A 72,089-nucleotide genomic window follows, 5' to 3' on the forward strand; every position below is an offset into this window, starting at 1 on the left:
AAGAAACTCATTTGAGGCTTTCATTGAATTAAATGTATGATTTCTTCAGCATGCCGCAATTTCTGAAAAACTGACAAGAAATGTTAACCCTGGGTTAGACTGTGTTTACATAAACAGAAAGCCAGCTGCTACTTGGTAAGTGCGTCCAAAAACCTTCTGTGCATTCAGATCTTTCTCTGCCTACTTTCACATATGATATTCTGTCTATCATGTGTTGAGAAGGTTTTCCCATCAATATGAAGAGCTGAGAATCCCTTCTCATCCTCACTTACTGTAGTCAGTCAACAGACATGGGGTCAAAGGCATTTTCTCAACACAGAACTCAGGACACCATCAGAAGCTGGAAAACAAAGACTATTTTCCCATTACAACATTTCCACTCTGCTCTCAGATACTACAAATGTGGTGACCGACAAAAGGGCACCCTACTATGTGCTAAGGTTATAAATGCTGGTGTGCAGAACCCGTGAAGGTCAGAGGGAAGAGAGACAAGGCAATCGTAGCAGGCAGGATTCTAGACGAGCACCCCAGTGATGCTTATAGAAACTCACAGCTTGCAGACAGTTTAAAGGTACAATCATGAGTATCATTTAGCTCAGAAAACATTTCATTTTGTCATAAGTGTTTTGACACTTAATAAATTGAGAACGGTAAGTTTTTAATTTATTATTTAACACATTGCTTGTCATTTATAAGCTGTTTGGTTTTTATGAAAGTTGAATTTTAAGTATTAAGAAGTGAACATTAATTTATTGGCCATGTTTTCCTAGTACAAAACTATTTAAAGTGAAAAAAACCCATTTGTACTATGTCCAGTTAAATAACAACATTGCTTATATTTCCCAATTTTTATTATGCTGTCCCTGGCTGACAAAAACACTTGGACCACCTTTATAATGTGTCAATTAGCATTAAAATGCAGTTTAGTCTGGTGTCAGTTGATAACTAAAATACTAACATTAGATATAGTCCCTTTTCTAATATGTCCATGACATTTTTTAATCCAAATTAAAAGAGTCATGGGAAGGGATTATATATTAGTCAATTCCATCAGGTATAAAAGACTTCAAGTTGCTGTGGAATTTGGCTTCATCATCAGGAGCATAGGAGGAACAACAGTTCTACCGTCATTAAGAAGACCAAACTAAACTTCAATTTCCTCCTTTACGAGGGTTAGTATCTTCACTTTTCCTTATAATATTCAGTTTTGTGTAGATGAAGTTTGAGATAGTCATTAATATGTTTTATCTAATTCTAATAGATGGCATTAAGAATCACTTTCTAACCATGGAACCAAGTTTACAAGGGAGGTTAAGAAATTAATTCATTCACTCTGTTCATCCCATAGACATCTATTAGATTTCAGCCATGGCATCTAATGAATCTCAAATGTTGCAGAGCTTATTGCTCAGCCACAGTAAGACAGAACTGCAGTAAAGGTGTGTTGTTTCTGTAATAAGGGATCTACACAAGTCTCTATAGTTACAGAGAAGGAAGGGCTTAGTTACCCGTGCCCAACCTGCTCAGAGGAGACCTAACACGGGAGGGCCATGGTGGAGGGGAAACCAGGATAGGCGGTAACATTTGAAGTGTAAATAAAAAAATATTCAGTAAAAACTGTAACAACAAAAGGAGGCTAGTCAGACAAGTATTTGCAGCAAAGGGCATTTTCACCAGAAAACACAATGTCGTCTTGGAGGTGGTTTGGTGAGACTGGAACACAACATGCTCCTGTCTTAGTACTCACCATCACGTGCTGTCTCCCTTTCTTTGCACCTCTATGTTCCTTTAGGCTGGAGTGTCTGTGCTATCTGTGTGTGATATCTTCTTTGGTGGCCTCTGCAGCAATCACAGCACATAGTCCATATTTTAGGCTGATCCACAGTTCGAATAATATATAAAAAGGGTAAGTAAATGAACGAGTCTTTGGCTCTGAAGTACTAAATGTTGACATGTTATCACTCTGAATGACAGTTTCTTTAATTTTCCCAATTATATCTCTCAGCTTTCATAATGCCATTTAGGAAGCGAAGAATATATTACATGCTATTAACTTTGCTTCTATAAGTATTTATGGAGTGTAATTATTGCTCACTGTCTACCTTTCTACCCCAGCATGCCAGCTGCATTTCTCTGTTAGAAGTCACACAAGCTCACAGTTTTGGCACATGATGAATCTACTTCAGTCCCTGTTACACCGAAGCAGACAGCTTCTAGCTCTGTACACCCATGCTGGTTTTATTTTTATCTTTCTACCATCATTTAGGTTGTCTTTATTCTGGAAAGCCAGAATATGGATACTCTACACAACAACAACCATACCACACTACACTGGTGCACACACACACCTTCCTAGTTTTACATCTAGCTAACTTTTTATCTCTTGCATTTCCTCTGCCTCCCCTGTGCTGCCTGCCTATACACATGATGTATCTTTATTTTCCTGGCTGATTGTAAATGAAATTTTGCAAGCAGAAGAAGCAGACTTGTGTGCAGTGTGTGTGTGTGTGTGTGTGTGTGTGTGTGTGTGTGTGTGGTGTAGTGTAGCTTTACTGTATCAGAAGCAGGTATTTATATATTAGTGTTCTCACTGCTAGTAAAGACACAATAAGAATTTAGGATGGAAAACAATAGGTCTTACTGACAAAGCAATCTTAATTTAATGGGTTGGATAGTGATGAGAATTCTCAATGTTTACTGATCAGTGGTAGCACCATGGCCAAGAAGCGGATCGCTGTGATTGGAGCTGGAATCAGTGGCCTGGGAGCCATCAAATGCTGCTTGGATGAAGACCTGGAGCCCACCTGCTTTGAAAGAAATGATGACATTGGAGGCCTGTGGAAATTTCAAGTACGTTTGCATTTTATTTGATTTTAAGTACTGTTTTGTAATGTATCTATAACAATTTAAATCATTGCAATAAAGGAAACATAAACCGCCCAATACAATCAGGGTCATTTAGTGACCCCAATCTTTGTATTTAAGTCACTGAGCTATGAAATCTGTAGATACGTGTCAACTTTAGATGAGGAATGAAATTTGGAAGATTGTATTCAAAGCAGCTGAAAGCCCTTGTGACCATCATAAGTATTAGATATTAGTGAGGGGGTTGTGGCTAAGATTTTTTTGTTTTTTAATTGTTTAGATGTGCTGTTATTCAAAGTTAGGGGTGCCATAGATCTAGGCTGTAGAATTGGATGGTAATTCATTACTGACCCTCTACTATGTAAGTTGATCTTCTGTTCTGAGGTAATATCTGCATGCTATTCTTTCAATTGTCCCAGGGCACAGTAGAGGTATATAGACCTGTGGGTGCATGTTTGTGTGCATGTGTGTACATGCCTGAGCATTCGTGTGTGCATGTGGTTTTTTTTTTTTTTTTTTTTTTTTTTTAAGTAGCAAGAGATGTAGTGCCTTGAAGTATGATAACATGGTGCTAAATGCTTAAGAGGTTCAAGTTTCCAAGTGGCCATCTTCTCCGGTGCCTTGCTCATTAATTATTGGGCATGCCTGTGAAATTCAGGACTCACAGTCAATACTTTCCAGTTCTGCTGATCCTACAGAGTCATTCTGATCACTAATCAAGGGTAGGTTTTGTGACATGGTAGAGATCTTTATCAATGTGTTAAGTTTCTTCAGTTGATCATGGGTTTTGGGACCATTCTCTTCTTTCCTGTGGACAACAGTTGTTCTGAAAAAGTAGCTGGCATAAATGTCTCACAGGGGTCTTCCTTTCCTACCCCTGAAACAAACGAATGACCAAGAAGTATTCATACTCACTCTCAAACACGTTTCCAAATGGTACCAAAAGGATTCAAATAACTCTGTGCAACCAGTGGGGTTTGTTCCAAGAACTCCTTTAACATTCTTACTAAAATATCAATATCCATGCTGTTTCTTCTTTAATCGAGAGTTCAGTCAATAAGTCTTTTTTAATACTTACTTTGTACAAGAGACTTTTATAGTTGACAAATATACTAATATGTATGAATGTAAAATTTTCAGCATCAGAGAACTTCAACACCAATATAAGAAAAAGAAAATGAAATAAATATTAGAGTTAATATCAGTGAGCATATTGCAAAAAGTAGAGCAGGAAGTGAGGATTGGAAAGATAATTCAGGTAAATTGTCACAGACAACTTCAACATAAAGTGATTTGGGTGCAAAGATTTCAAAACTAAAAAGCCATCCTCTGAGCTTAGCTGAGAAAAGAGGGTTAGAGGAAATTTGAGGTACAGATCTATGAGGTGGAAATATGCCTAGCATGGAAGGCTCAGAAAGCTCATGTGGTAGGCTGGTAGCACCTCAGCAAAGAAAGCTAAAATGTGGTTCTGAAGGATGTGGGAGGGTGGCTTTTCTCAGTGGGTTTAGGCTGTAATAAAGACTTGACAGATACTGAGATTACAGAAAAGAGCAGCATACTTTTTTTTATTAGATACTCTCTGTATTTGCATTTGAAATGTTATTCCTTTCCCCCATCCTGCTCACTCCCCCCTCCCCCTCCACTTCAGGAAGTCTTCAGGAAGGTGCACTCCCTCCTAATCACCTTCTCCACCCCATTGCCTTGGCATTCCCCTACATTGGGAAAACATGCCCTTCCTGGACCAAAGGCCTCTTCTCACATTGATGCCAGACACTGCTATCTTCAGCTACATATGCAACTGGAGCCACAGGTCTCTCAATGACTGCTCAATGGTTGATGTTTTAGTTCATGGGAGTTGTGGAGGCTTTGTTTGGTTGATAATGTTGTTCTTCCTATGAGATTGCAACCTCTTTCAGCTTTTTCAGTCCTTTCTTTAATACCTTCACTTGGTTTGGTCTGATGGTTAGCTGCAAGCATGCTCAGATCTATCTGTATGACTCTGGCAGTGTCCCCGAGGAGGCATCTCTATCTGGTTCCTGCTAGTAAGTACTTCTTGGCATATAGTGCTTGAGTTTGGTGACTGCATATGGGGTGGATCCCCAGGTGAGGCAGCCTCTGAATGATCTATTCTTCAATCCTTTTTTCTCTATTTGACTTCATATTTCCTCCCGTGAATGTTTTGTTCTCCCTTCTAAGAAGAATTGAGGCATCCACATTTTGTCCCTCCTTCCTTTTGAGTTTCATAAGGTCTGTGAATTGTTTCTTGGGTATTCAGAACTTTCTGGGGCTAGTATCTGCTTATTAGTGAGTGCATACCATGTATGTTCTTTTGTGACTGGGTTACCTCACTCAGGATGATAGTCTCTAGTTCCATCCATTTGCCTAGGAATTTTATAAAGTCATTGTTTCTAATAGCTGAGTAGTACTCCAAAATGTGGTAAAGTAAATGTACCACACTTTCTGTATCCATTCCTCTGTTGAAGGACATTTGGTTTTTCTTCTACTTCTGGCTATTATAAATAAGGCTTCTATAAACATGGTGGAACATTTGTTCTTGTTACATGTTGAAGCATCTTTTGGGTATATGCCCAGGAGTGAAATAACTGGGTCTTCATGTAGTACTATGTCCAATTTTCTGAGGAACTACCAGACTGATTTCTAGAGTGGTTGTACCACCTTACAACCTTCCTATCGCTTCTCGGCCTTTTGGCTAAGATCAAGTGTACAAGCCCCCTAACAGTGGAGGAGTCTTGCTCTTTCTTCACATCCTCGCCAGCATCTGCTGTCATCTGAGTTTTTTTATCTTAGCGATTCTGACTGGTGTGAAGTGGAATCTCAGGGTTTTTTTTTTTAATTTGCATTTCCCTGATGACTAGGGATGTTGAACATTTCTTTAGGTGGTTCTCAGCCATTTGATATTCCTCAGTTGAGAATTCTTTGTTTAGCTCTCTACCCCATTTTTAAATAGGATTGCTTGATTTTCTGGAGTCTAATTTCTTGAGTTCATTGTATATATTAAACATTAGCTCTATATCAGATGCAGAATTAATAAAAATTCTTTCCCAATCTTTTGGCTACCATTTTGTCTTATTGACAGTGTCCTTAGCTTTACAGAAACTCTGCAATTCCATGAGGTCTGATTCATCGATTTTTGATCTTAAAGCCACAAGCCATTGGTGTTCTGTTCAGGAAAATCTCCCCTGTGCCTATGTCTTCTAAGTTCTTCCCCACTTTTTCTTCTAATCATTTCAATGTAGCTGATTTTATGTGGTGTTCTTTGATTCACTTGCACTTGAGCTTTGTACAAGGAGATAAGAAAGGATCGATTTGCATTCTTCTGCATGCTGAGTGCCAGTTGAACACCATTTGTTGAAGAGGCTGTCCTTTTTCCATTGAATGTTTTTAGCTCTTTTGTCAAAAATCAAGTGACTATAGGTGTGTGGGTTCATTTCTGGGTCTTCAATAAAATCAGGGACTAGACAAGGGTATATACTCTCCCCTACCTATTCAGTATAGTACTGGAAGTCCTGGCCAGAGCAATTAGACAACAAAAGGAAGTCAAAGGGACACAAGTGTGAAAGGGAGAAGTCAAAATATCACCATTTGCTGATGATATGATAGTATACTTAAGTGACCCCAAAAAGTCCACCAGAGAACCTCTACAGCTGACAAACAACTTGAGCAAAGTGGATGGTTATAAAACTAGTTCACATAAATCAGTGGTCTTTCTCTACTCAAAGGATAAACATGCTGAGAAAGAAATTAGGGAAAAGACACCCTTCACAATAGTCACAAACAACACAAAATACATTGATGTGACCCTAACTAAGTAAGTGAAAGATCTGTATGACAAGAACTTCAAATCTCTGAAGAAGGTAATTGAAGATCTCAGAAGATGGAACAATCTCCCATGCTCATGATTTGGCAAAATTAATGTAGTAAAAAGCCATCTTGCCAAAAGCAATCTGCAGATTCAATGCAATCCCCATCAAAATTCCAACTCAATTCCTCATAGAATTGGACAGAGTAATTTGCAAATTCACCTGGAATAACAAAAAACCCAGGATAGCGAAATCTATTCTCAACAATAAAAGAACTTCCTTAGGGAATCACCATCCCTGACCTCAAGCTATATTACAAAGCAATTGTGATAAAATATTGCATAGTATTGGTACAGAGCCAGAAAGAGCATCATTCTTAGGCTGCAGGAGGACCATCCTGTTAGGTCGAGAAGAGATCAAAAAGAAGGTTAAACAAATGTGCCTAATTTCAAAGATTTACAATAATAAGACGGATATGATATTATGTCAAACTGAATCAAGATTCACGAGAGTATAGAAATGTGTCTCATTTAAAAATTCATATAATTTACCACACATGTTGATATCTATTGCCTTTCTTTTAGCAGGTTTTTTATATACACAAATGCTCACTGATATGCTTAAAAGATGGTGGTTATACATATTTTAACTGGTAGTTCCTTTCATAAAAATTCTTGTTTGTTTAGAAAAAGAAAATGTTTACCTTACATTACACAATATCGGTATTAATATTATTATCAAATTAACTATCTGATTGTTAGAGCTACTGCATAAGGCTGCATGAGGCCTTGGCTAAACATGGAGTGTGGAGATTGCAGAGGTGGGTGGTGTCTGAGGATGCATCAGCCCTTCATACTTTGTGCAACCTTCATGGAAGGTAGTTGTCCATCTTTTATTCACCTCCAAGTGCTTTCTTTGTGCATTTTAAGGGGAATTATTACTGAACTTTAAAATCTAGGTAATCATTTTGATTTCATCATTTTAAAAACATTATTCTCTTTTCTGACATCCATCTTTCTGATGAGGAGTCAGGCACAAGGTTTGTTGTTGATTCAATGTGATGTGCAGGGTTTTATTTGTTTGTTTGTTTTGCTCTCTGGAAGAACAGGAACTGGGGGTGAGCATTAGTAGATGTTTGACAATCTATAAATAGCAATGTCCTAGTTGTTTTATTCCTGAAGACATTTTAAAGTATTTTTTTTTACCTTGTAACTACACAGTTTGTTGTATTGAGGAGTTTTCTCTTGCAGAAAAACCCTTCAGAGAAAACACCTAGTATCTATAAATCTGTGACCATCAACACTTCGAAGGAGATGATGTGCTTCAGTGATTTTCCCATCCCTGACCACTTTCCCAACTACATGCACAACTGTAAACTCATGGACTACTTCAGGATGTATGCTGAGCACTTCAGACTTCTGGATTACATTCGATTTAAGGTGAAACATTGCAGTGTGTGTGTGTGTGTGTGTGTGTGTGTGTGTGTGTGTGTGTATACATACATGTGCACAAAAAAATTCACCTATCAAGGAGTTATTCCAGCACCTTATGATTTTCCCAGATGGAAAAGAGGTTATCCAGGGAGCTTTCTACAGAAGAAAATCATCACAGATTGAAATAGTTTGGCAGTTTCTCTTGAAGCTGGAAGATTTTGCTCATTAGAACTATTCTGACAGTGCATTGTGGTGGCACAGCCCTCTTTATAAGACACAAATCCAAATATGAACTGAGAATAATAGCAATAGTGATTGATCCAAATCATGTTTCTTATAGAATAAAATGAAGGCTCTTATCATACAAAGAATATTTACTTATTTCCTACCTTCTACCTAGGTATGGTCAGCACTACAATGAAAACATACAAACCCATTTATCATTTCATCATGCAGTTTTAATTTTTTTTAAATTCAAAACACAGGATTGGAGCAAGTGGACAAGCCTGTGCTAAAGAAGGAAAACATGAAGAATATTATCTTCCTGCGTATGGCAGTCTTCCTCAAAGGACATTAATGCTGTGCATTCGGTCACCCCAATATTTCACAAAGCCTCACTGTTTCTATTTAAATATCCCTAATATATTAAAAATGCCCTCAATAGGAGAACCAGGAATTATTTTGGTGTGAGTGCTTTAGATAAGTGTCCTGTCAGGATTTGTGGGACTTGACAGGAATTCAGCAGGAACTGTGACGTGAGTCACCAGTACTTCTGCCTTTATTCTCAGACCACAGTGAGGAGCGTGAGAAAGCGCCCAGATTTCAGTGACCATGGACAATGGGATGTTGTTGTGGAAGCAGATGGGAAACAGGAGACCCTGGTCTTTGATGGGATTCTGGTCTGCAGTGGCCATCACACAGACCCCTACATGCCACTCAAGTCCTTCCCAGGTATGTCATGAAGAATCTAGTCGAGACACACTGTCCAACTGGCTTACAGGCAGAAAGAAGTGGGTATAAATGCTATTAAGTTTCATTACGCATCAGTGAGTTACTCCTGGTATCCCTCAGTAGCAAAGTGTCCATCCTCTGTCAACAGGAAAATATGAACTATTGAACTACAAAAGCCAGCAAACACAATGACCCGTACTTGTTTGTGTATTGTCACGGCATACAGCTTCTAATGAGTAATGAATGTTAGCCCACATTCAAATGGTTTTAGTTTTATCCATTTATTTGATCTCAGCCTATTCTGGAGAAAATGGAATTAATAAAAATGAAGCACAAAAACAAATGACAAGCAAACAGTTGGCAAACCCATAAATTTAGAATCTTAACATATGGGGAGAAACTTCTGCACATTTATTTATCATGTGTGTATTTTTAATTTATAAGTAAAATATAATTATTTTTATAACTCCAACTACTTCCATGTATGCTTCTTTACTTCCTCTCAAAGTCATGGCCCTTTTCTTTAATTATTACTGATATACATAACTAATAAATCATATAGATCAATCACACACATATAATATATGTATATATTATATATCTATAAACATTATCTATAGTTTAAGGGCTGGCAACTTGGTGTTGGATAACCAATTAAAGAAGCTTTATTTTTCTGGAAATGGTTATTTCTCTAGCCTTTACCATTTCTTACTTGCAGTCTGAATGTGGGGACCATAGGTGTCTCCTTTCCATATCTTTGGTTTTCATTGGCTAATAAAACCAAAGGAGAAGTCTATTGCTCCTTTGTCATTCTGTGTGGTAAAATGGTACCTGTCTCAAGGGGGGGATTATCTTAGCTCCATACCTTCCCTCACAATTGGCCTCCCCTTACTCTTGATCCACTTACCCTTATTTCTGTCAGAATACCACCAGGAATCAACTGAAAATGTTTTATATTTCAAGTTCTTTCTATGGTGTGAAAAATGAAGAAAAAGTAAATATGATCACCTTAAGTGGTTGCTCAAAATTCTTAGTGAATTAGGCAAATATATGTAATCCTTTCTGTACACCAACACAAGTATCTGTAAAATGAAAGTCCCTGGGTTTTGAACGTTATAATGCAATCTATTCAGGAAAGCATTTCTAAGTATGAAATAATCCAAAGATTACATGATGAGCTATTGTATCAACTTCTGGTTAATGTTTCCTGGAAAAGAGGCACTCCCTATGGAGATACATAAGCAAGATCACAGGGACAAGCCTGACAATTTCAGACAGATTGGAGGTTTTATGACGCATGCAGCTAAGCCAAGTACAGCATCAGGTACTGGCATCAGGGGCACAAAGCTGAGGATACTCCTGTGAGGCAAAGGTGCCTAAATCCTAGAGAATCATAAAACAATACAATTCCCAGCACCTTGCTTTCTTGTTTTTCATAGAGCTGTGAAAATAATACAACCACAAATAGCATCAGATCTTGGTGTTGTTGTAACACCTTTCATTTATACACAGTCAAGACAGATAGTTCTATTACTTCGTAAATACATTATAAGGATCCCATGGACTCTAATTCTGAATTTAGTCCTCTGTTGGCTTAGCTCCCTTAAAGATAAAGAACATTTAATGGCCTTGTTGATCTTTATCTGGCTGACTCAGATTTCATTTCTTGATATCCCAGGTCATTCAAAACATAACTTTCATCTGTGTTAAGATGTGAAAGTTCTCCCTCATACTGACAAATTATTCTCTTCCACCACAGGCATTGAGAAGTTTGAAGGCTGTTATTTCCACAGCCGGGAATATAAAAGTCCTGAGAATTATGTAGGAAAGAGAATCATAGTGGTTGGCATTGGGAATTCTGGTGTGGATATTGCTGTGGAACTTGGTCGTGTAGCAAAACAGGTTTGTTGGCAGTCACTAATTTGACTCTACCAGTGAGGTCCTGTGCACTTACAGGTGTCACCATAAATTCAAGTTTGCCAGAAAAGAAATGTGGAGAAATCTAAGGGCCTACCCTCAGGATGTTTGAATTCATTCTGAGTAGAAAATGAATGCAAAATAAACCCCGAATAGTAACAATGGGAACAGGTGTGTAAATAACTTACTAAGTTACTAAGCATAAGGCACTAAATAGATAAAGCAGAATGTGCCACAACTAATCTGATTTTTCTTGGTAGGATCTACATATGAGGGAGAATATGTGGTATTTGTCTTCCTGAGTCTGGGTTACTTTCACCTAGTAAGACACTTTCCACAGATTTATTTCAGAGAAAACAATATAGATTTTCAAGCAATTAATATGGCAATTAACTTATGAATTCAAAGGCTTATTTACATATGAAGTGCAGCTATGTCAATACTCAGGAATATTTTTCATATGGTACCTCAGTCCCAGGTAGATACATCAATTACATTTCAGTTTTCATTAATAAATTTGGTGTCCAATAAGTAGCTAGGGTTCAGGAGCAGTTCTGGTAAAGCACAGCATGGTGGCCACTGCACAGCACTTGATTTTTCAGTGACCAACAGTCTTAAAAGGGAGTGATGGCTAATACTTGTAATAACAGTACAACAGGCAAACATTCCTCTGTCTTCTGTGTAACCCTGCCAAACTCCTTTTAGGTATTCCTCAGCACCAGACGAGGATCATGGATTTTACACCGCGTTTGGAATAATGGCTATCCCATGGATAGTTCGTTTTTCACCCGGTTCAATAGCTTTATCCAGAAGATATTAACCACAGAAGCAATAAATAAGTACCTAGAGAAGATAATGAACTCAAGATTCAACCATGCACATTATGGTCTGCAGCCACAGCACAGGTGACAAGGATCGTGGTGTGGGTAACCATGTATAGATATGTGGGCTTTTTGCTTTGAAGACAACTTAACTTTGGGCTCCTGGTTGATCTCATGCCCTTAAGAGTGTAAAGCACTCAAAATCATATATAATATACATTACTGCATGCAAAGGTGCATGTGCTTCTCAGTACAACTTGTATATTCTCAATGGTTTATCAGTCAGTTGGAGAGCAATTTTGGCCTCCACATGCACTTACACACACACACACACACACACACACACACACACACACACACACACACACTTGAAGACAACAAATATTCATATAAGAAAGATAATAGTTGACGTCTTATCTATTTACCTTTGTTAGAACAATATATAAGAATGGGTGAGTTATAAAGAATGTGTGACACTCGTGGACTTAGATGAGTTCTGGAGAGTCACTGTCAAGGAGCCACTTCTAGAGAGAACATTCTTGCTGCTGGAGCTGCTGCATAGTCTGAAGTGGTTCTGGAAACCACATGGGAAGACAGAGCAGAACCTCTTGCTCAGTTATCTCTTCTTACAAAAGCCCTGAGCCCTCATATGGGCTTCATCCTCATGATATTATCTAATCTCAGTTACCCTTAATAACTCACCTCAACATATCACCGAAATAGAAATTTGAGGATAACTATGCCGGAAGCAAATTCTGGGAACCCAACTTGTTCAAATATTTCTTCATTTTTCTTAACTCAGCTTAGTCCTGATCCTACTCTATGTTTTGTTTGTTAACTAAAACCTACCAACAAAATTTGAATCAAGAAAGTTTCGTGGGTTAAGACTGGGGTCATAGATGTACTCTTACGAAGGGGGGTCCCTTAGGTAGCCCCACTGCCATGAGAACTTCACTGAAACTTCCACCCCAGCCTCAACAAATGAAATTTATTCTATCCCAACCTGACTATTTCTAATTTAAACCTATATGCATCCTGCTCTGACACCCACCATTGCATCTAACATTGCTTTTGCACAAACCTATGTTTGTGTCTTCTTTGATCTGTACAGTTAACATCTGATGATGAGAGGAGCATTCTATTGCCTTCTGTCTAGATTTTTGACAAACAGCAATCAAGTGCTAACTGATTCACATTAATTCATTTGGACTAGATAGGCAGCATGTCCCAGGACCATCTTGTCTTCTCACAGCTGGGATGGCAAGTACTCACTGCAGTGTCCAGGTTGATGTAAGTGCTGGGGATGGAACTCAGGTCTTTATTCTTACACCGCTAACACTTATGGACTTACCTATCTGGCTTCCTTCCCGCCTGATAGGCTTCATTATAAGGGAGAAAATAATGTGATGTATTGATTTACTCACAAAAACATATTCAGTGCCCTTCTCTTATGCTGTGGATGAAATGTTACATTTTATGATGAATACATTTTATATCTATAGAATGTCATGAGAACTATGGAGAAAGTAGATCAGGATGTGATACGGTCTTGGGGTAGAACTAGGTGGATCGACCAATAGGATGGCGAGGGAAACAATTCTAAGGAGTGATGTTTAAGTTAAGATTTAACAAGCAAGGAGGAGCCACCATAAAAAGTCATCCAGGCAAGAAGGCTGTAGGATGATTCTCAGAAAAATCATTCTTGAGCTAGGAAGGGGGAACAGTAGAGAAAAGGCACTATGAAGAAATCAGCCAAAGGATTACAAAGAGGCAGAAGCCAAGGCACATATGGATGGAAAATGGGCGAAAATTTGGAGTCTGCCCATTTTTTGAGACGATTGCATAATTTTAAGGACACAAGCATGTTCTGTCATTCACACATGGTGAAGCTGTTACTATAGTAAGGCAAATCAAAACATTCATGATCTCACCTAAACCTTTTGGCAAAAGCATATAAATCCTTCATGCTATAGCATTGTCGGCTATAGTCCCCATGCTGTGAACTGGAACCATAACTTGTTCATTTTGCACACTTGCAACTTTGTATCCTTTGACTCACATCTCTCCATGTTCTCCCCTGCCCCTAAAACCTGCCAGAAGCCATTGTAATCCCTACTATTCTAACTTCCACATACAACTTGTAAGTAATATAATATGATACTTTTTCAGTGTCTGGCATATTTTACATAGCGTACTATTTTTCAGGCTTATTATTCTGTGATAACTGTCAGTATGTTCTTTTTTAAATTGTTTTATTGGTTTTGAAAAAATAATTTCTAAAATGCATTTTGATGATATCCACCCCTTCCCAAATTCCTGCCAGATATGCACACCCCAAATATGCCCTGGAAAACCTTAAATAAGGAACAGAAGATAAGGTTTTCCAGATTGAAAGGAGGCTGCTGAATTCCAGGATACAATACTGTCAGCACACATGCACACAGAAACTCTTCACATAAGGCCCACAGTTCCCTACGTTTTTTTTTTTTTTTTTTTTTTTTTTTTTTTTTTTTTTTTTTTTCTTCCTGAATGAACTATACTGGCCAGCCATATTTTTTATCTCCTACAGGTTAGCCTGAGATTGGGTCTTGAATAACCTCAGGCATTTATAAATGCCTTTAGGTCTTTTCTAAGAATATTAAAACTCCATTCTTAAGTTGAATTTCTTAACCCATCTGCAAACTTCACACCCCACCCAGCCTGCTCATTGGGTCATTCATTCCTTATCTTGTTCCACCAGCACACACTGCAGCCTCCAGTGATCAACTCTCGTATATTCTCTGAACATATGAGCCTGTTTCAGTAAATATGGAGACCTGCTTGCTCTTGGGGTTGTTTGGAGTGTCTCCAGTCCAACTCTTAGACAGACAAAACTCTTAGGAAAATTGTACCAATATGGCTCCCCTCATAAAGAACAAGTAGCAGAAAGAAAACACACTCTGACTTTTGTTGATCTACACATGTACAGCTTTAAAGGCCACACTGCAAAGGAATCTACAAATTCTGCTAAAACATGTATCAACCTCAGGCTCTTACAGTCATAAGAAGAAAAGAAAGTAATGCAAGTGTCTATAATAGAGAAGAATCAGAGCTGGTAACTCAGTAGAATGAAAAAGGAGAAAGGTGATGAGGGACATAAATATCTATGTGTGGTTAAATGTGGTTATAGAGGTAGATAAAAAAGAAGTAAAGACACAAAAAGAAATAAAAAAGAATTAAGAAGGAAGGAATGGTGAGTAAATGGATGGAAGGATAGATGGATGGACTAAAGCAAGTTATAGCTCATTGCCTCTGGTGTTAGATGGATGGATGGATGGATGGATGGATGGATGGATGGATGGATGGATGGATGATGGATGAATGGATGGATGATGGATGATGGATGGATGGATGGATGGATGGATGGATGGATGGATTGGATGGATGATGGATGATGGATGGATGGATGGATGGATGGATGGATGATGGATGATGGATGGATAGATGGGTAGATGGATGAATGGATAGATGAATTAAGGCAAGCAAGCTTCAGTTCATTCCTTCTGGTGCTGTGTGGATGGATGGATGGATGGATAGATAGATGGGTGGATGGATGGATGGATGGATGGATGGATGGATGGATGGATGGATGGAATAATGGATGGATTAAAGTAAGCAAGTTACAACTCATGCCCTATGGTGCTATGTAGTCTAAGTGGTAGTGAATGGAAACATCACTGAATGTAGTTCACCTTCATAAAATTCTGGGGGTGATGAGGGAATTCAGTATCACTTCAGAAAATACGGGAAATTGCTGGAATTAAAAATTAAACGATCAAGATCCCTCTTAATTAAGGCACATGTATGTGGCTTTTCATGGTACTCTTAAAATGTTATGAAAGCCAATCTACTTTAAATAATACATATCATATTTCTTTTAATCCTATTTTCCCATTGATTTAGCTTGAGACACTACTTTACTATGTAAAGATTTAAATTTAAAAAATAAATTCACACCTGCCCATCTTTCCTCTTATAATTTATTTTTAAAATTTAGATAAAGATAGGCTCACCCGTCTCAGGAATGTAAAATTCGTCTTCAAATTTTACTCAGTACATTTAGAATTTTTAAATATTTTTGAGGCTAAGTATTTAATCACTTAAGACTTTCTTTGCCCATGATAATTGAAACGGGGAGGTCTAGCAGCCCATACAGAAGTCCTAAACCCTCAGGCTGAGTGAAAACCAGGTAGCCCAACACTCTTGTTCTTCACTCCATCCTGTAGGTGTCCTCACCACAAACAGCATAAGACACACTCTCATATACAAGTCTGCTGGGGTAATGCAGCATACTGATTACAGTAATGTTTTTATTTATAAGCAGAAATAACACAAGGTTGTTTATATAGTAAAGGAAATACATGGAATCTAGTTACCATCATTTCTAGCTATTGCATACTCTGCATAATTGTACATGTTAGCTTTCACTTGCCAGGCAGACACACACAGTAGCCGCCTTACACCAGCATCACCACACACATGAGCAGTTGGCTAAATTATGCTGGCTATGAGGTCACTAAATGACAATCTCGAGGTTCCAATGCAATTTTAAAACATCTCACTTATATTTTGGTGGTTAGTTTTTAACAAAACTCTGAATGTAGCACATAACTATTTGCTCTTTCTGACCTGACTATATATTTTATTTATAATCATAACAAATTACTTCTCTGTTGCATTTTCAGTCTGAATCTTACCTCCATAGAAGAGCTTTTCTCAGTTGTTTACTAGATACCTCTTCTGTCCTGGAACAGAAGATTATCTGGACAATGTAGTCAGCGACATGGCTTCCTCCAGTGGGACTTCATTGAATATAATTCTCAGGAAACTAGTATGTACCCAGAAGAGCGCCACAGTTAATATGTGTAGTCTCCGCTCTCTCCCTCCGTCACAATTTCTCTCTGGAGAATGGGTTCAGTGCCTGGGGCTCAGTTACTTAAGACAGCACTTAACCTATTTAACAAATACCTGAGCAGGTGCTGGGGAGTCAGGCAGCCTTGTGGCTACTCGTGCTGCAGATGTTTCTACATCTATTATAGACTTTAATCACCATACAAGCAACAATGATCTTTTCCAAAAAGAAGAAGGAGGAAAGCTAAAAGTAGCCCATGACTTGTTTTTAAAAGTCTAACATCATTTTTCTCCCCCAAATTTAAAAAGTGCAAGTATTTTATAACAAAACAAATGAGAACTATCTGAATGAATGATACAATACATGCATTTCTCAAGATAAAATACAACACAAAATACTTAAAGAAAGGTAGATCTGAGGCCATAATCACTCAGAGTACAGAATCCACTCTAAGCAGAAGCAGGTGGCCCAGTTGATAAGAGCTCTTGATAAGGAAGCATGAAGACTATAGTTTGAATGTTGAAAACCCACACAATAAATAAATAAATAGATAGATAAATAAATAAATAAATAAAGCTTAATGCCAGTTATGGCCACATCCTGAATCCCAAATTTGGGAGACAGAGGCAGGTAGTTCCAGGAGCTCAGTGGTCAGAAAACCTAGCCAAAACTTTAAATTTTAGTTTCAGTATAAGACTTTATCTCAAGGGAATCAGAGCTCATAATAGAGTGAGATGTCTTTCATCCTTTCTCCAACCTCTGCCTGCTTCTGTATGTATGCACACCTGTATGTGTGTGCAAGTTTTCGCACGCATACACACACACACACACACACACACACACACACGCACACACTAAACCCCTGTGCTTCGATCCCTTCTCCCATCCCTTGCTCTCTCTTTCTTAGATATGCTTTGACTTTTTTTTTTGTACACAGACCACTAAGTCAGCATCCCACCATCAGTGACGACCTTCCAAATCACATCATTTCCGGAAAAGTCCAAGTGAAGCCTAACGTGAAGGAGTTCACGGGAGCCGATGTTGTTTTTGATGATGGCACAGTGGAGGAGAACATTGATGTCGTCATCTTTGCCACAGGATACAGCTTTTCTTTTCCGTTCCTTGAGGGTCTGATTGCAGTTACTGACAATGAAGTTTCCCTGTATAAGCTGATGTTCCCTCCAGATCTGGAGAAGCCAACACTGGCCGTCATTGGACTCATCCAACCCTTAGGCATCGTTCTGCCTATTGCAGAACTCCAGTCTCGCTGGGCTGTGCGGGTGTTCAAAGGTCTGTATGCGAAGGCTGTGAGGGGCCTGCCAGTTCACCTAAAATTGTCTGTTTTCAATGTTGTCTTCGGCCCCTGAGATTCTCTTTTCCATCTCTTGTAGTCTGTTGGAGATGCTGGCATTTGTGACTACTGATTTCTTTTTTAGGTTTTCTACCTCCAGTATTGTCTCTTTTAGTGTTTTCTTTATTGTTTCCATTTCCATTTTAAATTCCTTCATCAATTCCTTTATCTCTTTGGTTCTGTTTTCCTCTAGTTCTTTGATTTATTTGAGTGTTTTTCTTGTTTCCTCTTTAAAAGCTTCTATTTCTTTATTCTTTTCCTCCCGTTCTTGTTTAAGGATCTCTGTCATCATCCTGAGGTATGATTTCGGGTCTGAGTCTTCTTTTTCTGGAGTGTTTGGCATTCCGCTGTTTGCTGTGGTGGGAGAGCTGGGTTCTGGTGTTGCCAGGTTGTCTTGGTTTCCATTGGGTAAGTTCTTTTGCTTTCTTCTTGCCATCTAGTTGTCTATGATTATATGTGGTCTTGTTTTTAGTGATTGGTTCCTGTCTCTCCTGTGTACCTTGCCTGTGTCCCTGGATCTCCACTGTTCCTGGTGGAAGATGACCTGAGTGGTCAACACGCACGGGCCCTCCAGGTGGAAACTGTGTCCCTACAGCATAGTTTCTGTTCCCCTGAACCAATTGGGGCTGGGGGCACGCTTTCCGCGTGCTCGGTCCAGACCTCTCTGTGCCCTGGCTACTTGTAGCACAGTCTTATCAGGCCCGCATCCCTGGATCTCAGCTGTTCCCAGTGGCAGATGGCCTGAGCCTTTGGTTTGCATGCATGGGCAAGATTTTTGATAGTATAGAAAGTTCTAAGAAGACATTCCAGGCACATGGATCTATATCTGTAATCCCAATACATGAGATATAGAGAAAAGAAAATCAGGAGTTTAAGGCCCTCCTGAGTAAGGTATATAGCAGCTTCAAGGTCATCCATGATTACAAAAGATTCTTCAAAAAACAGATGGGAAGAAAAGAATGAAGAGAAGACAGAGAAAAGGCCAGATGAGACAGTGTAAACGAGAAATTATTTTTCAATAGGAAGCATTAATAAGACTTCTAAATCTAGCACCCGGGTCTAGCAGAGGTACCAGAACGTGACGATAGACTAGACAAGAGATACTTTTTATTTTGGAGACAGAGTGGTGCCTTAAGTTTATGCTAGTTTCATACTCCAGGTCCCGTTGCCTCAGTCTTTCTTACTGGGATTACAGACATAGGTTATACTTTGCCTGAAGACAGTGCTGAAATTTTGCAGTTCAGTCTGTTTTTGATGGTTGTGGTTTTTCTTGTGCTAGAGACTGAACTATGTGCATGCTAGGTGACTGTTCAGTCAACTAAGCTACACTCTCAATTCTGGAAAACATTTTTAAAAATTAAATGTAATGAAAAAGACTCTTATGTATGAAGTTATGAAGCTAAATGAAATTTACAAATCTATTTTCATCATTATCAATATGATCTCACACCAACTATTTCCACATATAAAGTTTGTTTTAAAAAGCTTTCTTTCTGCTTGTTCCAAGGCTTGGGAGAGGCTCCTGCTTCCCTGAACCAATGGGAGGGGGTCGTAGTTTCCACACGCTTGGCCCAGACCTCTCTGTGCCCCGGCTACTCACAGTGCAGTCTCACCAGGCCTGTGTCCCTGGATCTCTGCTGTTCCCGGTAGCAAATAATAATAATTTTAAACAATAGAAAATCATTGCCACATTAAGAGTCAAGGAACCTGCAAAGAGTCTGTCAAGTTTGTTTTCTGTTGGCCATCTACTGCTGGGCATGGGGCCTACTCTTAAAAGTAGTTTGTTTCCACAGTAAGACTCTGTTGGAGGCAAATAAATTTTCAGTTTCAAGTGCTGATGAATTTGAATTTACTTTTGAGTTAGGGATGGAGCTTTTGTCCACGTTTTCTTTCAGCTCTAGGACCCTATGTTGTGCAGGCCTCTGTAGGTCCTATACGTGCTTTCTCAGTCTCTGAGTTTATGTGTGTCAGTTTTCTCGGTTTAGAGGGCCTGTTTGCTTGGTGCCTCTGTCCTCTAAGGCTATTACAGCCTTTCTGTCTCCTCTACATCAGGGTTCCCTGAGACCTGAGGGATGGAAACATCCCTTTTAGAGCTGGTATTCCAAGGCCTCTCACTCTCTCCATAATCTGGCTGTGGGTCTCTGCATTTGTTCCCATCTGTTGCAGAAGGAAACTCCTCTTGATGATGGCTGACCATGGCCATATCTATGATTATAGCAAAATGTCATTAACAATCATTATATTGCTATATTTTTGTTCGTTTTTAGAATGATAGTATTTTTTTAACCTGGGTCTCCTGAGCTATCTAGTCTCAGATCCTTGGTCACTCAAGCACTGTTGAGTATATGTTCCCATTCATAGTGTGGGCCTTAGGTCAAATCAGATATTGGTTGGTCACTCTTACAAGCTTTGTGTTACTAGTATATTGTGGAGGTAGGACACCATTGTAGATCAAGCAGTTTGCAGCTGGACTGGTGCTTTTGTTTCTCTTTGGGTGTATGCAGAGCACCTTTCTATATGAACGCTAGCACATAGTTCAGTGTCTCTGTGTTTAACGAGTTGTGTGGACTTGTCCTTAGCAATGAAGCCTTGCCATCAGTGCATGAAGAACAACTAACAGTCTTAGCAAACCTGGGTTATTTAAGAATCGCCTTGGGAACCCTTTGGTCAACAACTCAATTAGATACAATCTAATCTCATTCCTAGAAGCTTCACAAGGTGACAAGAGATGGTCAAGTCTCCCACCTTACTTGGCAATTTCAGTTAGATTTCCTTCATATGTGTGTATATTTTGGGAAGATTCTACTGTACTAGGCTTCCATAAGACCCCTCCAATTACACTTACTTTTAGTTATTTGTTACCAATCCATTCCCTTGTCTCCTGCTTTCCTACCTCTCCCCCACTTGATCCTCCCATTACAGTCTTGTCTTCTATGCAGAGCCACTTTATTTCTTTTCCTAGTAAGATCTGTCTGTCTCGCTAGTCCCTTCCTCTCTACATAACCTCTGGGTTCTATGTATTGTCATTACCTTAACAGCTAATATTCACACATAAGTGAATATATCTCATATTTGTCTTTCTGGGTCTGAGTTACCTCACCTTGCAGTTTCATCCATTTAGCTGAAAATTTGATGATTTCATCTTTTAATGGCTGAGTAATGCTTCTTTGTGTAAATGTACTACATTTTCTTTATTCGTTTATTTTATGAGGGAAATCTAGGCTGTTACTAGCTTCTGGCTATTATGAAGAGGTAGCAGTGAACATGGTTGAGCAAGTGTCTCTGTGGTAGGATAAAACCTCCTTTGGGTTCTGCCAAGAGTGCTGTGGCGTGGATCTTGAGGTAGTTTGGTTCCCATTTTTCTGAGGAACCACCACACTGATTTCCATACTGGTTCTACAAGTCTGCACTCCCATCAGCAATAGATGGATGTTCTCCTGAGCTATAACACGTGTTGTTTTTCTTAGTTATTCTACCAGGTACAAGATGAAAGCTCAAAGTCGTTTTGAGTTGTATTTTTCAGATGCCTAAATATGCTGAACATGTCTTTAAGTTACACATGCTCTTCTTATTCTTGCAAATTCTGATGGAATTTTCACTTCCAGGGCTGAGCAAATTACCCTCAGTGAAGACCATGGAGGCAGACATGGCCCAAAGGAAAAAGGCCATGGAGAAAAGGTAAATAAAAATGCAAGCATTGGGAAAGTTCTTCAAGATGGTAGTATCCTTGGTGTGGAACTCTGCTCCACCTGTCTGCCTTGCCCTTCTCTATTCCCTACATCAACTGCACCCCTTGGGTCACACTTCAGACTACAACTTCAGTGATGTTTCTTCCACATATCACCATGGAAGCTTAACTAACTCCTCAAAAGTGACAATAGTCTCTGGGTTTCACCACAACCATGGTCATTATTGACCAACTAGTAGCCTAATGCTACATTTAAAGACCCGAAGCCACAACACTAGTGACTATCTGATTACTCATCAATAAATACAGAGAGGGATTAGACGCTAAGTTCTCCATCTCATCTATGTATCACACAACTCTGTTTCGCTACATTAAAGCCTCTCATTTGAAAAAATCCCCTCTTTTCACTATACGTATTCTGGGAATCATGCGCGCGTGCGCATACACACACACACACACACACACACACACACACACACACACACACAAAGAGAGAATAAATAAATAAATAAATAAATAAATAAATAAATAAATAAATAACAATCACTTCTAAGAAAGGTATCTTAAAATAGAGATCACTGTGAACGTAGTCTGCCATTCAACATGCTAGTGCCAGAAAGCAATTACGATACCCGGGTGATGAAAGCATGGATCCAGTGTCCTCAGTTCTTCTCAACATCTGGGTGGTGCTGGGTTTCTTGGGGAAGTTTGCTCACTCTCAATCTCTTTACCTCTAAGGTAGAACTAGTTAAAGCTCCTGCCCAGTACTGGAAGCTGAATCTTGAATATTCTGTCTCTGTGTTTTAAGGTATGTGAAGACGGCCAGGCACACAATCCAAGTGGACCATATTGAGTATATGGATGAGATTGCCACTCTGGCTGGGGTGAAGCCCAACCTCCTGTTCTTGTTTCTCTCCGATCCAATGCTGGCTATGGAAGTCTTCTTTGGGCCCTGTACCCCATACCAATATCGTTTGCAAGGCCCAGGGAAATGGGATGGGGCCCGGAGAGCCATCCTGACTCAGAGAGAGCGGATCATCAAACCCTTGAAGACTCGAATTACTAGTGAGGAGAGTCACTCTGCCCCAGGTCTCTTTTGGATAAAGATGGCACTATTTGGCCTGGCATTTCTGGTTGCAAGTCTAATATACTTTAGTTATATTTGTCATGATAAACTCAAATAAATGAGTGAATTGTTTAGGAGGGAAAACATGTACTTCTATTCATTGTAGTATGTTGCAAAGCCTGTAGTCAGTAGCATACAGCATCTCATTTAACACTGCTATAGCTCCAGAAATGCCTAGATATACTATACAAGTAGTAGAGTTCTCTAAGATGGGTATGCATTAACATTTATAAAACATTTTGAATTCATAAGAAGAGCTAATGTTTAAAAGTCTTGAGACCATTTTTAAAACTGGAGAGACTTTTGCCTCCAAGTGAACAGTAACTGGTTCTCCCAAGTTACATTTATTGGAATTTGTAAATATTAACTTGGCACTGATTTTATTTTCCACTTAACATTTTCTCCTTCCAACTTATTCTGTTAATTTGTGTCAAGATGTCAAAGTTTAAGTTTAAAATATAGAAGCTTAAAAAATAATTAATTAATTAGTTAATTAATTAAAATCATAAGTCAGAATGTTTGCCGTTTCAACTGATTAGCAACAATAAAATTCTTTTCACTTAAATTATGATGTTTAAAGAAAGAAAACAGAGTATGCATCAGAGCTAGCCATGACCTACTTTATCTCTCAATATTTAGAAATAGGTAATTGCTGTGCTGTGTTAAGACGGAAAGAAGATTTAAGTAGGAACCACGAGTCTATGCTGGCTGTCTCTGTCAGTGCACCTGGCTTTCTGACCACTCTCTCCCTATGTGGGATACATGGCTTCCTCACTGTTGAGAGTTCAGGGATGCCACAAGGCTTCTTTATCTCAAATGCCTTCTCATTCCACCAACTATCAGAAAGGGTTCCTAAGACTCCACCTCTGCCATTGTGTTCTCCTGATTATAAAATCTCAAAAAACCATGGGACAAAAGAGTGAAGACCACGTAGGGAGACCAAGGAGCATGTGAATTTGTGTCCCAGAGGAAACCTCAGGAAGCTGGGGAATCATGAGGAAAGTTATTAATAATCAAGAAATAGCTTACTTTCTCAGCAGAGTAACTCGACTGAAAGGTCACTTGTTCTACTGAGAGGGAAAAAATGCCCAAATGCATTCCAGAAACTGAAGAGAAATGAGAAGAATCCTGTGCTCAAGACTTCCACTGCTACCCAAAGCAATAACATTATCATCTGATGCGGTTGCACTTGACCACCGGAACCACTGACAATACTGGAAAACTAACTCTCAGAAGCTAGAAATAAATGACAGGAAACTTTGCAGAAGTGATTGAGATAATTTTTAAAAGTTCATGTAGGAGTGAATGCTGGAGCACCAGCTTCTCTCTTGGCCAACACCTCACACTTATGCCAAGTACGTCAAGGGGACACCATTTCTCAACTGATAACAATGGACCTTGTTCTGTTGACACAGAATGTGTTCTCCTCCATGCCTCTCATCCTTATAAAGTCTAAGAGAAAAGTCTAGATAGAGGTCCTTTTATGGGCTTCCATCTCCAGTGTGGATTGTGTTTCTAACACTCCCTGGTTTTCTCTTCTGGGCACCCCTAAAACCTGTTTTGTCTTTCCCAAGTGACTACCACTGATTAAGTTGAACTCTTTACAGTTTTATGTCTCGAGAAGTTAGCTGTTCTTCCCTTTGATAGTCTTCTCATCTGTCCAGCCTCCTCCATAGCATGGTCATGCTTAGATATGAAGGGGAAAAGCTCGCCTTCCCTATCCCTTAAAAATCTCTTCCATTACAAAAAATCATAGCTGTCTAGAATCGCCCCTCACCCACTCTTTCGGTCCATTCCTCTGTGAAGGCATTTTTTGTGGTGTTAATTCCTGCACTGCAGGCATTGGATCCAAGTGCATTTTGCTCCACATTGTATAGATTAATCTGTTTGAAAAAATCCCTTTTCTCTCTTTGTCACGAAACACTGTCCATCATCTCTCAAAACATGATTGTAACCCCAAGTCCTTTAAGAGCCATTATCTAACCCTTAATTCCCCTGCCCCAAAAAGATATAATCAGAGAAAAAAACCCAGCAAAATGACAAGAAATTAACAACAGAAATTAAGACTTCTAGGTAAGGTGATGTAGAAATGGAGACAATAAGAAAAATCATACTCTTTTAAAAATAGAAAAGGGAGAGGAAGAGCTTTGAAATCCACAAAACATATTTGGGGAGGGAAAAAACGACAGGTAATACAGAAGAGTAAGCTGGGTACGCCTCTGCGCATGCTCTGCCTTACACACTTGCACACATGCTCTGTCTGGCACACCTCCGCGCATGCTCTGCTCCATGATGGGAGGGAAAGCAGAACCTCTACTTGTTTTATCATCTCTGGGAGATACTGAGAACTGAGCTTTTAAGAGTAGGCTGACAAATAAGAATAAACTCCCCACCTGAAAACCAAAAGAGATACACACGCTAACACAGTGCAGACTGCAATTCAGACACACAATAAACATGAAAAAATTATGCGAGATGACTCTTCCAAAAGGTGGCAACCCCTCAACTGTAGAACTTAAAAGGCGCTGAAACAGACAAAAATGCCAAATGAAATTTCAAAAGCTTTCTGTTTGTAAAAGGCCATTGACCTAGACAAAAATACAATCAAGAGATGCAGACGATACAGGACTGAAGGGGAACTGAAAGCTACACAGACGGAAAACTGAGCAATGGGAACAATAATATCAGGAACTGGAGGAGAATGTCAGCAGTGTGGAGGGACAGCTCAACAACCGGGATTTGGGGTCGATGAACAAACTGTTGGAAACTAAAATGTAATGACTCAAATTTTAAAAAGAAAAAAGCAACGTAAAACATTGTCAATAGATTCTACCAAGCTAAAGAACAAATATTAGAGATGGGAGAAAAAGTTGACACACTCAAACATAAAAGAAAATGAGTGCCTAATTTTAGTGGAATTGTCTTAAGTTTCTCTCCATTTAGTTTAATGCTAGCTATTGGCTTGCTGTATATTGCCTTTATTATGTTTAATTTATGTGCCTTGTATCCCTGATCTAAGACTTTCATCTTAAAGGGGTGTTAGATTTTGCCAAAGGCCTCTTCAGCATCTAATGAGATGATTATGTGACATTTTTTCCCCTTTCAGTTTGTTTATATGGTAACTTACATTGATGGATTTTCCTATAGTGAACCATCCCTGCATCCCTTGGGATGAAGCCTACTTGATCATGGTGGATAATGTTTTTGATGTGTTCCTGGATTCTGTTTAAGAACATTTTACTGGGTATTTTTGCATCAATATTTGTAGGAGAAATTAGTCTGAAGTTCACCTTCTTTGTTGAGTCTTTGTGTGGTTTAGGTATCAGGGTGATCTTGGCTTCATTGAATGAGTTTGTCAGTGTTTCTTCTTTTACTTTTTAAGGAATAGTTTGAGCAAGATTGAAATAAATAAATATACATCATGCATGTACTTTTGGGTCTGGGTTACCTCTTTCAGGATAATATTCTTAAGTCCCAACAATCTGCCTTAAAAATTCTTGATGTCTTTGTTTTTAAAACTGAGTAATACCCCATTGTGTTGATGTCTCACATTTTCTTTATCCAGTCTTCAGTTGAGAGACATCTAGGTTGTTTCTAGTTTCTGGCTATTATTAATAAAGCTACTATGAACAAGTTCAGCAAGTGTCCCTGTGATATAGAGGGGAGTTTTTGGGTATATGGGTCTTGAGGTAAAACTATTCCCAGTTTTCATAGAAACCACCAAATTAATTTCAAAGTGGTTGTACAGGCTTGCATTCCCAGCAGCAGTGGAAGAGTGTTTCCCTTGCTTCACATCCTCACCAGCATGTGCTGTCACTTGAGTTTTTTATCTTAGCCATTCTGACTGGTATAAGATGCAATCTCGGAGTCATTTTAATTTGCATTTTTTGATGACTAAGGAATTTGACTGAGGGCCCCAAAGGAAATAGGAACTCCACAAGAAGACCAACAGAGTTAACTAACCTGGACACTTACATGTCTCAGACACTGAACCACCAAGCAAAGAGTATACAAGGGCTGGACCTAGACCCCTTGCACATTCAGAGCAGCTGTGCAGCTTGGTCTTCATGTGGGTTCCAAACAACTAGAGCCAGGTTTATCCCAAAATTTGTTGTCTGTCTATGGCATACGGTCTTCTGGATGGGCTGTAGCTGGTCTCTGGGTTATGTTCTTCTAGCTTTGTTGCCTCGTTTGGCTTCAGTGGAAGAGGGTTCTTCTAGCCCCACAAAGATTTGATGTACCAGGGTTGGGGAAAAACTGGGGGTCCACCCTCTCAGAGGAAAAAGGGAATGGGGACGAGGAGAGGGACTGTGGAAGGAGTTGACTGGATAGGGGTTAGCAATTGAGATATAAAGTGACTAATGAGTGGTTTAAAAAAAAAAACAGAAAGGAAAAGAGTGGCAGAAGAGATGGATCGGTGATGAAAAGAGCTGACTATGCTTCTAAGGTCTCAGATTCAGTTCCCATCAGCCACATGGTGGCTCAGAACCATCTATGAGTTCAGTTCTAAGGCACTTGGTGTCCTCTTGTGGCCTTTTCAGGCACAAGCATACACATTAGGCACACACTTAAGTAAAACACATGTGCACACAGAATGAAAATAATTTCAGAAAAGAAACAAACTGAGCACGGTAATAAAGTCCAAGTACTCTAAGAATCACCAATGACCTAGAAACTAACCTAAGACTCTATGGGATAGAAGGAGCTGAGATAAACATTAAAGGAATTTAAAACTGTATTTAATGAAATTAGAGTAAATATAAATCCCAAATCCAGAGGAAAAATAGGTATGCAAACATAAGAGGCATTCAGAACCAATATCGACAAGATCAGAGAAGAATCTTTCCATGACATATCATCATCAATATATCAAAAATACAGAATTAAGAAACTGCATTAAATCAGCAACACAACCACAAAGGCAGAAACATTTAAATATCAGCCCTCTTATCAATCCTAAAAGCCAGGGTGTGATGGAGTGATGTTTCAGACTTTGAAAAAAAAGAATCTCCGATAAAAAAGTTACCACATTTAATCATCTGTCCTTTAAAAACAGACATAGAAATAAGGCAATTTCAAGATAAGCACAAATGAAAGCATGCTCTGACAACCCAGCCAGCTCTATGGAAGTTAGTCAATGGACTAGACGACCATACACACTGGAGAGCCACAGTCTCTGTCACAAGAGCACAGGGAAGGAAATGTTTCATGAAAGTTATAGATAAAGAAGGGTTAGGAAGGAATCAAATATGTCTAATGTGGTACACAAAAAGAACCTCACTACAAATAGAGTAGAAAGTAGAGAAGAAATAATAACTCAACTAACAAGGAAAAACAACCTACAACATTGCAGAAATCAGTGTGTGTGTGTGTGTGTGTGTGTGTGTGTGTGTGTGTGTGTGTCTTGGTGATTGCTATAAATATGAATGGACTCAGCAGTAGACTAGAAACTGGATGAGTGGATTAAACATCTAACCAACTATCTGATTTGTCTCTAAGAAATGTGTATCACTTATGAGACACGCACAGACTGAGAGTCAAAGAATAGAAAATAATTTATCAAGCAAACAGAAACTTTGAGTAGGCAGAGATAGTTATACTAATAACAGATAAAATAAACATCAAAATTACAAAAAATAAAGAAGACCACTATGTTTTAGTTAGACCACAAGTCACCAAGAAGACATAACTATTGTAAATACATATGTATATATTATATATTATTATACACATAATAGATATATTCAGTCTATATTAATATTGTATATTATATACGCACCAAACATCAGGCTTCCCATTTCATAAAACAGGGTCTGTTAAACATAAGTCAAGTAGTCCTCTATACAATAATAGTAGGTGACTTCAATAAACCACTCTTACCTCTAGATAGATCATTCAAACTAAAAACCAACAAAGATAACCATAGTTAAGCTATATTATAAAGCAAATGGACTGAACACATGTCTACAGAATATTCCACCTAACATGTACAGAACACAAACCCTTCTCAGCAGCCCATGGGAACTTGTCTAAAATATACTACACTACAGGCCACAAATGAAGTTTTAAAAAAGAACCAAAGAACCAACACAATTTGATTCAAAAGGAAATGGGATCAACATAATTTCTTTTACCTTATCAGATCTTAGTACAATAAAACTAGGAATAGATAACAAGAAAAATTACAGAAACTACACATAAATGTGGAGATGGAACAATACATTCTTTAATGTTCTATATGGCAAGAAAAAAATTTTTAAGTTACCAGAACTAAATGAAAATAAAAGCACAAATTACCAGAAACTTTGAGACCGTTAAGGCTGTTTTAGCAATAATTCATACACTTATGAGTACTTACATTTAAAAATCTGAAAGACTAAAAATAGCAGCACAAATTAATGATGCACCTCCTGTCCCTGGAAAAGCAAAAATGATTCAAACCTCACAGCACTATGAATTTTCTGTTCATTTTCATCTTCCCCATCCAGCACTTCGGCGTCTTCTGACTTGCTTACCGAGGTACAGCTACGGCCTCTCGGGAAATGAGTTTGTCTTTATATCCTTGTGTTGCTTATATTTTTGTTCCAAATTGTACAATATTGGGTCCCCTGGGTGAGCAGTCATCTCTTATAGGCTCTGAGTCCCACTATACCTCAGCAAACCCATGTGAAAACAAGACCACCAAATCAATAACCACTGAAAAGGGACAAAAGTCAAGTAGCATAAGGCATAAAGTTCAAATTAATTGTAGTCAAAGTCAAAGTAACAAATAGGCATGCAAAGGAAGGAGACAGGAGTGTTCATTGCTTTTCTGTTGTGGAGATAAATTAATCAGACAAAAAAATAAGGTATGGAGAATGGGTTTGTTTTGCTTTCAGTTCTGGATGGTATGCTCCTGTCAGGATGGGAAGGGACAGCTTCACAGTGTGGGGCTCCCTTGGCAGTCAGGAAGCAGAGTGATCCCTTTTCATCTACTCACAGGGAGCAGAAAGAAAACAAAAGGCACCTGGCAGTGAGATTACTTCTATAGCAAGACTCCACCTCTGAAGGCTTCTAAACATCCCCCAGACAACACCATTAACTAGATAGGAAACTAGTATTCCAAGGTAGGCATCCAAGGGGGACATTAATTTTCTAAACTGCAAAAGGAAAAGTGAAAGAAGAACTAGGAAGTTGAAATGAAAGACAGGAAAAATAACAAGTAAAGAGAGGAATGTTGGGAAAGAAGAGAGGGAGCAGTCGGAAGAGCATACAGAAGAAGTTTGATAGAAACAGGAAGGAAGAATGAAGGATAAAACAGACAAGCTGGTGAAGGATCTTAGAGACAGAGCTGAAGAGGTGGCTCACCGGTCAAAGTTTGCTGCTCTTTCAAAGGACCAGAGTTCTGCTCCCAGTGCCCAAGTGCAGCTGCTCACAACCCATAACTCCATGCCAAAAAATCTAAAGTCTTCTAGCCTCGGTGAACACAAGCACACACATGTACTCAAACACACATGTACACAGACACACACACAAATAAATAAAACAAATATTTTTATTAAGTAAAAGGTAATAAAAATTATTACAAATGCAACAAAGAGAATACACTAAGGAAAAATAGTTGGACAAATTATTTCAAAGTATTATTTCAGCATCTTTTTGTCTCCTCCAGTACTAGAATTTCCAAGTCTTGAGTGGAAACGCCTTGTGTTTCTGATGTTTAGGCAGGTGATAATCAGCCTAGAGTTGGTTGCCTAATAGATCTGTATTCACTTTAGACCCTCACTTCTTTGAGTACCAGCGGCCATTACTGACTTCATACATTTTTACAGCCTGTGGGCTGGGCATTTTCTCACTCATTCCAAAGTCTCTCATAGTCAGTCTCCTTGTAGTAGCTGATACATAAGCCAATGGCTACTACCCAAGAGTGCTGGAGAGCTTGGGAAACAAATAGCAGTGAGATGTGTACCACAGCACTGGTCTCATTGCATTCAAATCTCAACTAGCATTAAATGTCATGTGGGAAAGAGGAGGCTATGGAAATCAAGTGTTCTGCTGGACATAAGCTACAAGCATAACCGTGCAGAAGAGTCCAGCTGCTGAGGTTAATGATCTTCAAGACCTTAGCCTGGCAGCTGTTCCATTCCATAGGTGTCATCAAGAGCTGGGGTTTGCTCCCTACTACATCAGGCATGGCTGCTTCCACATGCCACCTGGACTCTTGCCCACATTATAGTTCAGCCTTCTCCCTCTCCCCCACTACCTGGCATAGCCATCTCTCACATAGGCATTGTGCTGGGCTGTCCCCAGATTTTCTGACTTGTGATTACTCCTTGGTCCAGGCCCTTATTGTGAGTAGCTCATTTTCAAACAATGTACTCTCTCAAGATCGTGCTTGGCCAAAGCATCCAAGATAGAAGACGTGACAAAACAGGTTTCTTCCCCAGTGGTGAGCTGTCAGGAACGAGGGCCTAGTGTAAGGCCAAGCCCCCTACTGAATTTAAGGATTTTGAGAGTTGTGGACTTACCCTCTGGCAGACTTCTAATTTTCCACTGGCAACTTTTGGATATTTTGTGGGAAATATTTTCCTGCACCTTAGTGAGAAGCTACAAGGTGCTTCTTCCGTTTCTCCATGGAGCTCTAACTCACTTCTCTCTGCTTTTCAGCTGCCCTGACATCTCTTTTATAATGTCTGATGTGCTGCTTTCTGTTATATAACTCGTTCTTTGTTACAGCACTTCTCCTCCATTACCTAGTCGGTTTCTAATCTTCCATCTTACCTTGGAGCCTCATTGCATAGGATCTAAAGCAGCACCTAATAGAGTAAATTGTTTTCTCCGCTGCTACTATGCACAAGTATAAGACTCAGAGGGTAGGGATGAGACATGGACCCAGTCACTATTAGCAATAATGACCCATCAGCAAATATTTACTTCTTGTTCCTATGGTTTTGTGCTCTGCTGATCTAGATATCTCTGTTCCTTAGAAAGAAATACTTTCTCTTTGCAATTTGGTGTTTCCATTAAACTTGGAGCCAAGACTTTGGAAATTACAACCCAATCTAGATAAGACTGAAAATTATTCAAATTTCTCAAGAAGAATGTGTCAATCACCCTCCCAGGTACAAAACTAGACCTTCAAGTGGAAGTTGAATGGAAAAACCCCATTAAGTAGTAAAAGGCTCTGTTCATTCATCCAGGGGATAAAGGGCTGCTATTATTACTACAGCTAAGAGTACCCCTGATAGGTCTGCCTCCAAGACCCTGCTTCTAGCCAACTGGTGATCCAGGCCTGTTATAAGAAGTTAAAAATGGGTTGGTAGTAAGATTTTTCTAGGTGGGCTTGTGAGTGACCAAGAAGTTAGTATTGAGTAATTTTGAGTCTCAGGGTCCCCATATTGCCTAGAAAACATGGTGCATAAATATGAGATTCCATGGCAGTAGAAACATTTAAACACTTTCACCTCACCAGGTACTGGAGTTAAAACAAGATGCCCTGCCCTCCTGATGAATCTAATATGGTCCAGAAGAGTAATCATGCATCCTGGTTTGAAGACAGAGCTGGACGAAAGCAGTGGAACTCAAAGGTGTGCTGGCACACACCCAGCTCCCACCCCCAGGTACTAGCCTCACCAAAAGGGTGAGCAAACTACAGCCTGCCCTCGGCCACCTGCAGTATTCCATGGGGCAAGTTAGCTACATATCCAAGGCATCCTGTCCTGTTTGGAGTACTTGCACAGCCACAAGTCTATGGATAATATTATTCTGGATGGCTGCACATGAGCATTTAGAGTTCCAAGGAATGGAATTAAACCTCACTCTGCACTTCTTTTGAGTCTTCACCATCAATAACCAGGCTACTATAGTAGGCCAGATGAAGATCCTGTTATAAAGGAGGTCTAAACACTTATTCCCTATGATGTAAAACTTGGAGCAAGCATAGGCTTCCATATGAGCATGGGGATTCTTCACTCTTGACACTGCCTAGTGCCTTTTCAATGAAAGAAATTATATATGCCTTCTAGAGCACTAAATATCTTAATTGCCCCAGGACACGTCCACTAGCAGCTCCTGGACTAGACAAGAGCTTGTACCATTGCCACTCAGGCAGGCAGTCTTGGTTCCCAAAAAGCCTCTGAATGTAACAGCTGTTCAGGAATCTGACATTAGTGGCTCCATAGTCAGGCTCAGTGCTGAAGAGACAGGTAGGCATGCAGGTCTAGAGATCACCAGGGGTCTAAACACTTATTCCCTATGATGTAAAACTCGGAGCAAGCATAGGCTTCCATATGAGTAAATGAGTAAATGACAATGAGTAAATGATGACCTCATATTCCACTTATACACATCCAGCCCCAGCAAGACCAGGTTCTTGGTCCTGAAAACAGCCAACCAACCAACCAAACAAACAAACAAACTGAAAACAGGACCAACCCTTTGAGTCCTGATTCTAGAAGCCAAATTCTAGAGTACTTGAGTGCTGAAAAATAGAAATAATAGATCTGAGATAAGTGGTAGGTCCACATGGCTGAGAAGTCCATGATTTGAGAGTACCAACAAATCAGATACCCAAGATAATCCACAGTCTGAATAGAACTCAAGAAACCTGGAAGACTTTTTTCTAGACTGTTACTCAAGGCCTGGCTCTGAAGGAAACTTTGTACTTTGAGCCAGGAAAAGGCCTTTCTCTGGCAGTAAGCCTCTGTAAAGATCACTTTGGCTGGCTTTGACAAGAATCCACTGCCTGACAAGGAAATACTAAGTCAGCCTGGTCCAGAAAGTTCCATAACACTGAATACTTGGCATGGATTTGGAGATACCATGCCACACCTGGGTTAATATTTTGTTTCAGGGCCAACCACAGAAGCATCACAAGTTGCAATTCTAGCAATATCAGTGTTTCTTGGTGCCCAAGCTTGGCATGTGTGGCTAAATGTGAATTCACACAGATTCACATAATCAAGAATGGACATAAGCCAACTCAATGGGTTAGAGATTCTGGGTACTGACCGATTGTGACCATGGTTGAAAGAATGGTCCTATAGTTCCTGGGACTGTTCCATTCTTTACTTGTTATTATGTCTTGTGTGAATGTGTTTGTGAGTATATGGCAGAGATTCATTTTAGTTATGCTTGTCACTCTATCATGCACATACTATTTATGTCAGTACCTAAGTGTCAGTGTAATATGCCGTGTTCATCATAGTATTTGGAACTGGGGACATCTGAAGACAAACAGCTTTACCCAAGTATTTTCCTCTCCTCTTTTGGGAATAGTTCAGTGTTCTTTCCCTCACCTGCAGAATAGTTACAGCAAGTTGACAAGGGAGTCAAAGAGACTCCTCAATCAATATAGGCAGTTACAATTGCCTCTGCATACTTCACAGAACTTAAAGGCAAGGACCTAGTGCTGAAGACACTGTGGACACAAATCTTGGAGAAACTGAGCTGGAACTGACCTGTAAGCCTCCTCCTGAGGACTAACTCTCATGTTAGCTATGTAAGCAGCCATAGAAGACAAGTGACCAGTAGTGATACCCAGTGTTAGAACCTGTGAACAGCACAAGTGTGCTGCCCAAGCAAGCACCATGGTGGTGCAATGGTGGTGCCTTTATCATGAGAGTAACCGGTAGCTCTCTAATGGAGATGAAGGGACATTCAACAGAAGGAACTCCATTCCTGTGACTGTTAACCTAGCCAACTACTCATGGCTGGTGAGGTCATAGATACTAGAGAAGAACCTACTACTACAATTTTTCTAAATTTTCTACCAGTATAACCTCTAAATAACCATTTTCTAAGTAGTTAACCTTAGATCCACACATATCTCTCTTCACCAAGGATGCTTCTGTTTGCAACAGATGGAGTCCCACTACAGGTTAACTCAGCTGCACAAAATGTAGAGAATTGAGTGACCAGGGGGTATCCATCCCCAGTTAATATGTCTGCAGTACAGCCTGTATGCTGAAGGCTTAGGGAAGGTCGAAGAAGAGGAGTGAAGAGATTGTAAGGGCAAGAAGACCAGGATGCCGGCTGCAGGATAGTCCCTTCTGCACATGACATGGGAGATGTACCCTCAAAATTGCTATTGTAAATGCTGGAATTTCAAGGCACAAGAGATGGGAGTCCTGATGTCCAAAGGCAGAAGAATATTCCAAGTCAAGGAAAACCAGAAACTCTGTCTTTCTTTGTACTTTTACTTTGTGCCCCTGACCAATTGGATGGTGTCTGCCCACACTGTAGTTGGCTCATGCCAATTCAGGGGGCACTTGAGTCTCACAGTCTTGGGAAACACCTTTGCGGACACACCTGAGTTAGTTAAATCATTGTAATAAAATGCTAAAATACCTAATTCCCATCCAGCAAAAGAAGAATTGGCTTACTGCCTAGTGAACTTTAAGAATAATGCTTCACTATCTTGGTATCCTTTAATCCTGTCAAAGATGTGCAAAACCAACCACCTTTTGTTAATTTGGCACCAATTCGCTTGTCCTTTATCTGTACTTAATCTTCAACCAGGCTATTTGAACTGTACAGAGAGGTTCATTAACATGTATCAACTTTGGGGCTGCTTAGTGTGTGTGTGTGTGTGTGTGTGTGTGTGTGTGTGTGTGTGTAAGAGAGAGTTTTATTTTTAGGTTTTTATAATAAAGTTTGTTTTGAAAAGCAAGAAAAATCAATGAAAATGTAATAGTTTCATCCAACATGTCAACTTGGGGTATTTTCCAGGCCTAGCATGGGGGGATGCTAGTTTATGCCTCTTGGGGGGAGCATTATCACCCCATGTGACATAACTTCATTTTTTAAAAAAATTAAAAATTGTGTGCATGTCAAACAAACCAATTGAGATCATCAATTTGACAGGGAAGGGGTGGGGGCACAGAAGTAGTTGAAGTGGGAGGGGAAGATGTGTAGATGATTTAAATATAGTTCTCATGTATGAAATTCTCAAAATTAATTAAAATTTTAAAAGGATAAAAAAAGAGATGTAAGAGGTGTCCAATCAGATGGCATTTTGTTATGTACATGAAATGTCTCAATGAAGCATTGTACAACTTTATAAACTTTACACTTTGTGCAACCAGTATAAAGTAACAAAAAATACTAAGAACAAACAAACAAACTTCAGTTCTCTGGATCCACTTCTGGCTGTGGATGCGGAGTCGCCGCTACCAATTGCCTGGCTTGAGGGACTCTGACAGAGCTGCATGGATGGTCTCAGGATTGCTGTGGAACTCAAGTGGCATGGCCGTGTGACCAAACTGCTGCCAAGAGTTTCTCCCCATCCTCCGCTTCGGCGTCTGTGCACTGGTCTCTGCAGATTCGGGTTGAAGACCCCACGAGCGGAGGCGAAGCTTCCCTCAGGACCAGGTATTCTTTCTGAACGAACTCCTGAAGCAGTTCCTGTGCTTGAAAGTGCCGAAAGGGGAAGCTAGAGATAAATTTTTCTTGGAAGTGATTTGGCAGTTGTCTGGAAACACTTGCTTCTATCTGCAATGATCATGGTTTTTTTTTGTTTTTTTTTTTTTTTTCATAAGAATGAAAAAGGGTGGATCCTTCTAGGAACGTGTATAAAGATCCTGCCTTCTCATGAAAAAAAAAAAAGGATGAGACTAACATAAAAGCAGATTGAGAACTGGAAAGAACTAACAGCAGCCAAGCTCTTCTATAGGGAGAAGCCACCCAGGAAGGGACTCACAGGGACTGGCCAGGGAAAGCTGCCTGCCCGGGTACACCTAGGAACATAAGCACCCGACCTAAGGGACAGAGAACAGAAAGACCAACACTGCTGAGTCCAGTTAAAGGACAACCTCACTCCTCAAAGACTGTAAGTTGGACAACTGTACTTTGGTGACACCAAGGGTCTGTGCTTAGTAAGCCACTTCCATAGATTGTCCTGCCTTTTCTGTCTCTTCCTCCCTAAATTCCTACTGTATTGATTTCAGCCTTTCTTCTCCAACTGCGAAATGATAGCTCAGAATTGCCAGAATTTCTTGATCTAAAATAGTTTTTCTTCCTAGATTAAAATATAAATTAAATGAATGCCAGCTATGTGTATATATAGTCTGGTGGTAGAGCAGTTCTCAGCTTGGCATGTAGGTTTCACTAGGTGCCAACCCGACTGCTGCCCTAGTGCATGTGGTCACAATAGATACTCTGTGTCCGTTTACCTTATGCTTGTTTGATGTAAATCAGTTTCTTTGAAATTTTATATGGACATGAAATTAAAGAAAAGAGGGAGGAATCAGAAACGACAGCTAACGGAGTGGAAAGAGCAGGCAAGGAACCCAACAGACTTGTTCCCTGACAAATGGATACAATGCCCCAGGCACCATTCCTAGAGAGATGCCTGTGTTCTTGGAACCTGAGAGCGATAGGGATAACTAATGTAGATGAAGAAAAAGTACTTTTATTGTAAGAAAAGATGCAACAATAGAAAGCTTTTTCACTAATAATAGTAGAAGACAATCTAAAATATTAATTTAAAAATTATATATAGAAAACCCTACAATGACTATGATTCATAAATTGTTTTATAAAGCAATGTGTTATATATGCATATATTACTTTTTAAATCTATCTGTACTTTATATAAATATATATATATATATAAAATCTCACTTTTAACCATATATATATATGTATGTATCTGTATATATGTATATATATATATATATATATATATATACATATATATATTATCACTTACTAGCTCTAGTAAGTGAGAAAAAGAAAGCTGGGCATTAAGACACCACTGGCTTTATCTGCCAAAGTCCATGCCTTCCCATTCAATCTGAGCTGCAGAATGCAACTAACACTTCAGCCTGAACTGAGTTTCTTCTTCCACTGTACTTTGAAGGCTACAGAGCTGAGAGACTGAATCCATCGTATAGCTTGTCCTTTGTATGGATGCCCACTGTATATTTCATCCCTTTTGAGAACAAAAGCAAGAGCCTCAGAAAAAGAGACAGGAGAGCCCTGCTCTCCCTTCAGTTCCTGACATAGACGGCAGAGCTTTACCCCACCTGGATAGGACTATTCCTTGAATGTATGAAGGCTAAAGAAGTTAAGAGCACTAGCTGCTCTTGTAAAGGACCCCATTAAATTTCTGGCACCTCCATGGTGACTCATAACCCCCTGTAACTCCAGTTCTGTGGAAACCAACACCTTCTGACTTTGCCTGGCACCAGGCAGTCAAGGAATGCCCAGACATATATGCAGGATAAATACACCATACGCGTAAGTATTTTTAATAGTCATAATGTAAAGTAAGAGGAAGAAACAAGAAATAAGATCAGAAAATGGCCCTTAAAATCAAAGCACACTGGAAACCCCTTTATTGAGAAAAAACTAGGATAAACAACACTTGGCCTTCAGGAAACTGGACCTACTTGTCACCAAGTCCCCACACTACCCTCTGGCACCACGATGTTTACTCTTGAAGAATATATTGTCCGATACTCACATGTCACCACCTAAATGAGGAAGAGGTATGGTATACTCTAAAACAAAAGGTTAAACAAAAGGAAATTAGAGTGAAAAATGAAATGCTGAGCTGTACTTTGTCCGCTGGGAGAATAGAAGACGTCAGTGAAAATTACACAGGGCTGTAGGTGGAGAAGATAAACCTCTCTGTACAGAAGGAGACGCAAACAGGAGGACCACACAGGAAAATGGTCACAGTGTTCTGTGACTGCGTGCTGACAAGAAAGCAGGGAGGGTGGTGTCAGACGAGATGGAAGAGTGTGGTGAAGCCTGAGCCACCAGGAGCCTTGGAAGTCAGATAGAGATGCTGGGACCATATCTATCACATGTTAGAATTCCCAGTGCATTTAAAAAATAGATTAAAAATAGACTTTTCAATTTATTGAAAATAGAGGATTTTCTCACATAATAGATCCCAATTACGGTTTCCTCTGCCTCTGCTCTTCTCAGATCCTCCCGAGGTCCCCTCCATCTAGATCTACTTCTTTCCAGTCTCTCCTTAGAAAAAATAGGCTTCTAAGAGATAACACCAAATCGTTAACAGCAACAACAAAAATAAAGTAGAATAAGATGAAACAAAATGATCACATCTAAGTTGGAAAAGACAACTCAACAGAAGGGAAACAGCCCAAGTAAAGAACAAGAAACAGAAACCCACTCTCTCTCACACTCAGGCGTCCCATAAAAACCACTGAACAGGAAGCCCTAATGTAGATGCAGAGGCCTCGTCACAGCCCCGTGCGGGGCCTGGGCTTGCTGCTCCAGTCTCTGTAAGTTTGTGTGAGCTTTGCTCGTGTTGATATTAAGGGTGTTTCCTCGGTGTCCTGCACCTACTTTGGCTCTTGTGCTCTTCCCACTCCTCTTTCTCATCATTCCCTGAGCCTTGGGGGGAAAGATTTGATGGGGACATTTTGTTTAGGGCTGAGTGTTCCAAGATCTCTCACTTTCTGTGCCTTGTCTGGCTGTGGTCTCTGTGTTTGTTCCCATCTGCTGCAGGAGGGAGCTTTTCTGGTGATGGCTGAGCAAGGCGCTGATCTATGAGTATAGCAGAATGTCATTTAGAGTCATTTTATCACAACATTTGGGGCAGTTTTTGTTTGTTTTTGTTTTAGACCAATAGCATTTGATTTTATCCTTGGTCCCTGGCCTAGCACTTTTTTTCCTAATAAGTGTCACCTAAGAGCTCTAAAACCAGATGGACAGACAGATACTATTATTCCAGCTTTCCTTTACCTATGTATTTTTGGACAGGTATTTTGGGTAGAGTACATCAGACCTAACTGGGAAGAAATTGAGTAGATAATAGAACTAAAATAGTGTAGAAACAATACAACACTAAGACTCAGGACAATGTTCCAACAAAAATCTGTGACAGCATTGTACACCCCATTAGCTATTACTAAGCGGAATATGTCATAGCATTCTTCACTGAATAACTGACTGTTTTAAATTCAAATTTTAATAAGAGAGTAAAATCTTAGATGCTTCTGTAATAAATGTCTGCTAATCATCTTGAAATTCAGTACAAATCTTGTCTTGACCAAATGTTCTATTAAAATGACCGCCGAGTCATCCCGTGCTCCTGCAGGTGATTGGATCTAGGATCCTCTTCACACATCAAAATCTGCAGGTGTTTACTACTTATGTATGCAGTATCATGTATGCTTGTACCCTATCCAGACACTCCCACACACTTTAAACCGTGTCTGCATTAATATTCATTAACTTTTCTAAATAGATTTAGACACTGTTGTTTCGGGGAATAATTACAAGGGAAAAAAACCTCTGTATATTCAAGAGAAATGTGCATTTAAGAAGATCTTTCCTTCTGTTGTTTGAATATATGGGTGTGTAATGTTCTGAAATGAAGAAAAAAGTTATATAGTATGGAATTAGAGTATATATGCTAAGATAATATAAGGCATAATAAAAGCAGTGAAAGTTGTAGCCGCGAATCTGTCAATGCTAAAATGAAGGGGGTTGGATACAAACACATTGATGAACCTTGGCATTATTGCTCAAAACCACACTGAAATAATTCTTCTTAATTCAAGAAACCATGGGGATAAAAAAAGTTGCAGTGATTGGTGCAGGGGTCAGCGGACTAGGCGCCATTAAGTGCTGTTTGGAGGAGGGACTAGAACCTACCTGTTTTGAAAAGAGGAGTGACATCGGAGGACTGTGGAAATATGAGGTAATTTTATAAATATTTTCAGAACATAACATTATTTGTGTTTATGGGAGTTGCTTCTATCCAACTCAGAAATAAAACTCGGAGAACATAAATTGTCCCTTAAGTGTACTTTTCAAATTAGTGATAAATCTTTCAATAAATTTGAAATGTCTCATGGGACATACACAGTCCTATTTGATTTTGTGTTCCTGACAACCCCACATATAATGTTTAGGATATTGATACACAAATTTTGCCTAAGAGCTCTGAAACTCAAAGAGCAGGCAAACAGCTTTTCTGCCTCCAACAAACTTGTTCTTAGTTGTGACACTTTCTTCTGTATTGCAAATTGTCCTATATGTTGTTTTGTGTTGTTTATTAGATACTGGGGAAACATGTCCCTACCGAGAAAGGTGTACTTGCTTACAAAGTCATGTATAGTCACTTAAAGGATTGGGCCGATGGGGCCTATCTCAGTGTCTGCAGGAGTTAGAAGGGTGAATGGGAGTCTTAACTTGGGGGTGTTTGACTGAAACATGATATAAGACCATTAAGAGCAGTTCTTATTAATTCCTCGCTTTTATCTCGTTGTTGTTATTATTATTTCTTTATATTTTAATGTATTTTAAGCCCAAATCATGTAAGCATCTTATTCTCTAATACATTCTCTTAAACAAAATTCCCTCAGTTGTGAGACAGATTTTTGCCCATTGGTAGTTTGTTTGTGTTGTTTTTCTAATGTTACTTGGCTTGTGTTATGTGCATTCTTGGCACCTGTTAACTCTTTTCTGGTCTAAAATAATCATTGCTACTACAGAATCAGGCACTACAAATAGAATCATATAAATGAAACCCCAATTAGTAAATGAGTCTACTGGTCTCATCCCACTGAATACCATCACAAAACCAGAGAACAAAGGTATAACTTTTCAATGAAAAGCAGACCAAGCCCCTCAGTTCTCATTCTCTATCACATTCCCGAATCCAAGGGTCAATTTGTTTCCTTTAGGAGACATCAAAAAGTGAAAATCTCGGGATATACAAATCTTTAACTTGCAATACATCCAAGGAGATGACAGCCTTCAGCGACTATCCCATCCCTGACCACTACCCCAACTTCATGCACAACTCCAAAATGATGGAGTATCTCAGGATGTATGCCAGTCACTTCGGGCTCATGAAACACATCCAGTTCCAGGTAAGGAGTAAAACCCACCCACCACCTGCATGTTGCTCAAGGCAAAGTCCACACACAGCCAGCTGGGCACAGTTTCAGCCTGCATTACCCACCTGGATCTCCCCCGAGCTCACCAGTGTTTGTCTTATCTACCCACCATATGAACCCAAATTCTAATCTTTCATTCATTTTGTAAAGTAAATATATACAGATCCTAGGAAATAAAGCCAATGCCATAACGCGCTTTAATGAGCTGTGGCATTTGGGAAGTGATCATTTTTGGAACTTTATATGCACACAATTGCTAACCACCTAAGAGTCATGTGTTAGAGCTACTTAACAGAGTTCTACATGGAAAATAAAGGATAAAAGTGGACTAGAGCTCAGGCTTGTTCTTTGTTTCCTAGACAAAGGTGTGCAGTATAAAGAAACGCCCTGATTTTTCATCCTCTGGTCAATGGGACGTGGTGGTAGAGGCCAAGGGGACACAGAAAACCTACATTTTTGATGGGATAATGGTTTGCAGTGGTCACTACGCTGAGAAGCACTTTCCTTTAAAAGACTTTGAAGGTATTTCTCTAATGTGTGTGTGTGTGAGGGGGGAGGGAGGGAGGAAGAGAGAGAGAGAGAGAGAGAGAGAGAGAGAGAGAGAGAGAGAGAGAGAGCTAGAGAGAGAGAGAGAGAGAGAGAGAGAGAGAGAGAGAGAGAGAGAGAGAGAGAGAGAGAGAGAATCTTAGAATTCTGAATATCTTGATGCCTCTGCTGCCATAGGCACTGGAGAGCAAGCAGTGTTTATATAGAGAAGACATAAGAGGGGGCATCATAAGTTCATAGAACAGTCAGGAAATATCTAACAACAGAAGTAAAGACATAACTGAAAACCAGAGTTCCTCAGACAAACTAAGTCCAAGCAAGACTTTCATGAACGAGAAAACAGTGGAGGAAAGCCAGTAGATAGGTAATCCTGGAAAGAGCTCAGAGGTTGGACCACACTTGGAGTGCCTAGGAGAAGCATATTAGAGTTAATGGAAAAGCATTTCTCTCTCTCTCTCTCTCTCTCTCTCTCTCTCTCTCTCTCTCTCTCTGTGTGTGTGTGTGTGTGTGTGTGTGTGTGTGTGTGTGTGTGTGTGTGTGTGCTTGTATGTGTGTGTGCGCGCGCATGTGCGTGTGCTCACGAACATTTGCACACGTGTGCATGCACATGTGCATTCATGCTCACCCATGTATGCATATACATGCAAGAGAAACAAATATATAATCAGTCCTGCAGATATGTAAAACATTAATAGGGGAAGATGGTTGAATCAGAAGCACCAGGAATAAAGACTTTAAACAGTCCATTTTGGAGACAATGATGATGAACCCTGAACAAAACAGCAGAAGTAGGATTTGTGAAGATATTTTAGAAGTCTTTGGAACACTCAATGAATGAATGACAGATTATGCATCATGGGATTTTACAGTTTATGGCAATTATAATTTTCAAAGTGTCACTTTTCTGGAATGTCTTGACACTTGTAGTAGCCCATGCTCATGTTTTTGAGAGTAATGAGTGACCACTAGCCAGATGTCGCTGGAGAGCAGATAATACAGAAAGGCCACAAAATTAAGATGCTTCCTTTGTAAAATATTCAGCACACTTAGAAAACACAGTAAGAGCACATAAAGAATCTCACCAGTAACTTGATATTAACTATATACTAGCATCTCAGATTATCCTGGGTTATATAAAATACAGACATGAAACCACTACCATTCTCAGTGCTTCTGGGCTCTCAGGACTTTAAAACTGAATGTGTGGCTAGCATTTGGTTCCTTCTGAATAACACCAGTACTTTGCTAAAAAGTTGTGGATGTTCAAAGAGTTATGAAGTGTGAAGAAACAGTCTCATATCTTTGAGTAGAAAATTTAAAAAAAAATACAATGACACTCTAAAGTGACAAAGAGTTAACACACAGAGTAAATCTTAAAAGGACATTTTTATCAAATACTTTAAAAGCTCTGCTCTGATTTTGGTCTTGGCCATATAGTCACTGCTGTTGAATGCTTTGTTCCTTGGAGGACAATATTCTGTGATAGTTGTATAAAGTCTAAGTGCAAAAAAGAGAACGAGATAACATAAACTTCAAGTTTAGGAATGAAATTAACCAAGTGATGTTTGCCACTTCTGCTGTGACTTGAGGGATTAATTCTTCCTTTGCAGGAATAAAGGAGTTCCAAGGCAGCTGTCTCCACAGCGGGGAGTACAAGCACCCGGGAAATTTTGTGGGGAAGAGAGTGGCTGTGATTGGCATTGGGAATTCTGGAGTAGATATGGCAAGCGAAATCAGCAGGGTTGCTCAACAGGTTTGGTGTCATATCCTGATTTTGCTCTTAGGTGTAACTTTGATACCTGCAGAGACTGTGATTCTAGAATCCCTCTGACTTTAGCAGCCATATCTGGGTTGCAAGGGCGTGTTTTTCTGCTGACTAAATATGAAGAAGAGAGCACAGAATTCCAAAGAAGCAATACTCCTGGTCCATAATGCACTGGTCTATGGGAAGAAGCAATCCAACAAAAGTCAGAAAAGTTAAAATAAATTACAGGTAGCTAAATGAGAAATGGCAGAATGAAGTGAATCTTACAGAAGATACTGTTTTCATATTAGAAATGAAGTTTAAAGAGCAGTTGATGTATAGAAATCTGAGTATTTAAAATATACTATTGGTCTGTATTCAACCATTTCCCAAGGATTGTGAGCAAACAAATTTTGCTGCAGGGACTGTTGCTGACTCCTAAAGAGCACGGAAGGGCATTCACACAAGTTGACAAGGACATCACACTAGTGATTGTAACATCCATAAAAAATACTTTCTTTTCAAGGTCTCTGTTAAATAACACACAATAGACCAAAATATTTATCAAGAGATATTTTTTTTTCACTGCAAACATTTTGTTAGGGTTTTTCCAGTTGTGAAAGTGAGTGAATTTCACTATGATTTCTCTACCTGATTTTTGTTTTGATCCCAAACATTTTATTCATGTGCTTCTCCATCTCTTGGCAATTTCAACTGAAAGAGCTCATGTGGAATCTGAATACTAGCTTCTAACACTCAATGCAATGTGGGGTTTCTCTATGTTTTGGGACCTCAGATACTCCAGACATTTAGTATAGCGGAAGCAAACGTCACAAGGCTAGTAGGTCCGTGACAAACATTAAGTTAATTGAAATGACTTTCAGTAAGTGGATCTTCTACATTGTTGTTGGTCGTGTCTTTATATATTTCATTCTTTTTAAAAATTGTTTTATTTATTTACATTCTAAATGTTTCCCCAATTTCCAGTCATCCTACCAATAGTTCTTCACCCCATATTCCCTCCCTTTTTTCTATGAGAGAGTACTCCACATCCCCAGCCCCACTCCCACCTTCCCAACCCCCACCCCTTCTCCCCAGCTCTCCCCACACCCACCCACCACTCAACTCCCACCTACACACACATGGATCTCCCTTTCCTGGGGCAATAAGTCTCTGCAGTATTAGGTACATCCTTTCCCACCTAGGCTCAATTAGGGGCAGAGAAAAGAAGGCAAGGGGAACAAAGCAATGTGAGAAGTTAATTCCATTACTTGAAAACTTAAAACCTAAAACAAACAAAATACCAGCCAACAGCAAAAACCTCTGAGGATCTGGTTAGCAGCTAAATACTCACAAGACCACCATTCCTCTCTTGAAGGTTTTACTCAGCACAAGACAAGGGACGTGGATATGGAATCGAGTTTGGGACCATGGGTACCCCATGGACGCCTCACTCTTCACTCGTTATAATAGAGCTGTCCAAAAGGTCTTCCCCAGATTCCTGATCAACAGACATATGGAGAAGAAGTTAAATTTGAGGTTTAACCATGCCAATTACGGACTGAGACCCCAACACAGGTAAAGTTGAAATTTTGAAGCAGACAATATTTTTGAGTAACTGAACTAGGCAAGTCAATTAAATATGTAATCTATAAGTACCTAAATGGGAGTATCAATACCATTAATTCCACATGGCATTTGATTTTATGGAGAATATTTAAATTATTTCTTTCCTACTGAAGTTTCTTTATGGTCCCATTAATGTAGTGATCCTCGACCTCCCTAACGCTGTGACAGGTTTTTGTGTCATGGTGGCTGACTCTCAACCATGAAACTATTTTTGTTGCTACTTCAAAACTTTAATTTTGCTATTATTATGAATCTTTATGCAAATACCCGGTATGCAGGGTATCTGATATGTCACCCCTAGGAGGGGCGGTTGTAACCCACAGATCGAGAACCACTGCATTGAGACCAGAGAGTTGTACAGATGGGGAAGGAAAACTTCAAAACCTTGACTTATTTGAAATTCATGCCACTCACTCCTGCTTTCTCACCATCCTCTGTGAGCTACTGTGTGTTCACTCTCTACATTAAGAACTCCGATTGCACGCTTACCTTCAAACCCACCATCGACCGAGACCACGCACTATCCATATACAGCAATCTCATGCCCTTTGACCCCTTCGCCTGCACTGACTTTTGTCTTATCCCATTTGTGTGACTACCAGCCTCATCCAAGGCAGCCCTTAACACTGAAAATTGCAATGTTTATAGACAACTTTCTAAAACTCATTCTGTACTTGAGAATCCTTAGCTTTCTTTTTTTTCACCTCACACAACACCAGCCAGTTCTCAGGTCCTATCCAGTCCTCTGATCCCATATCTGCCTTCCCTGTTTCTTATGACTTTGTGAGCACTTTCCCTCTGCTGCTTCTGCTTCTGGTTCAGCATCTGTGTCTGCATCTTCTATTTCTCCTCCTTTTCCTTCCGCTCCTTCTCCATTCTCCCCTCTCCTCTTCCTCTCTCTCATCTCCCTTCTTCTTTCTCTTCTCTTCCTTTCTTATTCCCTTCTTCTTCCCCTCCTCCTCTTCTTTCTCCTCCACTATCTCCTCCTCCTCCTTCTCTTCCTCCTTTTCCTCCTCCTCTTCCTCCTCTTCCTCCTTCTTCTTCCCACCATAAGACTTGGTATCACCCATATATCTACTCTTGGTCCCATTTCCTTTTAATCCTAAGTAGCTCACCATATTAAAATTTCAAATCCTATGGATGGAGAGATGGCTCAGTGGGTAAGGGTACCTGCTCCCAACCCTGATGACCAGAACTTGATTCCTAGAATCTACATGACAGTGAGAGAGAACTGACTCCCACAAGTTACTCTCTGACCTCCACACAGGCACTGCAACATGCTTAATAGGCACACATATAAATAAATAAAAATAAATAAATAAATAAAATTGTTTAATTCCAGGAAAATATAATAAAGGTTTGAATTAATGAAAACAGAAAATCAATATTAATAGATATCTGGAAGTATGCAAACTTAGTTTTGTTCTGAACCAAGGTAATTTGTATAACTTCAATCCTTTTTAGGGAGGAATTATTCAGAATCTATAAGACATGTTTAATAATATTGCTTTTGTACTAATAAACTGACAGAAGAATGTGACGCCCTGATACTAATTCATAACTCAAACCTTCAATTGAAATTGACCAAAGGTCGCAGTGTCACTGGTCACAAACATTCTCACACAAGAGTTATTCTTAAATGTTACAGATGTACCTTCTAGGTCTTTAAAAATATTAGCAGCCTTATTTATAATAACCAGAAGCTGGAAAGAACCCAGATGTCCTTCAACAGAGGAATAGATACAGAAAGTGTGGTACATTTACACAATGGAGTACTACTCAGCTATTAGAAACAATGACTTTATGAAATTCCTAGGCAAATGGAAGGAATTAGAGAATATCGTGAGTAAAGTAACCCAGGCACAAAAGAACACACATGGTATGTACTCACTGATAATTAGATACTAGCCCCAGAAAGCTCTGAATACCCACAAAACAACTCACAGATCTTATGAAGCTCAAAAAGAAGGAAGGCCCAAATGTGGAAGCCCCAGTCCTTCTTAGAAAAAAGAAAAAAAAAAATCATGTATGCATCATCTATTATTATGTAACAAATTTTATGAGCTATGTTAATATTTTATAAAATAAATAAATTAAAAAAATATTAGCAACCGTCGCTAGCAGGATAGTTCAGCAAGTAAAGGCACTGGCCACCAAGCCTGAAACTGGAACCCACACGGTAGAAAGAGAGAATCATTTCCACAAGTTGTCTTCTGACCTCCACATCTTCACAAGTACACACTCATGCACACACACACACACACACACACACACACACACACACACACATCACTAAATAAATAAATGTAATAAATCAAGAAATGAAAAAAAAGAAAAAAAATCAAGAAATGAATAAACTACTAATTACTAATTAATGTCAACTGACTTACATTGTATCAATAGTAAATAAATACAGCAAAATTAACACACATTTAATCCAATCACTTGGGAGGGAAAGGCAGGCAGACTTCTATCAGTTAAAAAGAAGCCTGAGCAACAAAGGGAGCTCCAGGCCAGCCAGGGCTACACAGAGAGTTTCTGACTCAATAATGACTAACACACCTTATTCCTTGAAAAATATTATTATCTAAAGACATTTAATATGTATTAACAAATCTGATCTGGTATTATAACATTCCTTACAGTTCTACAATTAGGAAAATTACATCAAAATGTTTCATGACTTGTCCAAGGTCTTCTTCTGGGTAAGAGACTAAACAAGTATCACGGTTCAGTTCTAAACCAGACAAGCAGTTCTTACTAATGATCTATATTGCCTTCCAAGAGCAGAATAAAAATTGTTGAAGCTATGCAACATTTTCCATAGCTTTTGCCTATGCGACTACATTTCTATTAAGAAGTTATATACTTATCTCTTGACACACAGAATTTCTGACCAGAGAACAGTTCTCAGTGATGACCTGCCAATTTGCATCATGACTGGAAAAGTGAAGATAAAACCAAATGTTAAAGCGTTCACCTCAACAACGGCCATCTTTGAGGATGGAACCGAGGAGAACATAGACGTGGTCATCTTTGCCACAGGCTATACATTGTCATTCCCTTTCTTGAGTGATGACTCAGAAATCCTAGACAGCCAGTACTCCATGTTTAAATATGTCTTCCCTCCTGAGCTAGAGAAGCCAACTCTAGCTTTCATTGGAATCCTCCAGCCAGCAGGAGCTATCATTCCCACATCTGAGCTCCAAAGCCGATGGGCTGTGCGTGTGTTCACAGGTATGTACTTGTCTTCCCATGAATATAGATATTATACATATTCTCTGTTATTTAAAAGTAACACAGAGGTCTATATTTCTGTTGATTTCTCTCATTCTAATAAATTATCTGAAATTTCTGCCTTGGGTTCCTCAGAAGGTTGATACTTCATTTTTAAGTGAATTCTATTAAAACTGAAAACACAGAGTATGAAAATTTTGAAACTAAGAAAATCATAATAAGTGTATGGTTTGATGTAACTGTCCACTTGTCTGTTTCTTTTTAGCAGAAAACTAATTTGGAGTAAGGTTTTATGGACACAGAAATGATGGTCTAAAGTAGGAAAACAAACAAGAGATGAACCACCTGGGACACATTTCAGAAATGTAGTAATCAACTCCACGTGGGTGGTTCATATTCTCAATATGTTTCCCAAATAATTACCCAAAGTGATGAGTCTAAGCAAAACACATTTGCCAGTAGAATAAAATCAAGGCCAATATGGGAGGAAATTGCCTGGCAGTGTCTGAGATTGAATCACATACAACCTTCACCTCAAGGCTCCAAATAAACCTGACCAAGTTTTCTGTACTTCATTTAATGAGCAGTCAGGATTCTTCCTCATGAGGACTATTCCTCCTCAGAGTCTGACACACTGACGGATGTCCTTGCTAAGACCTCAGCATTCGTTGATATGGCGATTCCCTGTGTGGGATTTAAAAATGTATCCATGGTGAAGTGGAAATAGTGACTCCTGCAACTTCTCTAATGCCAATTATTTTCTGAAGTTTCAGGTGAACCCATTTGATGCTTATTCAAAGCTCTACAGTATAGCTCTATGTTTCTGTTTTCTGTATTTTCCTGATGAATATATTGTCTTTGCTGACTTCCATTAGATGGATAATGATAATGACCATATGAGAAAATAGTTACACAATTTTCTTACACTGTTTCTTGTACTTCAGGTCTTCTCTTTATATCAAATTGTCTTTTGGTAAAGCAAATTTATCCAAAAAAACTATTTTAATATAATATATGCACACAAAAGCACATAAATCATGCACTGAACAATTTTCACAAATCAAATACACATACAACTATTCAACTACAAGGTAGATTAAAAACAAATGGAATAACTAAAAATTCAGAAACTCCCTCTTCATGAATTTTTAGCCTCACCTTTCTCCACTATCACCAAAGAAAACAATGCTCATTTCTGATACTTTCAGGCAGTTATAATCTTTTTTCTTTGTGCAAATCCAATCATAGATTATATGAATCCTGGGAACAGGACAGTTCAAGCAGAAAGTGGAGAGTTATGGGTGGAGAAAACAAGTGGGTGGAGAAAGGCTTGGCCAAAATGAAATGTGCACAAGAAAGATAAATGGGAACTTCTAGTCTCACCACGAGTTAAAATATAGTGGGGTGGGTAGTAGAACATAACAATCTGAAGGAACTGAAGGAGGAATGCTGGGAGACTATTCACTGTGTGATGTCTGGCTTCCTCTTAACACAATATTGTCAAATGAATCCTTGTTTTACAGTCATTTTTTTCATTTAATATATAGCACTCCATATTCTTATCCACTCAATCTATAAATATGGAATATATGTATACATATGTATACACATATGTGCATATAAATGCATATATTTATACATACAATTTATTTTATACTAATGGACACTTGGAATTATTATGAAAACTGATACATGGATAAGAACACACATGTATTTCACTGAGTGTGTTCCTTTTCATTTGTTCTATTCGTAGAAGAACGAGTGATGTTTTACAATGTATGTATACAAGTACATTAGCAATTTAAAGTGCTACATGAACTTTCAATTCTCCAGTTCTGTTCCTTTCATGTTTTGCACACTCCTGTTTGAAACATCTGAGGAGACTTGTGTGTTTGTCATATTTTTGAAGATACTAATACCATTTGACACCTGTTGAAGCCACAAGGCATACAGTCTCTGAGCATCATGTCTGCTCCTCTTGGTCTTGTCTGTCATGCATAATTTAACCTTCTGTGTGTTGTATCTTCTTTGTCCATGACACATCCATACATACACAATTTCCATCTGCAATTACTTACTCTCCTTTCAATGTTGTAGTTGTCTCAGTTCAGTGTCTTTTCCATCAGTGTATACTTTTTGGAGCCACAATGAAAACAAAGGGCTGTTCTCAACTCAAAGGACAGAAAAGATGCATCTGGGATGTAAGCACAATACTAGTCAATGTTCAAATACATGAAACTTTGAGTCAGGACCCAGTTTGGGTTGAGGACCACTGAAAGACAATAAGAAATATCTTGAAGGCATTCATTGTGTCCAGGGGTGCTGAGGATACATATAAACACTGTTTATATATTTAAATACATATATCCCATAAATGACACCCTGGGCATAGTGGCATAAAAGAAATTAACTTCCTTTAGAATTTTTAAACATGAAGCTTTGATGATTTTAGAGAGGTCTGATAATTTCATTCTATTTAAAACCCATGATTTTCGTTTATGTGTGTACCTTGGTCCTCATGTCAACCCTCCAATGTTTATATATTGTTTTCTCAGGACTACAAAAGTTGCCCTCAAGGAGAGCCATGATGGCCGACATCAACAGAAAGAAGCAAACAATGGCCAAAGGGTACGGAGACTAATTTTCTGTTAAAATACATAAAACTCGTTCAGAGGGAAATAATTGATTTTTGCTTTTTATATAGTTAGCACCTACTTGAACCCTAATATAATAGTTTTAGTTCAGTGACATCATGTAGACATTTTTCACATGGGTCTAATTATGGAAACTAAATCTGACATGATATGTTAAGTAACCATAGAACACCAAATCTACACAATAAGTAGAATATCAATTCACTGTGGAAATAAGAATAGAGGTTTAAAAAACCCTAAACCTGTACTACCAGATACACCACTTCTTAGTATCTACCCAAAGACTCTAGGCCAATACATCATGGAATCAAACTGCATATCGGTAGGTATTGCCACCCCTAGCTACAGTAGCTAGGTTAGAGACAGGATGCAGGTGTCCAGAAGAATAAAGTGAAAATGTGTATTATGTTCACAATAGAGTCTTTAGCCCTAATCAAGAAGAAGGTATGCCATTTGAAAGAATCTAGACATAAATGAGGAAGGTGTTATATTGAACTTTTCTCTCATTTGTTGGTACAAGACAGTGCCGATTTATACAATCGTGTGTGCTAGCAGTATGGAAATAGGAACAAAGTAATCTGGGTAACTAGAGGAAACAATAGGGTGAGAAAGGAAAGGTAGGAAGGTCAGGGGTTGTGTTCTCAAAATACATCATATGCTTGCATGAAAGTTCTCTTAGGTAGCCTTGTGTTTGTTCTTTTTTAAAAAAATAATTTTTAAAAAAACAGAGCAAAGAAGTGTGCACCATACCCAAAAAATAGCCATCTGCAACTTTTCTCTTTGTCATCTGGTTAATCTGGTTTCTCTTCTGTTCCTTCTTGGTATTCCCTAAGCCTTAGAGGGGTGATCCAAATACCCTGCTTAGGGTTGAGCGCTTAGGCATTGCTTGCTCTCCAGGAGTCATGAATTCACCACTTGTTACAAAGAGAAACTGCTCCGTCAAAGCTGAGAGTAGCGGTATTTGTCTAATACACAAATATTTAGAAGACAGTTTGGAGTCACACAGGTATAACTACAAAGTAGTAAATTCTCTCCTATCACCTCGAAACTCTTCACTCAAGGAGTTAGGACTGGATTGATAGGAGGAGGCATGCATTTCCTCCAGTGGAGCAGGCCTCAGATCCAATCAGAGGGTGGTTGGTTGCTCCCTTACCAGTCTTGTTGCTGCTGTGCAGGTGGACAGGGCTTGCCTGGTAGGTTGGTACTGACAGTCGCTAAGGTTCACAGCTAGGTGAGTTCAATGATGACCATTCCTCCCCCTAGCCCACCAATTTGGTCATAAATGCTTTAGTACTGCTTTACTTAGCCTTATTAAATTTATTACTAACTTTCTTGGATACTTTTATTTACTTTTTATGATGTTTATCTAGAATGATACAAATTTATCTTCTCTCAACATTGTGAAAAGTTCTAATTTTTTTTTTAATTGAGGCACTTCCTATTTGTGTTTCTTTTACCCAGGGATAACTTAACAGAGTGTTTTCTTGTTTGATATCCTTTTGTTTTGAGATAAGGCTTCATGTCATAGCTTAAACTAGCCTTGAACTCACTGCATAGCCCAGACTGACCTTGAACTTATCGTGATTATTTTTCCTTGACCTCCTGAGTCCTGGGACTACCACTATGGGCCATTATGCCTGCTTGCAAAGGGGCTTTTAATTCTCAATTATTTGAAAAATTACAAAAAAGTAGATAGTAACTTATAGTTATCTATGAATATCCAAAGGAAGAATTGTATACAGAATTAGTACACGAAGAAGGTAGTTTATGCAGTTTGGAATCATGAAGCAAGCAATGGAGTTTCATACACTGTGACTTACATACTCCTTGGTAATGTAATTCATACGATGGAACTGGATTCTGTATCTACAAGGAAAATCCAGACGTAAGATGTCATTCCTTTTTACATATGCCAGTAACTCTGCTGGTTATGTGGGGACTTTAAAATCCTCAGAGATTTACATCATGTGTTAAGAGATCATGGTGTGCCTAAGGGAGTTGAGGAAAATATATTAAATTAAGATCTGAAAAGTGTAAAACATCAAAGAAGCAAATAAATGCAAATTGTACTAGAAACTCTAGGACAATGGTGACTGAAATCTGATGCTTGCTGTGTTTTGTTCCCACTTCAGCTCTACAAAAAGTTTCAACCACTCTCGCCGAGTACAGTTCATCGACTACATGGATGAAATTGCTTCTGAGATAGGTGTCAAACCCAACCTAGTCTCTTTCCTCTTCTGGGATGCAAAGCTGGCCAAGGAAATTTTCTGTGGTCCTTGCACCTCCTACCAATACCGTCTACAGGGGCCAAGGAAATGGGCCGGGGCTCGGACAGCCATCCTCACTCAGAGAGAAAGGATGCTCAAGCCCCTGAGAACCCGTGTGCTCAAAAGCTCTCGGGCTTCCATGTCTCCTCTTTTCTGGATCAGAAGTGTTTGTGTTGTGGTTTTTTTCTTTATTTCTATATTAGTTATCATGCATATCAAAAGTCACTAACCTCATATTGACCCAGATGTATATGCAGCTAGAAAGTAAACTATTCTCAATTAAGCCATATATCTTAAGATCAGTAGGCATAAGGGGAAACATGTTTATTAAGCAATTTTTACAACTGGATTTTCAAATGCACACAGAAGTACTCAAACAATGACTTAATAAGGAGAGGTTGAGAAGGTCTGTTTATTAGCATTTTATTGCAAATGTAACTTGAAATAATTTGAGAAGTTTACATGTAACATGTCCATGAAGAATAATTAAAAGTGGAATGAATTTGGTTTATTAAAACCTCAGAGACTGTTTAGCAATAAACCTTAAAAGTACATTTGATAATCTCAGAGTTTCTTTCCCATTCTGACCCCCTAGAAAATCATAGCTGTTTGAAGAAATAGTTTGTTTGTTTGGTTGGTTGGTTGTTTTGTTGTTTGTTTGTTTGTTTGTTTGGTTGGTTGGTTGGTTGGTTGATTCTTAGTTTTAAGACTCTGTCTCAGTGTACAAGCAGTCTGGGATGACCCCATGTTCATATCTTTTACTACCACATGCTGGGACTGTAAGCCAGTGCCAGCCACTGGGCAGTGCCTGAGATTTCTCAACAGAAAGAGGTGATGGTCACCAACTTACCACTTAATCAAACAGCACCATTTGTAAAAGTGCTACCAGTCGACCTGACACATTGCAGGTCCTGATATGATGCACTAGGAGCTGATATCTCATGCTGCCGCTGGGATGTTTAGCATGAATGGAATTAAGGAACAACCTGAGAAAATGAGAAAGAAAGAGAAAAAAAACTCAGCATTCCCACCCAGTAAATCTTAGCTCTGTTCAAAATAAAAAAGACTGTAGCACTATGATGATCAATGAAAATATCTGAACACTAAATGACAATTCTGACATAAATGAAGACATTTTAATATATACATGGTCATATTGAATTAATGGTGATACTGAGTGGTATCATAGCATTATGTTTATGCAGCAGAATATTCTATTTGTAAGAGATAGGCAAAAGTAAGAGTTAAGTACCATGATGTGGACTTTTTATTTGCAGTATGTGTTCAAGTTTATCTGCAGCTGAGAGAATGACAGGGACAGAGCAAGAGACACAACAGGCAAATGCTAGAACAGAATTTCTACAGACTGATTCTGGTTAAAAGTTGTACAACTGTTCATAGCACTAATCTTTCAGCCCTTTTGTAAACTTGAGGATTTCCAAAAAATAATTTAAAAAACATATTTTCCATAATGGTGTATGTACTAAGATGAGGAAGATGTTTCAATGGGAGACTTTTCTAAGAAATGACCATATACTTTAGTAAATATATCAACTGTGACAGCCTTGGTCTTGATGCTCCAGAACATTAGGACTGCAGAGACCATTCACTGTGAAGCAGTTCTCCATCAGCCATTAGCCTGTCTGTTGTGGGGCTGTTTTCTGGAAATCTAAATTTCCTCCCTGAATGGAGGTGGGAAGGAAGTGCTTAGAAGCAATGCTTGCTCTTTAACACCGAAGACAATGAAATTTGCAAGACATGGGAAGTTCCTGAAAAGAATGGCACTCACTAGGCCCTGCTCCAAGGTTATAAAAGCTATAAGTAATATCCAATGAGAGGGGAATCTGGTAGAGTCTCCTTGCAAGCCAGAAAGAAAGCTCCAGGAATACAGGTTGTGTGCCTCCTCAATGGCTTTTGTTTAGTGAAGCCTCAAACCCATCTCAAATGGCTGGTAGAGTTTCAAGTACCTGGCATACAGTAGTGTGGAGAAGGGACCACACAGGAGATCTTCAAATTCTCTTTATATAAAATTCTGTTCTTGATTTCACACTGGGCATCAGAGCAGTATGAGCTCAGACTTCTTCTTGCATGTTTTGCATTATTACCATCATCAGTTAAGGATGTCAAGGCTATAATCTTTAAGCAATGTGGACCTTTTACAGAGAATCATTTTACTGAGCTACAGCATTTGAACCTATAAATCTACCCCATAAACTGCCACAAGCTACAATGTGCTGAGGAAAAACTAAACTAAGAGTGCTCAGTCCAGCTTCTCCTCATTAAGAAGAGTCACAACATATGGCTTTTGCATTGGACCTTTGATGACATGGGATCTGTGTCAACGCCAAAGCAAGTACTGAGTGAAGCAGAACACATTATTTGCTCTTAGATGTAGAGCAAAGCTTTGATGCAAGTCAATACATTTTTCTTTTTTCTTCCCCAAATCCCCATGAACAGGACTACTCACTGGTTTCTTCCTTGAAGATAATAAGCCTGTAAGATGGAATACATGTAGACCATATTTAAAGCCACACCCAACAGCAAATCACAGATAATCTTTCATCTCAAGCTGTACTAAAAGTTCTTTCTTTTTCTTAGCATTTAAAATTGGATAGTTAATGGATTTACATTTCAAATGTTATTTCCTTTCCTGGTTCTCCCCTCATCAACTCCTCCTGCTTCTATGAGGATGCTCTTCCGTTGTAGTAAATTTTAAAAAATAAAATATTCTTATCTCTTTATTGGCCCCACAGTCTCACTCTGTGGGCCTGTTTCTAGTACAGATCTGGCACATGACCTCTGGCATTCAGTCCAGTTGCCACCCGGGTCTCACTCCTTTCCTGAGGTGTTTCTTTACCCCAAATCCCAACACTCACACAACTATAAGGCTCGATAGCTTTACATACAGGTTTATGTATTCAGTTCTCAATCCACAAACCATCTACACAATAAGGTTGCATCAAATAGACAAAGATACAAACTGCCCTTCTATTTGAGATGTGAGACCTATAAAAATCTTATTATGTTGATAGCTACTTAATGCCAATTAAGCCTACCTGGATCCAGTTCTTCTTTCTTGATCTCCATTTTGGAGTTTCCTCGGTTCTCCTCTGGCTTCTCCTCTCTGCCCTCTCTCTTCACCTCCCTTACCCCACCCAGTAACTGGCTCTCCATTATTTTACTAATTAAAATGGGAAGGTTCAGATAAAGTCACCTCATGAGTATTTGACTAGGCAGCACTTCTTGGGGAATTGGAATTAGCATTAAAATACAAATAGCTTTAGAACAATCTACACACTTCTTCCCACCCACCTCAACACCCTGGCATTCCCCTACACTGTAAAAACAAGCCTTCACAGAGCCAAGAACCTCTCCTCCTATTGATGCCAGACAATGTCATCCTCTGCTACATATGTGGCTGGATCCTAAGGTCACCCCATGTGTACTCTTTGGTTGGTAGATTAGTCCCTGAGAGCTCTGGGGTGTCTGGTTGGTTAATAATGTTGTTCTTCCTATGAGGTTGCCAACCTGTTCAGCTTCTTCAGTTCTTTCTCTATCTCCTCCATTGGGGTCCTGTGCTTGGTCTGATGGTAAGCTGCAAGTATTTTAGTTTCTATCAGTAAGGCTCTGGCAGAGCCTCTCAAGAGGTATCCATATCAGGCTCCTGTCTGCAAGCACTTCCTGGCATCAGCAATAATGTCTGGATTTGGTGTCTGTATATGGGATAGATCCCCAGGTAGGGGAGTCTCTGGGTGGCCTTTCCTTTAGTCTCTGCTCTACTTTTTTCCCTGTATTTCCTCCTGTGAATATTTTATTCCCCCTTCAAAGAAAGACTGAAACATGCACATTTTAGTCTTTCTTTTTCTTGAGCTTCATATGGTCTGTGAATTATATATTGGGTGCTCTAAGCCTTTGGGCTAAAATTCAAGAAGTGCATACCATATGTGTTCTTTTGTGACTGGGCTATCTCACTAAGGATGATATTTTCTAGTTCCAATCATTTTCCTGCAAATTTCATGAAGTCACTGTTTTTAATAGCTGAGCAGTACTCCATTGTGTAAATGTATCACAATTTCTGTATACATTCCTTTGTTGAGAGACATCATGGGTTTTTCCAGTTTCTGTCTATTATAAATAAGACTGCTATGAACATAGTGGAGCATGTGTCCTTGTTATGTTAGAGCAGTCCCTATGTCCAATTTTTTGATGAACCACCAGACTGCTTTCCAGAGTATTTGTACCAGTGTGCAATTCCACCAACAATAGTGGAGTGTTCCTTTTTCTCCACATCCATGCCAGCATCTGCTGTCACCTGAGGTTTTAATCTTAGCCATTCTGACTGGTATGAAGTGGAATCTCAGGGTTGTTTTAATTTGCATTTCCCTGATGACTAGGGATGTTGAGCATTTCTTTAGGTGCTTCTTAGCCATTCAATATTCCTCAGTTGAGAATTTTTGGTTAGCTGTTTCTCATTTTTAATAGGATGATTTGGTTCTCTGGAATCTACCTTCTTTAGTTCTTTGTGTGTCTTAGATATTAGCCCTCTATCAAATGTGGAATTTGTGAAGATCTTTTCCCAATCTGTTGGTTGCTGTTTTGTTCTATTGACAGTACCTTTGCCTTACAAAAGCTTTGCAATTTTATGAGGTCCCATTTGTTGATTCTCGATCTTAGAGCATAAGCCATTGTTTTTCTGTTCAGGAAAATTTCCCCTGTGCCTATATGTTCAAGGCTATTCCCCACTTCCTCCTCTATTAGTTTCAGTGTATCAGGCTTTATGTGGAAGTCTTTGATCCACTTGGACTTGAGCTTTGTACAAGGTGCTGTACACTTGACCCGTTGCTGAAGAAATAATAGCATAGATGTGCTGAAGAGGCAGTCTTTGATTTTACCCCATCTCTTAGCTTCCCCTCCCTGTGGAGGAAATGATTAATATGAATTTAGTGTTCCTCATTCTATATCTGCATACTTTATTATTCAGACGTAGGAACCCCCGTTTCAGTCTGTATACTGCCATAGCACTCACCAGCTTTATCTGTAAATCAGAATTCTAGGCAGGTAAACGCAGGGGCACTGCTAGACAAACATTTAGCTTCACAGCCTTCAGGTTTGACATGAACCCCTAAAGTGAGCAGTGTGTGCACATTTTCATTCAGGAAAAACTATCCATAGCATTCATCAAATGGCCAGTTCGATTTTTGATCGGACTTGCCTGTTATTTTCTTCATTTGCTTTGAATAAATTTAATTTAATGTTTTAGGCTTACAAAACGGCTGTACTCCTTTTGCTCACATAAAAGGTCACAGCTGATATGAGTTAACAAGAGAAAAGTATTGGAAATCTGCTTTGTAATCAATGTGGTCATCATTTATTAACTCATTGAAATTCCATTAAACAAGATTTTCTAACTACACCCCCCCCCTTAAAATGGCACTTGTCGCTTTGTCCTGCTTAGGAAGAAATCTTATTACCATCCTGCTTCGATGCACTGTACTGAGAACTGTGAGGAGTATGGACTCTCTTCTGATCAGCTTTTCAACCAGCCAAAGGGATACAACATTATACAAAACGACACAGGTCAATGCTATGCTCACCACTATACCACCAAGATGCTGGCGAGGTTGCGGAGAAAGAGGAACACTTCTCCACTGTTGGTGGGGTTGTAAACTGATACAACCACTCTGGAAATCAGTCTGGCAATACCTCAGAAAATTGGATACAGTACTACCTGAAGACCCAGCTATTCCACTTCTGAGCATATACCCCAGAGACACTTTAATACACAACAAAGATACATGCACCACAATGTTCATAGCAGCTCTATTTATAATAGCCAGAAGCTGGAAAGAACCCAGATGTCCTTCAGTAGATGAATGGATACAAAAATTGTGATACATTTACACAATGGAATACTACTCAGCCACCAGAAACAATGACTTAACCAAATTCTTAAGAAAATGGCTGCATATAGAGAATATCATCCTGAGTGAGATAACCCAGTCACAAAAGAACAGACATAATATGCAGTCACTGATAGTGGGATGCTAACCCCAGAGGCTCGCACTGCCCCAGAAACAACTCACAGACTGTGTGAAGTCCAAGAAAAAAAAAGAAAAGAAAACAAAACAAAACAAAAAAAAGTCATGCTCAATCCTTACCCACCAAGAACACATTGACAAATTCCGAGTTACACCCTGTATTACATGTACTGTTTGCTCATTGTAAAAAAAAAAAAAAAAAAAAAAAAAATCTTTACACACCAAGAAAACTTTGACGATTTCCAGGTTACATCTTGTTTTACATGTACTTTATGCTCATTGTAACTAGTAAGATGGTAATCACACTATCAAACCTTTAAAAAAAAAAACCAAGTACTGACAAAAATGTATTGTATACTTTTATGCAAAAAATGCTTAAAATCTGTACATTTATCTTTGTTTTTTAAAATAAAGTTGTAAAAAAAAGAACTTAATTTTGTCTATGCTTTGTAGTAATTTTGCAAAAGCTAGCTTCTAATTAGGTAACACTTTTGTAAATGAAGTTTGATTCATTTGTATACAGAGATCCATCCACAGTTAGAAATTACAGCAGGAATAGAGAGGGGGTGGTGGATGAAGGAAAAAAGGGAGAGAGAGAGAGAGAGAGAGAGAGAGAGAGAGAGAGAGAGAGAGAGAGAGAGAGAGAGAGAGAGAGAGAGAGAAACAGACAGAACCAAAAAAACAACCTTGGAACACACAGCTCTAAATGGGATGTCTCCATCAAATTCCTCCCCCATCACAGAAGGAAACCCTGTGGAAGAAAAGGCAAAAGGACTGTAACAGCCAGAGGGGATGGAGGACAGCAAGAGAACAGGCCCTTAAATCAATTGAGCCAACTCATGAACTCATAGAGACAGCAGCAGCATTCCCAGGGCCTACATGGATCTGCACCAGGTTCTCTGTGTATATATTATTATTTTCAGCATTTAGTATTTTTATGTAACACATGCATGTGAGTGTGCAGATCTGTGGTTCCTGAGACTTCTGGGGCTCCTTTCCTTTTGTTGGGTTGTTTTGTCCAGTTTTGTGGCAGAACAAAAGGCCAAGAAAGCAGCTCTGACAAGATCCATCCTCAAGGGTGCTGGGATTCTTGAGCCTGCCTGCTGCACAGACTGTTCCCATGCTGTCTCCTTGAGAGACTTGCTTCCAGAACAGCTTTCAGAAAGCTGCTGAAGCCACATGATCTCAATTCATTCAGCTTTACAGACTGATAAAGTCAGGACTTCACTTAAGTCTAAACTTTCTCAACACAGAGACTGGACAACAAATGATGCCAGCTAGCTTTCTTTTGACTTAATTCATTTCCCCAATTTCCTTTTGCCGCCCCCCCAATAAATTCTTTGCCCTAATTCAGCAGGAAGCAATTATTGTCCCAGTCCATTAAGTTGTGGTGGATGGTTTTGGCCATTTCATGTTGTCATTATAGGGCATGATTACAAATAATTATAGGTTTAGACAGGGAGGAAACAAAATAGGGAGCTCAGACTTGGGGATTTCGATCTTTCCTTTCCTTTTCTCCATTCTTCTTTCTTTCTTAGATAAAAGAGGGTTGAGCAAAAGAGGGAGATATAGAATTGTCATATAGGAATAATAAAATAAAAGGTAGAATATTTCATCTACTTTTCAACTTAGAGGTATTGCTATTCTCAAACAATGCTATTTTTATTTACATAATTTAGATTATTGTTTAAGGTTTTCATTGGTATGAATCTTTGTATATTGATACAAAGTGTAAAGCTAATTTAGTTACAGCATAATATACCTATGTTTCAACTCTTATATAGGTATTATGCCTATGAAACTCATTTAAAAGTACAAGGATTAGTCCTTTTAATAGCTACTATTGCAAACTCTTAGAACTGGTTGAGAAATAAAAGTTAATAATCAGACCATCAAACTCATGGTCATGTCAGATACTAGTCTGGATTATCACAGAAATATGTATCCTGGGTTAAATAAATAATAGATAGCTGGAGACAGGCAATGTTTGCTTGTTCAGATATGCTATGAATAGGTATATGGTCTTCAAAAGCTTCAGTGTCTCACAGAATATGGCATTTAAAGACTTTTAAAAATCAATTTAAGCCTTTTTAACATTGACACATGTCAGATTCTGGCAGCAGCCGCTTTACTTGGAAGAAGATGACGAGCATTGAAGGATCTCCATTTGGAGAGGGATTCATTCGTGGCAGGCTAGCTACTGGGCAAAGAAGATGCCTTATCTTCATCTGCAGACAAAATGCTGACCAGAAAGGCCAAACAGATGCGGGGAAGTCACTGCTGAGCTCTGCTAGAACAGAGTAAGCAAGTGGTTCATAGTTCCTGCTTCACAAACGTTTTGTCAGATCTTCTGGGCCAGGAAGTTGAACATAGATGCTCCAACATCTATGAATGTTGGGGACTGTCCAGATGGTCAGCTGTCTCAGCCATTTCTATAAACTTTAGAAGCTGCACCATTGCACATCCTGTGTGTTCTGGTAATATTTATTTTCTTCTCAGGCCTCTGGTAAAGTTGAAAATCAGATAGTCACAGTCTTATGATAAGCTCAATTTGTTTAGGATTCAAGATGTTCTAGGTCTAAAAGGATATTTTTAGGATGACAATTCAAGTTAAGGATAGAAATTGAAATAGATACAGAACTCTGAACTCACAGGATAGAATACATAATAGATTTCCTTCTTCTGAGTTGCCAAATGCAAAGAGAATGGACTTTTTGAATGTAACTCTTATTTAACAATTTTCATAATCATTTCATAACTGTTCTTATTGAATGTTGTTTATTATTATAAGAGAAAGAACCTTTCTAGTCAGAAAAAGGGAGAATTATTGAAGTTTAGTTTGTTGCTACATGTGGTAATGCTAAATTCTAGTTTCCCATGAGTTAATTCTCATGTTTAGATGCATCTGCTGGGCAAACTTTGTTTCTTAATTTAAAACTATTGGTTAAATAAATATGGCTATAGCCAATAACTAAAGGGTTTAGAAGTAGGCGGGTTTTTAGTTGCCTGGTTGAGAAGGGCAGAAGGGGGATAAACGGAGAGTGAGGAAGACAGAGAGAAAGGGGTCATGAGAACAGAAAGATCACGAGTACATGACCAGGAGAAACAGCAAGTATTTCAGGAACACTGCTGGGCAGGTAGCCAGGCCAGCAGTTAGAACATCAGACTAGAGGTTACCCCCAGTAACTGTCAAAGCCAAATGAAATAACCATAGTCTGAGTCTCACATATCTGCAAACTAGTTGGAGATAAGTTTAAATTGGCCATTTTATACAACTTTGATGTGATGGCTTTGATTTTTCTTGCTCTATTTTATTTTGTCATGTTTTGTTGTTATCTTAGAAACCCATTATTTTCTCATGAGAAACAAAAGGGGAATAGATCAAGTAGGAGGAGGAGTGGGAAAGAACTAGAAGGAGTAGAGGAAGAGAAATTGTAACAAGAAAATATTATATGAGAAATTAATCCATTTCAATTAAAGGGGAAAGAAATGCTAACATTTCTGATTTACTTTGGCTTCCTTTTCTCTGTTTCTTATTGACTATGTCTTCTCTACATTTCCTTTTCCAGCTCTTCATTTCACATTTACTATCTTTTCTTTTTCTCATTAGGAACTTATACTTTCTATCTGATTTCTTTGTTTAGTCTTCCCCTCCAATCATAGGGGATATGAATCAGGGCTGTTTGCATTCTGAGAACTCTTAACATTTACTATGAATACTTGACTAATCATAACACTCAGAGAAAATAAAGTACTAACTGAAAACATTATTACAAATGGCTATTTACGTTTTAATTTTTTATTTTCTACAATTGAAAGTAGACATTTTCATACAATATATTCTTTTTTAACTTTATTTTAAAAAACAAAGATAAACGAAAAAATTTTAAACATTTTTGCATAAATGTATACAAATACAATTGTGTCAGTACTTGGCTTTTTTTTTTTTTTCTTTTTTTTAAGGTTTGATACTCTGCATTAAGGTCTTACTAGTTACAATGAGCAAATTATAGTTATAGTCTTCCCTCCCTCAATTCCCTGAAGATTCTCTCTACTTCCCACCCCTTCTGAATCCACATCCTTGCTGTCTCCCCTTAGAAAATAAAGAGGTATCTAAAAGTAATAATAAAACAGAGCAAAGCCAAGAAACCAGAATAGAAACAAACAAAAGAAAAATCACAAGAAATGCATAGACACAGAGACACACACTCACACACAAAATCCCCATAGAAACATAAAACTGGAAGCCATAATATACACATAAAAGATCTGTAAAATAAAAAAAAGAAATAAAATGTCCTGACAAAGCATCATGAGACAAAGGACCTTCAAAGATTTCATTAACATAATGTTGTATTGACTGTCTCCAACTGTCCATGGGGCCTGCCCTTAAAGATGATTTGTATCTCCTGTGAAACTGCATTGGAGAGAATTATTAAGTTTTCACTTAAAAGTGGTTATCAGTTGTAGGTAACATTCTGGGTTAGAAATTGGAGCATGTGTTCACTTTTCCTTTCAGCACTGGAAGTACATCTGCCACAGACCTGTGAAGGTCCTGTGCATGTTGCACGGGGGGGGGGGGGGGGTGGATATTCATTTTAGTTTAAGACTGAGGGTTCTAAAGTCTCTCACTTTCTGCACATTATCAGGCTGTGGGTATCTGTCTCTGTCTTTGGCTGAAGGAGAAAACCTCTCTGATGATGGCTGAGCAAGGTACCAATCATGAGTATAGCATAATGTCATGAGGAACCATGTTATGAATACATTGTTTTTGTTGTATTTTGTTTTAGTAGAAAAGTAGTTTTTATTTTTCCCCTGGGTTCCTGGCCTGTCTGGGCTCAGATTCTTGACCACCCAAGCAGTGTCAGTTATAGGTTCTATTTCATGGTGTGAGACTTAAATCAAATTGTATATTGGCCATTTACTCACACAAACTTTGTACCATTATTGAACTAGCATGTTTTCCAATCATCACTAAATCTAGAAGAGTTTCTCACTGCACGGTTGTTTTCTTTCTCCTTTGCTAGTGTGCAGAGTACCTTTCCATACCATGAACAGTAGTCCACTAGTTAGGCACCAGCTCAAATCCTTCATGTACAGGGATGTGTGTAGGTGTTGTATTCTATAATAGGGCATTACTGTCAGTTTGCAGAGAGAAACCAATTGCTTTGACAATATCCTGGGTTATTTAGGGGAATCCCATGAACCCCATTAGTTGGATTAGATGCAACTTATTTCCAGCACTGGAAGCTTCATTTGGTGATGAAAGATACCCAGTTGCAGAACCATCCCTGCCCTTACTTGGCAATTCCATTTAGACCACCTTCATACAAGTATATATTTTATGAATCTTCTACAATATTAGATTTATATGACCCTTTAAATGGCCCTCAGTTTAATCAGTTCCTCCCCCATTAAAAGGTAGGAGGGAGATACCTTTTAAATTTTCATTTATTAAATTTTCTGTTTTCTTGTTATTCTATACTTACCTACTAAAATTCAGTTATTTATTTTTCATTGTTCTTTAAACTTACTGATTTTTTAGTTGCATCTCATATCCTGTTGGTTTTTGCAAAACTCTTCTTCTTTAAAGCCTGTGCCTTGGACTTCTTTCTCTGAAGATCAGAAAACCATAAATTTCATCTCTATAAATATAAACAACAACAATACACAGCAAAAGTTACTTTGATTTTTCTAGTTACATTACTTTTTAAATTATTTTATCTATTTATATTCCAAATGTTGCCCCCTTCTTGGTCCTCCTCCAAGAATTTTTCACCCCCTCTCTTCTCCCCTTTGCCTCTGAAAGGCACTCCCCCATCTTACCCCGCCTAAGCATTCTCCTTCCCTAAGGCATCAAGTCTCTACAGGATTAGGTGCATTCTCTCCCACTGAAACCCGACAAGATAATCCTCTGCTACATATGTGCTGAGGGGCCACTGACCAGCCCATGTGTGCACTTTGGTAAGAATGGATACAGAAAATGGGGTTCATTTACACAATAAAATACTATTCAGTTGTTAAAATGGAGGACATCATAAATGTTGCAGGTAAATGGACACAGAGAGAAAACATCATTCTAAGTGAGGTAACCTAGATCCAAAAGGACATGTATGATATGTACTCACTGATAAGTGGATATTAGCCAAAAGTACAGATTACCCGTGATACACACCCCAAAGATCCCAAGAAGCTAAACAAGCAGGAAGACCCAAGCGAGGGTGCTTCAGTTCCACCTCAAAGGGATAACAAAATAATCATTGGAGGGAGAGAAAAGGAAAGACCTGGATGGGAGAGGAGAGGATAAGAGGAAAGGAGGGCAGGACATACCTGGGGAGAGACAGAAGAGAAGCCCAAAGGGCTAGGAGAATAAATAGAAATATGCAGCTGTGGAATTGAGAATGTGGGGATAAAATTTTAGAAACTCCCAGAGACCTGGGATGTGACAGGCTCTTAGTACTCAATGGGGGTGACCTTAGCTAAAATGCTCAACAATGATGAGATGGAACCTGAAGAGACCACCTCTAATAGATAGACAGGAACCCCAGTGGAGAAATAGGGTCACCAACTACCTTCAAAAGTTTTGATCCAGTATTATTTCTATCTTTAAAAAAATGCAGAGACATGACAAAAATGAAGAAAAGACTAAAGGAAAGGCCATCCAGTGACCGGCCCAACTTGGGATCCATGCCATGGGCAGGCACCGAATCCTGACACTATTATTGATACCATGTTCTATTTGCAGACAGGAGCCTGGCATGGCTGTCCTCTGGGAGGATCTGCCAGCACCTAAGACAGATGCAGATACTTAAAGCCAAACATTGGACTGAGGTCAGGGAATCTATAATGAAGAGTTAGGAACAAGATTGAAGGAGCTGAAGGGGATTGCAACACCATTTGAAGACCAACATTATCAACTAACTGAACCCTCATAGTTCCCAGAGACTAAGGCACTCTAGTTTTTTAAAACTCTAAATATCTTTTCTCAGTCAAGGTATTTTACTCTTTTATTTTTTTCTAATGAGAGATGTTATATAATTGGTGCTTCTTTGCTCATTTTTCTTGGTGTGTACTTAAGAATTTTTTCTTTGTCCTTGGCATTGTGAATTGTCATTATATCTTAAAACATTGCTCAAAATTCTGCATGTACCCGCAGAATTAGATTCAAAATAATGCCCATGAAATTCTGAGCATCTACAAAATCAGATTCAAAAGAATTCCTGTGAAATTCCCAGTCACTCCATTCCACTGCTGTCTCAGGCCTGCAACATTAGAGCTCCTGTCAGCTGTGTGATTACACATCCTCTTGGTAAGCACTCTAGAAACTGGAGCTGCACAGGTTGCCAAGAAGCTCATCTGATCATAGAAGCTCCAATCATTAGAATTATCTTCCAGACCCAGAGCAAAACTCTGTTTTGAAATATTTTACTTAAACCCTAGATTTGCCTTCCTAGACCATTAGTACATTTCTTAGTACAACTCCCAAATGTTTGAAAAGCCAATGCTGAATTTTCTTTTCTTGGTGACAATTCAGATTAAAGCAGGAATAGGTTAAATGTGTATCTTTGAGGAGTTCTCTCAGCAGCAATATAGACATTATAATCACAATGTCTCATAACAACAACGCTCTAGAGATAGAGCAGGGATCATTGGTGGTAGTACTTTTGGATGTTGGAGAAGAATGATGGGGTAGGAACTCTAACTGTGAAATGAATGAATTTGGACATATAAAAGTAAAAATCATAGTGAGCATTTAAGAGAAGTGATGACAATATATTTTAATTATGTTACTCCTAAAGCAGATATACGTGTTTTGTAGTTATAAGAAGACTATGATGTAGACCACATCACAGGCAGAAGCATCACAATCTAAAACCTCTCAAAGATGGCAGTGAGGCTTAATACCTGTTATTCCCATGAGAACAGGGTGAGGCCCTTGGAGGAACTGCACCTGCAGATGGCATCATTTAGTGACTGCTGCTGACCAGATACAGTAGGACAGAGACAAGAAAGAGCTTTTGTTAGTTTGACTATGTATCTGTTTAGTTTCTGTTTCTATGATTGTCCATTGATGAGAGTGGGGTGTCGAAGTCTCCCACTATTATTGTATGTGGTGTAATGTGTGCTTTGAGCTATAGTAAAGTTTCTTTTATGAATATGGTGACCTTGCATTTGGAGTATAGATGTTCAGAATTGAGAGTTTATTTTGGTAGATATTTTTCTTTGAGTAGTATGAAGTGTTCTTCCTTATCTATTTTGATAACTTTTGGGTGAAAGTCAATTTTATTTGATATTAGAATGGCTACTCCAGCTTGCTTCTTGGGACCATAGGGCTGAAAATTTTTTCAAGTCTTTTACTCTGATGTAGTGTCTGTCTTTGTTACTGAGGAGTGTTTCATGTATGCAGCAAAATATTGTGTCCTGTTTATGTATCCAGTCTGCTAGTCTGTGTCTTTTCCTTTGAAAATTGAGTCCATTGGTGTTAAGAAATATTAATAAATAGTGATTCTTGCTTCCTGTTTTATGTGGTTAGAGGTTCAATTATGTTTTTGTGGTTATCTTCTTTTGAGTTTGTTGAAAGAAAAAATTTTTTTTGCTTTTTTTTAGGGTGTAGTTTCCCTTTTATGTTGGACTTTTCCATCTATTATCCTTTGTAGAACTGGATTCATGGAAAGATTTTTATGTAAACTTGGTTTTGTCATAAAATATTTTGGTTTCTCCTTCTATATTAATTGAGAGTTTTGCTGAATATAGTAGCCTGGTCTGACATTTGTGTTTTCTTAGGATCTATATGACATCTGCCCAAAATCTTTTACCTTTCATAGTCTCTGTTAAGTCTGGTGTAATTCTGATAGGTCTGCCTTTACATGTTACTTGACTTTTTCATCTTATTGCTTTTAATATTCTTTCTTTGTTTTGTGCATTTGGTGTTTTGATTATGTTACAAGAGGAATTTCTTTTCTGATCCAATCTATGTGGAGTTCTGTAGGCTTCTTATATGTTGAAGGTCATCTTTTTCTTTAGGTTAGGGAAGTTTTGTTCTATAATTTGTTGAAGATATTTACTAGCCCATTAAGTTGAGAATCTTGCTCTTTTTTATAACTAGTATCCTCAGGTTTGATGTTCTCATTATGTACTAGATTTCCTGGATGTTTTGGGTTAGGAGATTTTTGCATTTTTGCATTTTCTTTAACAATTGTGTCAATGTTTTCTATGGTATCTTCTGTCCCTGAGATTCTCTCTTTTGTCTCTTGTATTTTGCTGGGGATGCTTGCATCTATGACTCCTGATCTCTTCCTAATGTTTTCTAACTTCACAGTTGTCTCTATTTGTGATTTTCTTATTGTTTCTATTTCCATTTTTAGATCCTAAATGGTCTTGTTCAAATCCTTCACCTGTTTGGTTGTGTTTTCCTCTAGTTTTTTTAAAGGATTTTTGTGTTTCTTCTTTAAGATTTTCTACCTGTTTACCTGTATTCTCATATATTTCATTAAGGGAGTTATTTATGGCTATCTCAAAGTCCTCTATCAACATCATGAGATGTAATTTTAAATCCAAATCTATGAACCAAATAGGTTTAACAGATAGCTATAGAAAATTTTATTCTAAAACAAAATAATGTCTTCTTGGCACCTCATGGTACCTGCCCCAAAATTGACCATGTAATCAGTCAATAAACAAGCATCAATATAATCCACCACATAAGCAAATTCAAAGAAAAAAAAACACACGATTATTTCATTAGATGCTGAGAAAGCATTTGACAAAATTCAACACCCCTTCATGATAAAAGTCTTGGAAAGATGAAGAATTCAAGGCCTATACCTAAACATAGTAAAAACAATATACAGAAAGCCAGTAGCCATCAAACTAAATGGTGAAAATCTTGAAGCAATCCCACTAAAATCAGGAAATAGACAAAGCTACCCACTTTCCCCCTACCTATTCAATATAGTACTTGAAGTTCTAGCTAGAACAATAAGACAGAAGGAGGTCAAAGGGATAAAAATTGGAAAGGAAGAACTCAAAATATTATTATTTGCAGATGATATGATAGTATACTTAAGTGACCTCAAAAATTCCACCACATAACTCCTACAGCTGATAAACAACCTTTAGCAAAGTGAATAGATATAAAATTAACTCGAACAAATCAGTAGTCTTCCTCTACTAAAAGGATAAATGGGATTAGAAAGAAATTAGGGAATCAACATCATTCACAATAGTCATAAATAATATAAAATATCTTGGGTTAACTCTAACCAAACAACTGAAAGATATGTATAATAAGAATTTCAAGGCTCTGAAAAAAAACTTAGAGAAGACATCAGAAAATGGGAAGAGGAGAGTGCTTGGCAGCAGTGCTTGTGACAAAGGTTCCTTTCTGTCCCACAGTAAGAGAGTATCAGGATCTGCCTAGAAAGGCTATATTTGCAAACAAGACACTCTGGCACTCTTCCACCTGGACCAACAGATAACCTGGGGCACAGGCCTGGTGAGGCTGCACCATGAGCATCCAGAGCACAGAGAGTACTTGGCAATGGTGCCCAGGACTGTGTCAGAGAGAATTGTGATCTGCCTGGAAAAGGTTGTACTGGAAGATCAGCTTTATAGGCACTTTTACACCTGGACCAAAGTGAACCTGACACATAGGCCCAGAGAGGGCACACCATGAATTCTCAGTGAGCAGAGAGTGCTGTGCTCATTGGAAAAGGATCCTTTTTGGCCTAGAGAAAGAGCCAGGTCCCCACCACTAGTACTCAGGACCATTGGGCAAAGGGATGAGCTCCCAGAGCATAAGAGCTCCCACACCAGAGCCCACAAAGACAACTGAGTACCTGCCACCAGAACTCACTGCTTGCCCACAAAAAGCCAAACACTCAGAAGCAGTTTTCTTCCTGAGTCCACGGACCCTCAGATCCACAGGAGAGACAGGTACCAGTAACTGACAACAAGACCACATATAACACAGATATAAACACAGATAACAAGATGGCAAGAGGAAAGCAAAAGAACTTAAACAATGGAAACCAAGACAACCTGGTAACATCAGAACCCATCTCTCCCACAACAACAAGTAGTGGATTGCCAAACAGCCCAGAAAAAGAAGACTCAGACTTGAAAATCAGACTTCAGGATGATGATCGAGATCTTGGAAAAGAGCATGAATAACTCCCTTAAACAATTACATGAGAACACATAAACAAATAGAAGCTCTTAAAGAGGAAACAAAAAAAAAAAAATCACACAAAGAACTACAGAAAAACACAACCAAAATGGGAAAGGAATTGAAAATGGAAATATAAACAATAAAGAAAACATAAAAAGAGACAAGCCTGGAGATAGAAAACCTAAGAAAGAAATCAGAAGTCACAGATGCAAGCATCACCAACAGACTACAAGAGATGGAAGAGAGAATCTTGGGGACTGAAGACAACATTGAAAACATAGACAAAACAGTCAGAGAAGATGCAAAAATCAAAAAGCTCTGTATTATCTGGTTTTGTGTCAACTTGAAACAAGCTGGAGTTAATCACAAAGAAAGGAGCCTCAGTTGGGGAAATGCCTCCATAAAATCCAGCTGTATGATATTTTCTCAACTAGTGATCAAGGGGAAGGGCCCAGCCCACTGTGGGTGGTGCCATCCTTGGGCTCATAGACCTGGGTTCTATAAAAAAGCAGTGTGAGCAAGCAAGGGGAAGCAGGCCAGTACGTGGCATCCCTCCATGGCTTCTGCATCAACTCCTGCTTCCTGACCTACTTGAGTTCCAGTCCTGAATTCCTCTGATGGTGAACAGTGATATGGAAGTGTAAACCCAGTAAACCCTTTCCTCACCAACTTGCTTCTTCATCATGATATTTTCTGCAGGAATAGAAACCCTGACTAAGACAAGCTCCTAACCCAAAATGTCCAGGAGGTCCAGGACACAATGAGAAGACCGAACCTAAGAATAATAAGAGTTGAAGAGGGCAAAGAATATCAACTAAGAGGCACAGAAAATATCTTCAAAAAATCATAGAAGAAAACTTCCCTACCCTTAAGAATGAGATGACCATGAGCATAAAAGAAGCCTACAGAACTCCAAATAGATTGGACCAGAAAAAAAACACATAATAGTCAAAACACCAAATGTTCAAAACAAAGAAAGAATACTAAAAGCAGTAAGGGTAAAAGGACATGTAACATATAAAATCAGGCCAATCAGAATTACACCTGACTTCTCAACAGAGACTATGAAAGCTAGAA

The 72,089-nt window shown here is 38.9% G+C and overlaps 2 protein-coding genes across 2 annotated transcripts; both read left to right on the forward strand.

Annotated features, from left to right (window-relative positions):
- Positions 1-2,715: 2,715 nt before the first annotated feature.
- On the forward strand, positions 2,716-22,922 carry LOC308430641 (flavin-containing monooxygenase 5-like; the record flags this gene model as incomplete). Its single annotated transcript, XM_080929857.1, has 8 exons — positions 2,716-2,850; positions 7,937-8,125; positions 8,908-9,070; positions 10,830-10,972; positions 11,693-11,892; positions 17,637-17,989; positions 21,656-21,728; positions 22,547-22,922. The coding sequence occupies 8 exons, from the start codon at positions 2,716-2,718 to the stop codon at positions 22,920-22,922; spliced, it is 1,632 nt and encodes a 543-aa protein (XP_080785983.1).
- Positions 22,923-40,388: 17,466 nt separating this feature from the next.
- On the forward strand, positions 40,389-54,033 carry LOC308433869 (flavin-containing monooxygenase 5-like; the record flags this gene model as incomplete). Its single annotated transcript, XM_080933992.1, has 8 exons — positions 40,389-40,523; positions 41,512-41,700; positions 42,087-42,249; positions 43,884-44,026; positions 45,396-45,595; positions 48,534-48,883; positions 51,439-51,511; positions 53,670-54,033. The coding sequence occupies 8 exons, from the start codon at positions 40,389-40,391 to the stop codon at positions 54,031-54,033; spliced, it is 1,617 nt and encodes a 538-aa protein (XP_080790118.1).
- Between the last annotated feature and the right edge of the window lie 18,056 nt (positions 54,034-72,089).

Source organism: Micromys minutus, assembly GCF_963924665.1.
Source record: "Micromys minutus genome assembly, chromosome: 1".
Taxonomy (NCBI): domain Eukaryota; kingdom Metazoa; phylum Chordata; class Mammalia; order Rodentia; family Muridae; genus Micromys; species Micromys minutus.